This window comes from Drosophila novamexicana, unplaced genomic scaffold, assembly GCF_003285875.2.
Source record: "Drosophila novamexicana strain 15010-1031.04,08,12 unplaced genomic scaffold, DnovRS2.1 tig00001302-arrow-arrow-pilon, whole genome shotgun sequence".
NCBI classification, from domain to species: Eukaryota; Metazoa; Arthropoda; class Insecta; order Diptera; family Drosophilidae; genus Drosophila; species Drosophila novamexicana.
The window spans coordinates 1-67,500 of record NW_020824849.1 but is presented as its reverse complement, the minus strand read 5'-3'; the positions used below and the strand labels follow the sequence as shown (position 1 = coordinate 67,500).

Sequence of the window (67,500 nt, the reverse complement as noted above, 5' to 3'; positions counted from 1 at the left end):
GAGCTTATATACAGGCCAATAAAAAGTAATGTAAAGCTGATATAGAGCTCACACGGAGACCAATTAGGTATATTGAATAAGATATATATGCGTATCATAATGAGCTGATGATCACGTTTAAAAAGTTCACAAGCTGATTCGGTTCAAATGAGCTAATTTCAAAGAAAGAATATTAATAAATCTTTTAAGATTAATTTCGCGAGCAACTGCTGATATATTTCCATCAAATATCTTAGGAAATAATATTGATTTAATTTATATTATGCATGTTCCATCCAAAATTGCGAAATTTAGCAGGCGCTTAATTACGGCGTAACCACCTTGTAAATGTGTCAATGCAGAGCATGGATTACTATTTAATTGCAAGCTAGAGCAACATACATTTTTGGACTTTTTCATGAAGAACATTAACCTTTGTGCTTTATTTAATTAATTTATTGAACCTTTGTAGCTCTTGGGATCAGGAAAACGGACATACAATATATGGAATTTACCATGAACTTTAACAGGCACATGACAAATGCGCCTAAAATGGGCTCTGCACAAGATAAATCTAGTTCGGAATGCATTCGCCATATTTCTATAGCATATACAAGCGCTTAATTTGAGGACAAATACAAATGATATAACATCAATTTTGAGTTTGTGAAATGTGCTTAAAGTGTGGCAAGTGCAGCGATAAATGCACCACTAAATGCTGTACAAATTCAATTTCTATGATTGGCAACGTTCGGCTGGCTTAAATGAGATTTGGGCCATAAATAATAGCCAATTGCTTTATGTTTTTGGAAAATGCAATACGCCTAGCCGCAAACTCTAAACGCGAGCAAAAGATAGAAGTACGTGTACAATGTATCTGTATCTAAGCCCGTGTATCTGTATCTATGCTCGGCCGTATTCGTATCTCTGCTGGGCCAAATGGCTGACTAAATGGCCAAAAGTCGCGTATCTCGAGAATATCAGACAGTCGCACTTGGTGCTTTCGCTAAAGTAGCTTTTGTATCTCTTGTATGTTGTATCTTGTATCTTGTATCTTTTGTTCGTTGTTCGGCATTCGTGTATCTGTAGCTGTGCATCTCTGGCCAGACGCTCTAGTATCTTAATTATTATTGTGCCCAGCGTTGCGGAACATGTCGAGACAAATCGCAAGTCACAATTGCTCACACAAACGACAAGCAGCCGCAACATAAATCCCAAAGCTCCAAAAATTGTTGATAGATAAAAAAATGATTTTTCTTCGTTTTTGTTTTTGGTTTTTTATTCTTTTCATACCTATTTGCCACACGAAATGCTCACTTGGTTCCCTTCTTCTTCTCTGGTTTTTGGTCTGCTTCCGCATTTATATTTGATGCGGCATTTACAATAATACCCAGAAATACTAACAAAGGCGACGATCGACGGCTATAAAAGCCAAAACAAAGCAATTAATTGAATGGCAATAACAAAAGAATAAGTAAATATTAAAAATATGCTCAGAATCAACAGTCCGTTTGGCCGAACTACAGATACCCTGCCGTACATATGACAGCTGTTTGATAAGGTCAAGCTGGGTTTCCCTTTTTATTTATTTTTTCTTTTTCATTTATACTTTTATTGAAATGTGAAAGCTTATTATACTTACTATTTACAGACCATCCACGTAAAGTGAGGTACTTTTTTTTTGCAGGGCTGCAATCTTATAAGAACTTAAGAACCAGTTCGGTTCGCGGTTTGAACCAGCTTCATGTTTTCGTTGGATTTGGTTGAAATTTCGACTCGTTTGTTATATATATTAAAAATTGAAATGAAAAAATGAAATCTGCTTTTATGATTGCCCGTTCTACTGAAAATATTGCCATCTATTGCTATTTTCATATAGAAATTGTGGGCTAAATTTGTACTGTACCCAAAATTGGCAGCTACCAAAAATGGTTATGTTCAATGCTTGGGGCCCAAGCAATTTGTCTTTTTCCAAAGTTGTTTATATTTTATTTTGTGTAAATAAGCTTATGTAGGTACCCCAGGTGCTCGCGCAGTACACGTTTGTTTCCGATAATCGATAAAGTGTCCCGTTTCCAAGCAATCGATAAAAATCGATAACAATAAATCCTATTTTATGAGCAACTCTCTTTAGTTTTAGAAAAGTGTAAACAGAGCAAGTATATTTAATTTTAGAAGGGTTCACAGTATCTCCCAATCGACCATCCCGACCTGAGCGCTCTAAACTCTTGTTTAAAAACAAGAACATTTGTTGAAACTTAGATAAACATAAATCATATAAGAACCTACTTTTTACTCGATTGTCGTATGGTAGAAATATGATAAAGTAGTCCGATGTTTATAAGATTTTGCATCTATATAGGGAGCATAGTGAGACCCGTAAGGTCAATATATCTTGATAATCAAAAAAGTCATAAAAGAACCTACTCTTGGACCGATCGTTCCTCTGTCAAATTCATGATATAGAGATCCGATGTCAATAAGATGATTTAATTATTATAGTTTGGTCAATATATCTTTTATCAGGAACAAGTTTTTCATACTAGTCCCTACTTGTTGAATGATCGTTCTAGCTATTTGATATGATAGTCCAATGTTGATAAGATTTGGTATATATGAGGAGCATATCAAGATATCCTGATTAGGAAAAGAGTTGTTGTTCTTGTGGCATCTAAATGATAAAGTTGTCCGATCCAGCTAGGTCCGACGTGTGTTCTGCCTGCAATAGAACTACGGATATAAGTTTCAAGATGAATGCTTAGAGAGACTTGCTTGCATAGAAACAGACAGAGGGACAGACGGACGGACAGAGAGATGGATGGACGGACAGATGGACGCTAGACTCGGCTGTTGATACTGATCTAGAATATATATGCTTTATGGGTCCTCCTAATCGTTCACTGTAAGGGTATGTAGCAATTCGTACATGCTTCTTGGAAAGTAAGATGTATCCCTCTATGTTTTACACACTTCACGATAAGGCTATTATACCCTCTGCAAGGGTATACAGAACTTCGTATGTATCTCGTTTGAAGCTCTGCGCATGATCAGCCCTCATCAACTCGAGCGGCATCTCGGAAGGTAGCTTTAAGCTGAGATTCCGATTCGTGACGTGTACACACAACACGTTATTGTTGTTGTCATTCTTGTTGTTGTTGTTGTTTTTGTTGTTGTTGTAGTTCGCATGGAGGTCAAGTTCAGGAAACACCGCATGGCTAGCCAGTACTTAATCTGTTTTTTTTTTTTACGATTGTGGTTTGCATTTTGGTTTGTTTCGAAGAGCTGCAAAGTCGGATGTTTTTTTTCTTTATTTGCAATAATAAAGTTGGTATCTAATTATGCTGCTAATTGGATTTACGCATTGAAACATTAAATTAGCTATTTAATTAGTTGGTTTATGGATTAACTAATTATTAACACATATATTACATAATTTTGCTTTGCAGCTAGCAAATGCAATTTATTTGAAAACAGCTTCAATTTAGATCCTAACAAGTAAGAGGTTCTAGTCGGGAGCCCCGCTAGGGGATACCCTGAACCCTCTTTTTCCAACATCAAATGCATATATATATTCTATTTTAGAAGCAATATGTCAAGTATTTGGTGTATATATATATATTGATTCCCAAATTGGGAAACCTACTGAATTTCAGATCTTAAACTTAAAATAATGTCGGTCTTAATTGACCAGTGTTGTAAATCGGTCAAATTTTCCCTCGAATACTATCAGATAGTCGACACATGCTAGCTATTCCATAAAATCTTTTAATTCCAAAAGTTAAAAAAAAGGGAAAAAAATGAAATGTAATTTGATTTTAATCAAACGTTTTTTTTTCAAGACATAAAAAGTAAAGTAAGTACCTTTATTTATAATATAAAGTAAATAAATGTCCGAGAAACCTTTTTGTTGGTTAATTTCCCTTTAATTTAAATTATTTGCTGTGACTAAGTATAAAATATAATTAATTTATGGGACATGTACATGTTTCGAAGTCTTATGTACAAAAAATTGTAGCCTTATTTTGTTTTTATTGTTTATTAGATTTTTATTTTGGATCTGTCGCTTGCGGGCCAGGGCCAAAAACCAAATAAATTAATTTGATTTATGCTAATTAGTTCGTGTGTGTGTGTGTGTGCGCGTGGCATGAAAACATATAAACTAAAGATGCTTGAATATTATGATAATGTTTTTTTCATGATTTCGCTGCTAATTACAGATACCTTCAATAATTGGATTCTTGAACTTGGACTAATTGGCAATTGAACTTTCGGGCCGCGGACGTGCTGGAAGCATAATAAATAAATTAATTAAGGCTGAATATGGGCGCGCTGCAAGGTCTACATATACATATATACAACTTCTTATTTTGTAGAATAAATGTAATAAATTAATGAAAAAGTGCTGGCAATTTATTCAAAAGCTGCGTGCAGCAGGCAGCGCAGCTGCTGTCAAACTGTAGGCAGCATTTTCGTGCTGCGCCGAAAAGTATGCAATGGTTATAGGCAACGCTGCGTGTGGCGCCGAGCTGCAGCTGGGCGAATTGGGAACTTTTGGCGCTGAGCCGCGCTGTTATCGATAACAGCGCTGCTATCGACAGTTGCAGCAGAAGTTTGGGCAAACAAAATGACATATGACGAATATGTGAATGAATAATGTAAATTTAGTAAATTGTAATGATGAGGGGCAGCACAAACAAATATGTAAAGCCGAGCGACAATCAACATTTTGTTTTTGTCGCTACCCTTAGGCCGGCAAGTGAGTGTGCGGAAGTGATTCAGTTGCAAAAATAACAACAGCAACAACAGCAACAACAGCAACAACAGCAACAACAGCAACAACAACAACAACAGCAACAGCAACAACAACAGCTAAATAAACGTTAACAGCACTGCGAGCATAGACAAGAAGAAGACGCTGTAAAAAAAAACTAGAAATAGAAAGCAACAGAAAAGCGCAAGAAGAAGAAGCAGTGTAAGAGAAGCGCAATCGAATTAACAGTTTTGACAGCAGCCAGTCAGCCAGTCAATTGGAGTGAGGGAGAAAGCAGCAGCCGCAGGACTGTGCGTCGCTGAGGTTGAGAATTGGACACAGTAGTCGAGGAACTCTTTCCAGAGGCGGAGGAAATGTATTCGGCAGTGAAGCCGCTGTCCAAATATCTACAATTCAAATCGATACGGATCTATGATGCCGTCTTTACAATACATTCCAAGTGCACGGTCGTCATACTGTTGACCTGTTCCCTGCTGCTGTCGGCCCGCCAATACTTCGGCGATCCGATACAGTGCATCAGCGAGGAGAAGAATATCAATTATGTGCAATCATATTGCTGGACCATGGGCACCTACATCATCAAGCTGGATAACTTCAGCGATCGCCAGCTGTTGCCGACGCCGCCCGCGTTGCGTGCCGGGCGCAACCGGATCAGCCTGCGCCGGCTGGCGGACTACAATGAGGAATACGCGCGCGCCATGTCCATTGCCGAGGGCGTTGGCCCGGAGATACGCGGCCAGACGCAGCGCGTCTATTTGCGCTATTATCAATGGGTCATCATCCTGCTGCTCTTCCAGTCGTTCGTCTTCTATTTTCCGTCGTGCCTGTGGAAGGTGTGGGAGGGCCAGCGGCTCAAGCAGCTCTGCTCGGAGGTGGGCGAGGCTCTGCTCTCCGATCAAACGTACAATACACGGCTACGGCTGCTGGTCAAATACTTTACCACCGACTACGAGGACATGCACTATTGCTATATGGCCAAATATGTTTTCTGCGAGCTGCTCAACTTTCTCATCAGCGTAAGTAGCAGCTCCCATCCCAGCCCAATCCATCCCAACCGATCCGATCTTCTAATGCAACCTTCCAGATACTCAACATACTCGCGCTGGAGGTGTTTCTGAATGGCTTCTGGTCAAAGTATCTGCACGCGCTGGCCACAATACCGCTGTACGATTGGGATCGCTGGAATCACATATCGTCGCGGGTCTTTCCCAAGATCGCCAAGTGCGAGGTGCTGAAATATGGCGCCAGCGGCACCGCGAGCATTATGGACAACCTGTGCATACTGCCGCTGAACATACTGAACGAGAAGATCTTCGTGTGCCTGTGGTGCTGGTTCCTGCTGATGGCCTTCATGTCCGGCCTGAACCTGCTCTGCCGTCTGGCCATGATGCTCAGCCGGACGCTGCGTGAGCTGATGATACGCAGCCAATTGCGCTTCATGACCAAGCAGCATGTGCAGCGCGTTTTCCGGGATCTAACTATCGGCGATTGGTTCCTTCTAATGAAAGTTAGCGTCAATGTGAATCCCATGCTGTTCCGTGATCTGATGGACGAGCTCTGCGAGCAGCGCAGCACGCACAGCTCCACCTCCTCCCTCACTCTGCTCGAGAGTCCCGCCTAGCCTACGTGTGGGGTGTTATGCATTGTTAACTATCAAATTCGTTATGCCAACGACCAGGTCGATAGTCAACCGCCCAAACTCGCTGTGCTTAGTGTTTGTGCATAATAATACATTGCCATGTATTCTGTGCACATATATAGATAGATAGACAGATAGATATATCTTTTGACATTAATGTAGTCCGATCAAATGAGTGGTATACCCAAATATATATATTTCATATTCTTTAAGTTGTTTACTGAGAAAGCAACTCTTGAACAAGTATGTCGGGCAACATTAATGTATCGATATATATCGATCTTAGCTTCTTAACGGCATGTTCTTTGTGAAGTCGGGGCTTATGAGAACTGTCTGGAGGTAGATAGAAAGATGCAAAATTGTTGGAGATGCCGCTCTCTCTCTCTCTTTATATAGATATATCTTTTGACACTTTTGTAGTTTTGATATATTGTATATATTTCATATTTTATAAGTCGTTCACTGCGATATATTTAATTTGCATCTATCGATATATATCGATATAAACTACATAACGGTATAACGGTAACATGTTGCCCATTGAGAAGACCCTGGAGTCCAATTGATCTGCTGCAGTTGCAGATTCAACAATTCGTCTATAAAGCTGCCATCAACGAGATCTTCGCATAAAGTCCTGCTAAATGAAGGCAGGCTTGAATCAAAATATTTGACTATTGTTATCTATGGTAAGTTTTCTTTTGAAATATCTTAAAAGGGAAAAAGTTTTTCACACTAAAACTCAATTTTCCAGGCAAAGCAACTGCGTTTATCCAAAACAATTTAAAAATGTTGCCAAATATACGGAGCTTAAAGCTGGTAAGTTCCTAAAATATATCTTTAAAAACTCAAAAAATGTTCAAACAAGATCATGATAGCCGATCGCTAGTTGAGTTGTTAAGTTAATAAGACAACCATTTATTTAAGTATATAAATAATATATAAATATTAGAATTCGATTTGTCTTGCAATAATATCCTCGACGATTTCCAAGAAAAGGTGTTGAAAAACGGCTCAGTTATGGATTTAAAACTAGGTATTCAGTCTACATCAGACGATACGAGGTTAAAATTTCCTAGTTAGAAAAGTTTGTTAGTCCGAAGAGGTGGTTTATAGGGTATTTTTCTAGATTAGGATACACAAGGTCGAAATTCCCTAGTTAGAACAGTTTGTTAGTCCGAAGCGGTGCTTTATAGGGTATTTTTCGTTAGTGATCAAAATTCTTTGGTAAGAAAAGCTTATTAGCTCTAAGAGGTGCTTGATATTGTCTATTTCTAGATTTTCAGATTATACGAGGTCGAAATTCCCTAGTTAGAACAGTTTGTTAGTTCGAAGAGGTGGTTTATAGGGTATTTTTCGTTAGTGATCAAAATTCTTTCGAGATCACAATTCATTGGTAAGAACATTATAGTAGCTCTAAGAGGTCCTTGATATTGTCTATTTCTAGATCTGATTATACGAGGTCGAATTTCCCTAGTTGGAACAGTTTGTTAGTTCGAAGAGGTGCTTTATAGGGTATTTTTTGTTGGTATGAGGCCCCACTGTAGCTGAAATCTAAGAACTGTGAACAAGCACAGCTCTAAGGAAGGAAATGATACTCGTCTGGGCTTAGTTTTCAAAATGCCAAAAGATTTATTATTGAGGAGAACTTGAAGATAAAACAGCAGAGCACTTTAGCATCCAATTGATAATTCTGAGCATACAGACGATAATTTGACAACGTCACGGATTTTGAGCAACGTTCGTTTGGGAATGGAACATTTTCTTCTCTTTCGTTTTGTTTTTTTGCATTTTTGCATTTTTGCATTTTTCGTTTTTGTTTTTGTTTTTGTTTGTTTGTATGCCGCCTACAAAGATCTCGATGACTTCGAGATGGTCATCGAGGCACAGAGGGCGGCACAGAAGGTGGAGAAGCCCATGTGCCCGGTGCCATCGCAGTCGACCACGTCGATCATCTGTTGAACCTCCTCCTCGTTGTGATTGTAACCGTATTGCTTCATAATTGCGCTCAGCTGTTGGGCCGTCAGGAAGCCGGTATTGCCCCAGTCCAATATATCAAAGATCATTTTAAACTCCGCCAATGCTTCAGACATTACCTTAAACATGATTTCAAAAATGTATGCAAAGAAAATCAACAACAACAAAAATGTTTATACAAAAATAACCAAAAATTTATGTTCTTTTTTTTCGTATTAATTAAGACTGATAATATACAGATTTCGAGCTGTTATGCGTGTCGAGACTTGGAGATATATGAGCTCTGTTCATGTGTTGACAATAGGCTCGTCGGCTGCTGCGAATCCCTAGAGCCAAGGGCTGCTTTGATTTTCTTTGTGTCCCTTTCATCGACTTAAATAAACGGGTTCGAATCCTTCAAGCTTGAGTTGTGCAGTTGAAGTTTGCCTCAGCATATCCTTTATTCAATCTTCAATGCTGATTCATATCGAAAACTCCCAAATAAGCCCTTATATCTATATATATACAGAAAAGGTGGTTTCTTCCTATATCCTATATATGTATGTATATGTATCTCGTATATATTAAATGCTTAATAATATCGAAAACTCCAAAATTTAACACAGCTATTCCTATATATGTATGTATATTTCCAAATATCTTTGAAAAGTCCCTCCCTTTAAGAATTTTTCATAGAATTTTTGTTCAAAAACTAGAAAATGCACAATAAAATTGTCGGAATATGCGTGGAAGTAGGAAAATACGAAATTTTTGAAATTCTTCTAATTCTATTAAAACTTTTAGATTGATCCATAGAAATCTTGAGTTTTCTTAGATATTGATTATCATCATATTTTTCAATAATTGAAAATTAATTGTTTTTAAACAATTTTTTTTATAAAACTGAAAATTCAATGAAATCAGAAATTGTTTTCATATTTGCACTCTTTTTCGAATTTATTCAAAGAAGTCACGACCCACATTTGGCCACACACACACACACACACGCACACACAACTAGACGTCTTCGGCTTGCTTTCGAATAACACGTGCAAAAGTCGCGCGCGTTTCGCTAGCGTTTTTCTGTTGATTGTGTTTTCGCTGTCGTTTTCGTTTGCGCTTCTGCCACACATTTTAATGTGCATTGTTTATAAACTAAGTAGTTACTGTTGCCGTTGCCGTTGCCGTTGCCGTTGCCGTTGCCGCTGCTATAATTTCGTCATTTATATTTCGTGTGAGGTCTGTGTCTGGCGCTTCGCCCCCCGCTGCACGCCTCTGCCGCGACACTCTGCCGGCCCTAAGACGCGTGCAGCTGTAGCTTTTGTTCGTTTGTTTTGCGCACGTTAACAGCGCGGCTGGCTTCTTGGGCTGCCTGCGTGAAACCGTAGCACACACACACACACACACGCACACACACACATGCATACAATAAATGTAAATATTATTCAAAAGTCATCGTGTGGTCGTTGTCGCCGTTTTGCGGGGGCAGCTTGACAAGGGGTGCGACCGTTCTGCCGCGGGCTCTGCCGTTGCTTCTGCCGGCGTTTTCAGTTCGTCAGTTCGTCAGTTCGCCAGTTTCTTCAGCTTTGGTTACATCTATTTTGTGTTTATTGTTTTGTGCTTTGGTTTTTATTTTCATTTTGATTTTCGGATTTTGGATTTTGTGCGGCTGCCTTTCGGGCCAGCTTTAGACGGTTAGTCTTGTGTCAACCGGGAAGCCGCCAAGTGGCTTCATCGTTGCCGTCGCAGTCGCAGTCGCAGTCGCAGTCGCAGTCGCCGTCGCGTCACCGTAGCTTGTCGTTGTTTTTGTTGTTGTCGTCGCGAATCGTTGCTTTGATTTCGTTTTCAGATTCCGAGCGCGCGGTTTAAACAATTCGAGCAGAGCGGGCGGCTCAGTGGCATTTAATTAAAACGCGTACGTGACGCGCGCGACAATTGCGAACTGTAAGTGCAACTGCGAATTGCAATTCGCAATTGCAATTGGCAATTGTCGCAGCAAACCGTTAACGGATTTACGGAGATTCTTGAACGCCAGCTAGCGGTATGGCCAAATGAGTAAGCGTTGGCCACACTGTGGTCTGCAAACAAAAACAAATCAAGTGCCCGACACCAATTTAAACCCACACAGAGACAGCAAGAGAGAACGAGAGAGAGAGAGAGTGCCAGAGTGCGAGAGCAAGTACTCACACATGACGTAAGGGTACCTTGCGATAGGCGGCAATAACCGTAGGCATTGATAAACACCCGCAATGTGTAAAACATTAGCGGCACAGTGGTCAACAGACGATTTGTTACGCTGGAAATCTTGCGGTGAAAGGCCACGTTTAGCATTCAATCAGTTCAGCTTAAAGCTGTCGCAGCTGTCATATATCGCGGCAAAAGCAATTTGTTTTCGCTTCTTATATTTGTTTATACCAATTTTCGAGACTATTGTTGAACAAGTTCATTGTGTTTGACAAGAATTTAGCATAACAAACAATACGAGGCTTGATGAAATGCAAATTCAAACAGGAATTTGTTAACTAAAACGAAAAAATCGTTTTTCAATAACAGCATACAACATTTACAGCTGTGCATGAATAATTAAATTGCCTAAAATATCTTCAGAAAACAAATTTTGTGAACTGAGATGTTTTCCATTATGTGTATGTACAATGCAAGGGCATAAAATCAAAGTCATTTAAATCTAATGTAAGTGAAAGAAATCGCAATTGTAGTTCAAAATCGAATCTTTGTTTTATTTAATCTAATCTAATGATGATTTAACAGCCTAATAATTCACACATGCCCTCAATCTGCGTCAAAGCGCGCACACACAATAGATATTGCACCACTGTACACCTAGAAGCACCTCCACAACAACAACAACAACAACAACAACAGTGCTATAAAGCACACACAATACAAAACAAAAAAGAAACAAAATTAAATAGTAAAACACAAAAAAGAATTCAAAAATAAATAAATAACTGCCGTCGCAGTCGCTGCCAACGCCAGCGTCGACTGCGGCTGGCGCCTATGCGGTCTCTAGTTGTGCTCTTTAGTTGGTCGTCTGGAACAAGTCCGAGCAGTCCGGATCTGATTCCGTCCACCTCCGCGCCTGAATGTCCAGTGACGAGCGGCGCTTTTGTTTATTTGTTCTTGTTGTTTCTTTTATTGATTTTGCTGCTAACGCCGAATAAACTACCGTTAAAACTACGCAGCTTATCAGCCGTGTGCCGATAAGAGTTGTGAGCCGCAGTCGCCGCAGACGTCGCAGTCGCCGTCAATGCAGTCGCAGTCTTGAAGGTGTCGCTCGTGTTGTTATTCTTGCTGGTGCTGCTGTTGGCAACTTGACAGCCGAAAACAAAGGCCAAGATATTCAGTTGGCAGCTGCTGCTCGTGAGCAAATGACCGGCAAGAGAAACGCTCGCGTCGCGTCGCGTATGTGTGCTTCTTTTTGTGTGTGCTGTGTCTGTGTGTGGGTGTGGGTGTGCTCTACACGTCATAATAACAACAACAACAACAACTACTACAGCAGCAGCAACAGCAGCAGCAGAATAAGAAGAAAAGAGAATATAAAAAAAGAACTGCTATGAATTGAGGATCGAAGAAGACTCTGACTAGCCATGGCCGGGGATGCAGAGCATAAGAGAGGATATCGCACCATCTTTCGCAGCATATCGCAGGTGTTCAGCGCAAATAGCAAGAACAGCAACAACAGCAACAACAACTACTATGGCAGCAGCAGCAATAACCAAAGCAACAACTACAACTACAACAACAACAACAACTATAACAACAGCAAGAGCAGCTCTGGCAGCTCTGTCCCACCCCTTCTCCGGGTAACCCCTACGCCCAATGTCTGCACCGAGTGCCAGGATGCCAGCAAAGCGATCGACTGCAAATTGAGAGCCAGTTCCATGCAAAATCTCAATGCCGGAGACAACATGTTCAGGCGTCAGACGGTAAGTGAAACAGTTAGAATACAAAAACAACACACAGACATATGTATGTTCTCTTCACAAGAGTTCTCTTAACTTGGTGTCTGCACATGCGAAGCTTGACTTAATTCTCTTTGAGTGTTGAACAGGACTGCAAGCCGAAAAAAAAAGAATCAGTGGTTCGCACCAGATTCCCGGTCTCAGGTTCCGTTCGTGAACCAGAACATTCCTTAATCTAATTGTTTATGAAATAATTCAACTTATAGCTGCAAATTGCCCGTTCTACTGAAAATATTTAAAGCCGTAAATCGTATCGTATCGTATCGAAAATGCGGGCTACATTCGAAGCTCTTCCCTGTTTTGGCATCTGCCAAATATGGTTAGATCTATACAAAGTTTGCCTCGCCCTAAAAAGTTATTTATTATTAATTGAAACTTAGGCGAAATTCCATTTTGAGCAGTTTGTAGACTTGTTAGAAACATGAAATGGTTTATTTATGCTCATATGACGAAGATTTGAGTCCTTTGCATAAATAGAAGAATCAAGAAAAGCTCTTTCTGTATAAATAGAATATATATTATTCCTGCAATTTACTTTATTTGGAACTAACTCATTTACGAATTTACTTTCGGCTATAGAACTTGGTTTTTTTTTACTCTGCTTCAGGGCATATTGTTATTCTCATCTCTTTTAGATTTCCCTTTTAGTCAGTTCTCCTTTTTAAAAAAAAAACTTGCTTTCTGATTTGCCAGTGTTGAGAAATTTGTGAGAATTTCATCTTGTGCAGTTCTGTATCGGTTTATATCAACAGATTATGAGCAATATTAAATGAAAATGGCTTAAGTTGTGGTAACCGCATCCAGAAAAGCTAAGCTTAATTTAAGCATCGGTTTATTTGACACAAAAAAACGACATTCTTATAAATAAGCAGATTGTGCTAGTCTGTGGCTCGGTTCATTGATCCAACGAACGCGTCACTTTAAGGATCGGTTCCGGAAACTGGCTCGAACCCAAGCTCTTATTTTGAAACTCGCTTAGTTTATTGAAATTTAACTTTGTTCTTTTTTTATTTTTGATAATTTCGAAATTTTATTAAATCTTTCGCAAACTACACTTGATAATATACCAAAAGTTAAGTTTTCAAAAATGTCTTCAAATTATGGCTACTTTAGACTTGGGATAACCGAATCAACTTGTTCTCTTTAAGATAAGGTTGATTGAACTAAATTGAAGGCTTATAATGAAATTCGATTCAACTTAACCTATAAATGTGGCAGTCTTTTCCTTTCTGGAAACTTAGCTATACGATAGACTTGATTCCTTGATTCGTTCATATGAGAGCTCTTCCATCTATTGAGTGAATCATGAATGAATTATTGTTCAAACTAGAAAGCAAAGGAACTTTTTGTTACTCTCTAGATACTTTGTAGAGTTACGTCCGTCAAAGAGAAGATTTTTCTCAAGTATTCTTCCTTTTAGAGGAAGAGGTTTTCCGGAAATCGTCTGTTGGGAATTCTTGATCTTAGTCAGATGCAGGCGATATATGATATATGTTTTGCCGACCATTCTGAGGGCAATTGAAGATTTCACTGCATGCCTTTTCCGACTCGTCTTTATTGTCTCTTTATGAGTCGTGCTGTCGTGTTGTTGGGCCCGACAAATTTGCATACTCGTCGAGAGAAAGTGAAACCGAAACACGTTTCCGTGTTAATGCGAGGTATTGTTCCCAAAACTGAAGTGTTTTCCAAATGATCTCAATGGCTTTTGGCATCGGTTAAGAAATTTTATTTAAAGCGGAGTTCAAATAAAATGTTGTTTTGTGGGAAACTTCGGAATTTTCAGAACTATGGATAGGCTCTTTAGATAAAACAGTCGTTACGGTTCCTTAACATAAACAAATTATCTTTTCGTACTTTTGGTTCTTTCACTTGACTATTAATATTAATATTAATAAAAATAATAACATTGAAAAGTCTCGAACGAAATCCAATCCCTAAAAAGCCTGATGATAATGCTTTTATATGATATTATGGTAGAGTAAAACGTGTAGCGTGTGGTTAAACTTAAATGTAAAGCTGTATAAGAGTTCGAAAAGTCGAGGAAGACCAAAACGATAAGCAGACTGATTGTTTTTATACCCTGAACCCATTTAAAATGGGTATAAGGGTATATTGTATTTGTGCAAAATCCAAATGTATGTAACAGGCAGAAGGAAGCATCTCTGACCCCATAAAGTATATATATTCTTGATCAGCATCAATAGCCGAGTCGATCTAGCCATGTCCGTCTGTCTGTCCGCCCGTCTGTCCGTATGTATGAACGCAAGGATCTCAGAACCTATAAGAGCTAGAGATAATTCTAGATGTAGGTGCTCCTAGTTCCCGCGTAGGTCGAGTTTGTTTCCGATAATCGATAACTTGCTCCGTTTCCAAGCAATCGATAAAAATCTATATCGATATCCTGTTTTTTGGGAAATTTTAGTAAATAATAAGAGCTAGAGTCACCAAACTTGACATATAGCTTCTAAAATAGAATATATATATGCATTTGATGTGGGAAGAAGAGGGTTCAGGGTATCTCCTAGTCGGGAGCTTCCGACTAGAACCTCTTACATATTATTATTATTAATATTTTCATTGAAACTGTTTTGTTATTATTATTATTAGTATTGCATTGAAATAATATTATTATGATTATTATTTGCATTATTATTATAATTATAATTCTGCAACATATAGCATATGTTTAATTTATTTACTTATTTCGCTTACACATACGCTCCTCCGCTGATTATGTAAAAGCACTTGACAACACTGTAAATGAGTGCTGTAATATAATAAATGACGTTCGCGTGCAATTAAATCAAATAAATCAACGAAATTTCGGAAATGTGTAATCGTTGGAAAAAAAAAAAATAAAAAAAAAAATAGAAAAAATTGATTGCAAAGAAGCGTCCAACCGCACAGTGGCTTGCATTGTCTGCACCACCCGCTCGCCAGCGCACCCTCCCCCCTCCCCCACCCACGCTCCCTCTACTCCCTTGCTGCGCGCGCCACACACACGCATACATGTGTATGCATGTGCTGTGCACTGATGCAACGTGAAAATGCATTGCGCATGTTGCGCGTTGCGTGTTTTGCTTTGCTGCTCGCTTTTGTTGTTGTTGTTGTTCTTCTTCTTCTTCATGTTGTTGTTGTTGTTGTTGTTGCGGCAACTGTTGCTGTTTGTTGTTTGTGGGCTGCTCTTTGTTTTGCTGACTTTGGGGCTTGCGGCAGCTGTGTGACTAATCGCGTTTGGCAGTCGACGTGCCGCGCACGCGTTTTGCATGCGTTTTTTGCCGCCCGCAACTATCGCAGCGACAACGCCGCGCGCTGTTTCCAGCAAATGGCGTAAGTACACAGCGATAGAGTTTATTGCAAATCTGTGCAAAACGCATTGCACAGCAGCAGCAGCAGCAGCTTTATCAGCTTCGTTGATGTCGCTGCCGCTGCCGCAGTCGGCGTCGCCGTCGCAGTCGCAGTCGCTGTTAATGCAATTTGAAAAGTCGTGCGCGTAAAACAATTTTGTCATCAGTTTGCATGGAGCCACACTTACACACACACACACGCATAGGCATGTATGTATACACACACACATGTGCATTATGCATTATTCCCATTTCCATTTGACTTTATTTATGCAGTTCATTTTCTCGCTCTGATTTGCTTGACACTTTTTGCTGCACACAAATTTCTCTTTTTCTTTTTTTTTTATATAATTTTTTTATTATCTTTGTTAATGCAACGCAAGTAGCCGCTTGATTGACACTTGAGCTGCCATTACACACACAGAACTATTCATGTATGTGTGCATATACATATTTAGATACATACAAACATACATGTGTGTGTGTGTGTACATGTGAATCGCGTACTTCTTAAGACTTTCTTGTGGCATGTTGAAATAATTGAATTTAATTTATTTATATAATTTATATTTTTATTGTAAGTTATTTTCTTAATAAGCAATAATATTATTTAGCTACTATGTAAAGATCTTTTGTAATAGCAAATCATTTATGCAACACAATAATGTACATATATGGGTAAATATGCATACTTTATGTTTTTGTCTTCTTCTTGAAAATGCTTTCGCATTATTGTATTGCATAAATGATATATTCACTCATTCATGTGTGAATGTACAACCTTTCCCCTCTGCAGCATCCTCAGGTTCAGGTTATTTTCCGCCTGAGATTAGCTAAGCAAAAGGTGACCCACTGAGTACACATGAATTGCCATCAAGTAATTGCAAAAGATCACAGTCAACTTTTATCAGTTACGCCGAGTTCTTATCAGACATTGGCCAGAGCGATTTCTTTGACTATATCTGATTCTCTGCTCGTACAGCGATGACTCATCGACTCGTCGACTCGTCGTCATTTGGCTGTCGTATATGAAATGAAAAAATTCAGATTTGTGTTGATTTTGAGGCACTGACAGAGCGTAGCTGCCACGCGGCTGTCTCCCTTTCACACAACTCGCAACTGGAACTCCAATTAGACTTCTTTTGCAACTGCCACAACTTGTGGGTCGCTGTTGCGCTTAATAAAATTCATTAGAGAAGCGAGGCACAACAATCATAATCATAATACCAAACGACATTCTTATTGGCCGCTTGCAGTGCAATTGAAAAGCAGCGACTGCGACGGCGACGCCGCGTCGCAGTCAGCTTCGTTTAGCAGGCATATCTGGTACTTGGCTTGACTGGGTACCCCGGCGGCAGCCCTTTGGTTGTGCGACCCGCAGAAAAAACGGAAAGCAAAAAAAAAATGTATTTCATATAATATATAGTTTTCTTTAATGTCTCGAAGTCGAATGTGGAATACGCTTTGCGAGAGAGAGTGTATAGGATAAGGGTAGAAGATTTTACGTGCTCAGGTACTAAACTCATGCTTCGAACCAGCTTCCTGCATTCGGGTTCGGGTATCGATAAATCGAAAATGAATATCCTAACGAAAGTATTTGAGGCGAAAGCCAAGTTTTTTATAAAGCTTGAGGTAGTTTCAAATATATATTAATTATTCCTTTCAAGAATTAAAGGCAAAACCCCTTGAAAAAATATAAATCTATATATTCGCCTTCTTATATATACATATATAAATATTCTCTTTCCTGAAAATTCCTTCATTTGTGCGGTCCCTTTGAAAGTGGAAATAATGAAAGGGTAAACACTTGACAGTCCTACCCCCCTCCCAAACCAAATGAAAATTAAGTATGTATCCTAAACTTAATATATATGTATATAAATTCTTCATCTTTTTTTAAAGAATTTTTCTGAAATTTTCATTTCATTTTGAAAATCAAAAGAATTAAAGAGAAAGCCCCATGAAAGAAGCCCCCTTCCAAGTAAAAACACAGTATCTTGAACATTTTAATATATGTATATATCTTTTTTTTTCAATGACTTTTTCTGAAAATTTCTTAGTTAGGGAAAGAAGCTCATTGACAGTCCTCCCCACTCCCTTCCCCAGGTGAAAACAAAGTATATTGAAGTTCATAAATCAGTCACGTATGTATGTGTGTGTGTGTGTGTGTGCGTGTGTGTGCTTTGTAAACATCATTATCGCCTTTGCTTTAAGGTCAGGTGTTATGATATTCATTTCAAATTTGTATTTTAACAAATGAGGTATTTTGGAAATTCTCAATTTTTGAAATTCTCGATTTTTTGAAACTCGTTTGAAAGATAGTTAACTAGCTAACCGTTATAATAAGTAGAAAAAGGTATTAAAAAACGCCCAATTAAGAAGTTCATCATCAACCGTCAAAGCAATTCAAAGCGAGAAGGGAGACGGCATCATTGGACGTTATACCCAACCCAGCCCCGCCCTAATCCACCTCCCACCCAACAAGCAATCCCTCCCTAATTACCCCCAGCCCCCACCCATCCGTAATTCAATTGAGAATCATCCCGGTATATTGTTGTACTGTTGCACTGATATATGTATAAGCTAGCAGAGGATCTTGTTAATTGCCAGCGGTAAGCGAAACAAATAGAAAACTAAAGAGCAAAAAACGGGTTCGTACAGGCTGGCCAACGATTGTGTGGCAAACCCATCAGTTTAACGAAGCCACAATTTCGCTTTAATTCACAAACAATCGTAAGCAGCCTCAAGATTCAGCCATTTGGTATAAGCTATCATCAGAGGATGACATCGACACAACTGCAACAGTCAATGGCTGGACCGGTTGCACCGAAACTAACCCTGGCACCCGCACAGGCAACGCAGCCGGCTGTGGCCATGCCCGCGGTGGCCGTGGAGGCGCCACCGGCGGAGCCCATCTATGGCACTGTGATACCCAATCGCGTCTTTGTCGGCGGCATTAGCCGCGACACAACCGAGTCGGATCTGATGATCGCATTCAGTGCCTATGGGACGGTGCGCAGCACCAAGATCATTGTGGATCAGGATGGCTTCAACAAGGGCTACGGCTTCGTCACCTTCGAGACGGAGGAGGAGGCGCAGCGCCTCCAGTCGGTTGGCAAGTGCGTCATCTTGCGCAATCGTCGCCTGAACATTGCACCGGCCTTCAAGAAGCAGCCGATCCGCCCCAAGCTGCAGCCGATCATCGAGACAAACGGCACCGTTTACTTCACCACACAGCCGCCGCCACCGCCGCCGCCGACGGTGAACACAATACCCATCGAGCAATATGCCACCGCCACATACGGTCCGGCTGCCTCAGTTGCCGAATACACGACCGCCCCCATGCCCACCATATATCAGCAGGCGCCGGCCGGCGTCCAGTACCAGCCAGTCTACCAATACTATAGTGTGCCGGTTAATGTGCCAGCCGTTTGGCCCCAGAACTATTATCACGATCCGCAGGCATCCAATTCGCAGACATCGATACCGCAGCAGACCGCCTGGGAGTTCGATGGAACCAACAGCAGCAGCTGGCGCTCAACCTAGTCAAATGTGGCGTGCATGCTATTTCTGTAAATATCTGAATTCCCAATTCCAACGATTGCTTCACTAATCCTCCAGACAGCCCATATGCATATTCTCTTCTATATTGCCATTTAAGTAATTGCATTTACTCGCAAGTAATTACGAAAGTAATTGCAATTACTTCAGTAATTCGATTTTAATTGGGAAATTCTTGCATAATCAGTTGACCTTTATTATAGGGGATATAAGTATATATATATTTAGAGACTGTAAATATCTGAGTTCCCAATTTTAAGGATTCTACTCGCCATCTTCCTATTGTTGATAGTACGTTTATCTGAGTTAGCCGGATCGAACAACTATATCATATAGCTGCTATATTGGTTGAAAATTAATACATTTACTTCATTTCTTTTTAACATCGGCTAACTATAACATAAAGCAGCCATAGGAAGAATCTTTTGATAAGTGCGAGGCTGAGGCTGTTTTGGAATGATTATTTCGAGGCTGTCTGGGAAATTACTGAAGTAATTGTGATTGGAATTGAGTAATTGCATTTAATTAGCAACTGTAACTGTAAAATGCCTGCAGCTACTCCTCGTGCAATACAAAACCAACAACTGGATTCAATAAAATGGAAGTAAATGAAACAAACAGAAGAAGACGATGATGAAGAAGAAGCAGAAGCAGACATAATACCCATGCCAGAATAAACGGCGAACACTTGAAGATGAGCGACTAACAACGAAGAACGAATACACTACAAAAAGATACCGACAGCAGCTGCGCAACTGTGTCGTTAGGCACATATGTGTATATATATATATTTATCTGTGTATATATATATATATATATGTATATATATGTATAGTGAGGTTAGAATATTTAGGCGCAATCGGGGTCAAATCGAACAGATATATGGTCAGAATAGACTCAAGATTCCGCAGATATTGAAGCAACACAGATAAACAGATACACACACAGACATGTATATACACTCACATAATCACACACACACAGGCACACACTTACCCATACATACCCACACATACACTCATATTTACATACATACAAAAATACACACACCAGCATACTTATATGCATACATGCAGGCTTACAAACACTCACACTCACACTTGCACACACACTCACACTCACTCACACACACACACACACACACATATATATATACCCCCTTTTGCCCTGTGCTTCAATTGTAGCCCAAATATTCGTTTAGAACCAAATTGCACCCATTTAACTCAAGAACAAAACGCAAATTCGGCTTTCAATGTTTCGACTTCCATTGTATATATGTATATAATATATATATATATATATGTATATATAGGTGAAAGGCTCTACAAATTCTACACAAGACCCCAAATTATGCAGCGTGATTATTTTTGTATTAGAAACCCCACCCCCCTTCCCCTTCCCCCCACATTTTCGACCAAGGTCTCCAAATTTGTTAGGTTATGTGTGTGTACAATCAATTGTTTAACAAAATTTTAAGTTTTAAACTATATTGGAGCTATGCTATAAGTAAAAATATAAAAAAAATCGACAAAAATTAAGTACAAATATTATGTATCATACTATTTGATTTTGCTAAGCATACCCTGAACACGGTGAGGGTATAGCTGCAACAAGATCAACTTGGGTTCACACTTAACTGAAAATTATTTAAGTTATTATCCATTAAATTTTTTCATCGATTATTTAAAATACTATTGAATAGATGAATATACTCGTTACATATTTGGTGATGGAAGTGTAATACCCTTGCAAAGGGTATTTGCTGCTGCTGCTGGTGTATCTGCTGGATACATTTGCTTAGGGAGCAGGCGGCGCTGCTGCTGCTGTGCAACAACACCAGGAGCATGAACATGTACAACAACAACAACAACAACAACAAGAACAACAAAAACGACAACAACAACAACAACAGGAGCAACAATTGCGTTCATTGTGCTTAATTAATTTAGTTCAAAGATCAAGCGGCCGCGATGCCGTCGCGATTCTTCATGCGGTTCGTGTGCGCCCAACTGCCAGTTGCCAGCCTCAAGCTACCCTGCATTCATTCACATATGAGGCATGTGCTGCATGTTGTTGTTGCATGTTGTTGTTGTTGTTGTTGTCATGCAGCTGCATTTAATGTGCAGGTTCTGCTGCTGTTTATTTGTGCAGCGTTCCAGTTATAAACTTCTACTTTATTCGACCCGATCTTTGGACAGCCCACATGTCCAGATGTTGCCACCGCCACCGCCACCACCTCCGCCCACGCCCACGCCCACACCCACGCCCCCGCTGTCGTCGCATCCATGCAATTATGTTGCAAATTGGCTTCGATCTTGGCTTCTGTTTGCCGCAGGTGTTGTTAGCTGGATCTATGCCGTTAAGCCGCAGTTCTCAGCCCTTTTCCGGCGCCGCCCCTTGCCCTCGCCCAGTTGCTGTCCACGCCCAATCGCCCGCAGTTGCGTTATGCTTAATTAGGCAACCGGCGTTGAGCATAAAAAGCGTCTTTGTCGCAGCCACACCCCACCCCCACCTCATGCCAACACACACACACACACACACACACACACACACACACTCACACATGTGCGCAGACAGACACATGTTGTTCATGTACATTACACACATTTGGCTTTTGAGTTGTGCCTCCCCAATGTGGATCTGTTGCTTACACTAGGCAACAAAAACTTATTTTCTGCTGCATATTCAGCTACATATATGCATGCACATATATTTTCTTAATTTGATATTCTGTATTTGTTTTGGTTTTTTTGTTTAAACGTATTTTCGACGACTTCAAGCCAGGCCCAATCCCAAATAAAATTCTAGTTTTAAGTATTTATTTGATATAATTAATTTTGTTTTTGATTTTGTTGTATGGTGTATGCAGCGTCCGCGCCGTCCGCTGGGTGACCGGGTCGACGTCGACTTTGACGTTGCCTTCGGCGTCAGCGTCGGCGTCGGCGTCGACCGCGACAGAGACCGCCACCCAAGAAAATGCGCGGCGGCATCTTGACTTCAATTTTAGTTGATATTGTGTTAAATTCGCGAACGCGTCGCGCTCGCAGCTGGACTAATAGGACCGGCAACGGTACCGGTACAACGGAAAATCTAATTGGAGCCCATTGAGATTCCAATTTGAAACCAATTTCGTTTTCGTTTTCCGCCGCGCTCTGCGCTTATCAGAAACAAAAACAACGTGATTCTTTTTGGGTTTTTTTTTGTTGTGCATATTTAAATAAGATTGTGTGAAAAAACAAAAACAAATTAAAACGTTTTCATTTCATTTGCAAATGCAGTAAATCGCATGATTGTTCACGTATATTTATATATATATATATATATATATATTAATTTAGCTCAGCTGCCGAATGCCGCAATAGATCGGAGAGCATTATATGGAAAGCAACACTTCTATACAAATATACATACATATGCTGTATATAGAAGCCAAGCCCCGTTTTACATGTGAATATATTGTGAACATTCAAACATGTATTCATATATGTTGGATGATTCACTTTTATAGTCAATTCAATTGTTTTAATTTCCATTCATGATACGCGCAAGTCTCCCAAGTCTCTCTCTCTCTGTCTCTCTCTCTCTCTCTCTCTCTCTCTCTCTCGTGCTAGCAGAACGAGGTCAATTGGCTTGGCTTCTGCGAGATAAGCGTTACTTCTAGGCTCAAAGAGTCTATCTCGCAGATATCTCTATCTATATATACATATATACATATGTACATATATGTTAAGTGCCATTCAAAGAGTCGTCGCCAAGCCTGGGCTTTCAATTTGAAAGGTTCGAGTCGCGCTTGACCCGCCGCCGCCGCCTAAAAGTATGCAAGTTCAAAAGTTCACAAGATAATGTGCACAATTTTTATATTTAAATGGGTATAAATTTATAGCGAAATTTGCAGTTGCTTTGTTAAAAGAAACTACCTATTTATTGTGAGAACTTGTTGATATTTCTGTTATTGTAAGCCTGATTGATTCAGATGTAACAGAAATATATATGACATAAATGTTGCATATAATTATTCTCTGATTTGACTAAGCCGAAATCAACATAGTATATATATATTCTTAAGCCTCAACTCAGGGATCTTTACGATATATCTACATCTATACATGCTTATATATATCATAATGGAATGCTCTATTTCCCTATTTCGATCCAGAAATTGAAGTTATGTGTGCTGGCAACAAAATTCGCTTATCTCGAAACTACTCGCAGAGCCTCAAAGCGATTTCCTTCGTTAGAACTGGCATTATTATTCATAGTCTGAGGACTTGCGGGGTGACGAGTTGAATGGGGATTTCTAGCGCAGTCTTTGAGGGGAAACTCCATTCATAATATCCGTATCTGATACCCTTTCTTCTGTGGTCGCAGAGAATGCATGGGAAATTCAGATGAAAGCAAGTTGATGACTGATTGATTGATTGATTGATTGATAGACTGACGATCGATTGATTGATAGACTGACGATCGATTGATTCATTGATTGATGATTGACTGTAGGATTGGTTAATTGATAGATGATTGATGGATTGATTCATGACTGAAAAATTACTCATGATTAATAGATGACTGCTTGATAAATGATTGATAGATTGATTCATGATTTATTAAATGATTAATTTATGATTGATTGAAATTTGTCTGTTTGACTGATTAATAATATGTGATTGATGGATCGATTCAGGATTGATACATTTTTGATGATTCTTATATGATTGACTGACTTATGATTGATAGATTGATCAATTGTTGATTAATAGTTTATTGATTGATAAATTGATTATTGATATATTATGTACTGATTGATTATTGATATTTGCTTGATGGATCTATGATTAATAGATGAATGATTGTTGATTCGTGACTCATAGATGATTGACTGATGACTGGTAAATGATTGATTGAATACTGACACACTGATTAATGACTGATTGTTTGATTGATTGGCGAATTTTTTCGGATTCATTGGTGGATTAATTGATGATTGACTGATTGTTTGATTGATGATTTATTTATCCACGCTTGATTCATGATTGTTAAATGATTGATTGATGATTAAGTGCTGATTGATTGATAGATGATTGATAAAAATAATGTTATTACATACAACTTTTCCACATTTATATGCCACATTTTTTCTCACTGTGCAACAGTTGACTTTGCATCGATCGAGACAGTTGTTAATCCACCTTGGCTATGTCCCAAGCACCTGACAGGTAGTCCACATTCCATTGCCCTAGAACGGCGGCACCTACGACGCGTAGGTGAGGCCGAGGGCGAGGGCGAGTCCAGCGGCCGCTTACGCAACGTCAGCTTTAACCAGTTTCACAGTTTCTCAATTTCTCAGTTGCTCAGTGTCTCGGTGTCTCAGTCTTGGCGTTTAGCTCAAGGGTCGCCGCGCTGTTGCGCACTGTCGGGGCATTTAATTTGAGTGACGCCCCGGCAGGCCCCTCTAACCCGGGACCCGTTGGCCAAGCCATTTGGGGGCGACATCTCGACATGCTTTGCTGCCCCGCTCTGAGTCATCGCTCAAGCAAACAGCTCAAGTATGTAATATAAGGCGAACTCGGCGAGTCTCCAGAAACAGCAGCAGCGGCAGCGGCAGCGGCAGCAGTTGTTCATTTTAACACTTATGTGGGCTAAATATATTATAATTAAATATAAATTATGAATATTAAAATGAATGCATGTCAAAATTGACACCCAATTTAGCTAGCAGATAATTTTGACTGTTGAACATATGACAAATAGCGTGCTGCCAGTGTTGCCAGCTTGTAAATATTAATACGGTGGCAGCACTCTTTGAAAAATGCAGGGGCTCGTGTTTTTGCGAGAGAACTGGAACTCAACCTTTAGCAATTGCTAGTGGAATAAAAATAGCAATAACTATTCATGAATATTTATTTGTATGCCATATACAAAAAATCATATTCTTCTGTTGTATTGTATTTTTTGGTAAATTTTATCTATGTGAGTTTGTGTTGTGTAATGATTATTTTGCTTTTTATTTTACTCCTCTACTTATCTATTAAAAGCCATTGACATTATCTAACTTATAAATTTATTTAAAATAAATCGTTAGTAAAATGTCGATTTAACCGCGTGCAACAGCTTAAGGGTTAAGCGCAGAGAGCCTGCGTCAGAATTGCTGAGCAGCGGCAGCGACATCGACTGCAGCAGCTAACTTATATATATGTGCATGTGTATGTACATGTGTAAGTGCAGAGTGCAGCGACACTAACATGATCGCTCTCTGCACTGTGTGTGTGTGTGTGTGTGTGTGTGTGTGCGGGAGGAAAGGGTCACAAAGATAACAGCGCGTGCGCGCATGTGTGCAAGGGAGAGAGCGAGTGCACAACGACACAAAGAGCGAGCGACTATTTGACAGTTGCCTCGCATCAATTAAAAGCGCATAATAGATAAAATGAAATGAAATGAAAACTGTTTTTTTTTTTGTTTCTTGTATTTCTTGTGTCTTTGATTGTGTGGCCGTTGTTTAAATAAAATAAAAATACACATAATAAACGATGATGCAGCAATATAATAATAACAAACAGTACGATAAACGCGTGTGATAGTGAAAGAGCGAAAGATAGAGAGAGAAAAGGAGAGTGAGAGACGGCGAGTAAACGAACCGACAAAGCAAAACGAAATGCCGCAACAAGTGGAAATGAAAAGCAGCAAACGCAACTGCAGCGAAATCGGCGACAACAACAAAAAGCAGCACATTTCCAATCAGAACGAGGCGACATACACGCAGCTGCGCAGCAAGCGCAGTCGCCAACAGCAGCAGCATATCTATGAGAATCTGCCAGTGTCGGCAACGTCGCAGCAGCTGCGCAAATACTTTCGCCGCGAGGTGATCTACGAAAATCTGTGCCGCGGCTGCGGCTATGGCGTCTTTGCAGCCCAAGGTCGCTACTGTCACTTCTGCCAGTGCATTGTCAGCGGCAGCGTCGTCGCAGCGCTGCAACAGCAGACGCAGCCGCAGCCGCAGCCGACGTCGCCAACTAACAGCAGCGAATGCAATATATATGAGAACATTTGCGAGCTCTGCCGCGGCATCTACAGCGACAGCGAACAATGTGAGTGTGCAACAAGTGCCACGCCCACATCAGCTCTAATTAACGAGACGCCCCAGTTGCCAACGGCACCGCCACCACTGCTGCGTTCGCTGCCGCCACAAGCCTCTGCCTCTGCCTCTGCTTCGGCCGCTGCCTCTGCCTCTGCCAAGGCTGGCAAATCGCGCACTTTGCTAAACTACTCGAAGTCGAGCGCTGCGACACTTACGCGTCTCTTTGGCTCGCTGAAGCAATTGAATCGCTCCGGTTCGTTGCAGCGTCGCCTGTTCCAAAGGGAGGGCGGCGCTGCCAAGGCCGGCGTCGGCAGCGGCGGCTCCCTGGAGATCATTCACAATGTGGACGAAGTTTTTCGGACGCAGGAAACGTTCGATATGCAGCGCATCTGCGAGCTGAAGCGTCAGCTGCAGTGCAGTCGCAGCGATCAGCATATCTACGGCAGGCTGCGGGCCGAACGAGAGCCGGAGCCGGAGTCAGAGACTGAGCCGGCGTCGACGCCTGCGCCAGCGCCACCGCCAGAGCCGGAGCCGCAGCCAGAGGAAGAGAGTGTAACGGACCTGGCACGCAAAAAGCCGCGCATTTCGCGTATGCGCCTGCTGCGTCAAGATGAACAGCAGCCGAGCTGCCAGGCAGCAGCATCGACGCCAGCAGCAGCGTCAACGTCGGCGCTCTATTTAAATGAAAGCATATGCCAGTGGATGAACGCGCTGCGACGCGAGCTGCACAGCTACGAGGATGCAAACGGCGGCGTCGGCTGCCAACAGCCCAAAGCCGTACCGCCGGCCTACGAGCGAGAGCGGGAACGGGAGCGGGAACGGGAGCAAGAGACAGATTCGGTCATGCTGAGACGCAACGAGGCAGTAGCGGAGGAAGCAGCAGTAGCAGCAGAGCCTGCGCTGCAGCAGCGTTTGGTTAACGATTTTAAGCGCAAGCTGCTGGCCAAGCGCGAGCAGCAGCAGCAGCCGCACTTCCAATTAGACGATCAATTGGAAGCCCAATTGGCGCCTCAATGCGAGGCGCTGCTTAGCGATCGGCGTCGACGTCGCTGCGGCATCAATGAGCGCCACGATGCGGCCTTTGTTTGCGAATTTCTCAGCGGTTTGGCGGTCAGTGAGCAGGCAACGCCAGCCGAAACGTTTGAATTAACAGTTACGCCTACGCCGACGCAGGCGGCAGCGGCCACAACAATAGCAGCGGCAGCGCTGCTCGCAGGGCGTCTATCGCTGCCTCAGTTATGGCAGAGCGCTGCGCTTGCGGCCAGTCTGCACCGCAGCGTCATTTGCTTCTTTGGCTATGGCAAATTACTAAGCGCCTTTTTGCATAGCAGCCAGCGTCGACAGCGACTGCGCAGCGTCGGCATTGAGCGCTGGCTGCGACGCTATCGGCGGCTCTGCGAGAGCGACAGCAACAGCAGCGCTGAGCGTGAGTCAGCGTTGTGGCAACGGCAACGGCAACGGCAACGACGACGCCTATTGGGGCCGCCGTCATTGGAGCTGGCAGTTGTGCCAGCGACGCCAGCGAGTGACGACGTAGCGGTCGTATGGCGTGTCGGCAGCGTTAGCGATACAATTGAGCAGAGCAAGAGCGAGAGCGAGATCGTGAACGTGAACGTGAGCGCGTGCGTGCGTGAGAACGAGAGCGAGAGCGAGACGCAAACGCGATCGGTGTGTGGCAGCAGCAGTAGCAGCAGCAGCGGCGTCGTTGTCGGCAGCGTTAGTAGCAGCGCGCTGATGGCGGCACCCAAGCAAAGCGGCGACGCTCAGCGCTCCAGCTGCGACGACAGTGAAAACAATAGCAATTATAACAACAACAACAACAATAACAAGGAGCATGACAATGTCAGTCAGCAACAACAACAACTGCAACAAACAATAACACAGGTCAATAGCCATTCCAAGCAAACAGATTTACAACAAATTACAAATTACAACAAAACTAAACAAATAAAATACAAATAACGAGCGACAACAACAACAACAACAACACAACACTAACAATTTGGGCTCACTGCCAGCCGCAATTGAGGCGTAAATTAATATAAAAAAAAAAAACATACAACGGTAGTTGCGATTGCGAGTGAGCGAGCGAGCGCCACAGGCAGCGCGAGAGGGAGGCAGAGTGAAAGAGAGTAGAAAGCGAAAGACTACAAGAGCGAGCGAGCTGGCAATGAGCTGCAAAGTGTAGCAAATAGCAAATAGAAAAAAAAAAAACGAAAGCAACAACAACGAGGCAAAAACCCAAAACGAACCCCAAAGTACACAGTTGTTTTTTTTTTTTTTTTGGTGTGTGTAAAAATAAAAACTAGGTTTTCCTTTTCTTGTTATTTATATATACAGTTATTAAACAAGGAATGTACATAAATAATATTAGGCACAGCTCAAGAACGTTAGATAAATTAAATAAATTAAAAAAATATATAATAAATACAAAATACAAAAACAAATATATATAAATATGCATGCATATGTGTATATACATATGTATTTATGTCTCGTATGAATTAAGTTTCAAACATATACATACATACACACATACATATGTATACGAGAATAAACTTCCAATGTATGTACACACATATGCATATATGTAAATATGTACGTATGTATGCATGTATATTTGTATACGTGATATGCATACAACATATGTATGCATGTATATTTCTTATGCCATTTTTTTTTTCTTTGCCAAAAATATTTTGGGTTCGTTTGGTTGGAAGTTTATTCAAAGTGCAAGATTGTGAGTAAAGTATAAAGTATTTATGAGGATTATCAGATGCAAAATCAATGCATTAATTTTTTTAAATATGTATATGCATATTTTTCTTTATAAAATTCATTTTTAGTTGTCTTTCAAAAAGTTACCTAATCAAGCTAAATACAAAAACTATTTTTTTTTTATTATAATAATTGCATTATCAAAGTTCATCAATCAATATACATATAAAAAAAAAAACAAATCCTTTAGTATCGTACAAAATAGTATAGTATTGTATAGCATAGTGTAGCTTAGTATGGGATAGTGTAAAGTAGTTACTATGTAACGAGTAATCACGCGTACTCGTTTTGTAAGCGCATGTAACGAGTAAACGATTTAATAGTATGTCGCATGTTGAAGATTAGATTGATGGCGATAAAGGTGAGCTATTGTGCAAGATGTTTTGTATTGATAATATGCATGCAAATAGTACCGAACATACGATCGAAAAAGTAACGAGTTTAGCTTGAAAGTGCAGCGAGTAGTGACATATTCGAGTAAGTTGGAAAATGAAAAAGGAAAAAGTAGCGACACAAATGAAATTAGATAGGAAAAGATGCAAGAGTTGCCTATAACTATTAGTAATAATGGGTAACGAGTGGCCATGAAATTGTGAAAAATAAAATGACAGAAATCGGACTATTTGACTATTTGTAGATGGTTCGAAAAAGAGTTTGCGTAGAGCGCACTCGTTGAACTCTCTTTCTACTTATCTGCAGAAACAAACGAGTAAAACAACAACAACGAGTAACGAATTATACAAATAACGAGTTCTATAAATTCTGGTTGGCAATGTTAAAAATTCGAGTTGGAGTTTTTTTTTGTTTTTTTTTTTTTGGTTGTGAAGTGCAAATCCAGTTAAGTCTTTTAACTAATTCCTTGATTTTATTTTTTGTTGTTGTTGTGAATGAGTCCAAATTGTTGGATATCTGTGGAAAAGTTGTTGTCCATACAAATCTGTGTCTTCGGAATGTGCGGCTGTGACAACAAAGTTTTTTTTTTTTTTGGTATCTTTAAATATTTGTAGAATTGTGTGATTAAAGTGCGACGTCCCGCCCCTCAGGTGCCGGTGCGTAATCCCAGCACGGCGCTTACGAAGCCACGGAACAATGAGAATGAGAATGGCAACAACTACAACAACAACAATAACAATGCGCTGGAAGAGACAGCTGGGCAGAAGAAAGAGGATGAGCAAGAGCATGAGCAGGAGTTGACGGTGGAGGAGGAGGAGGGGGAGGAGGAGTCCATTTATCAGACCATATGGCAATTTAAAACCCTGGAGCCAGTGCCAGACGGCAATGATGAAGACTTTGAGATCATCGCAGCGCCCGATGCGGGCAGCGATGATGACGCAGACGCAGACGTCGACGTCGACATCGAAACGTTAACTCTGCAAGCAGCCGCAGCATTTGCTGCCGGCGCACGTCACAAGCTGACTAAGCAGGCGACGCCAACAGCGTCGCCGCTGCCGTCGCCAACGGCGTCCATGGATCAGGGCGCCTGGGAGACGGACGATGAGTTCATGTTTGCCAAGGCGGACGAACAGCAGCAGCGGGAGCAGCGCGCAGAGACGCTTAGCGTGGGCAGCACAGTGACAAATAGTACGGCAACGCTTGGCTCCATAAGCAGCGCCGGCAGCAGCAGCATTGACAGCGGCAGAGAGCCGAATGTTGCGACGTCGTCGGCAACGCATACGCTGACGCATCCGCTGCTGCGCAACATTTGCATCTTCTACAGTCTCAAGGAGCCGCAGAAATATAGCGCCATCTTTTACGACTATCAGCGCTCGCAGATACACCAGCGATTCATGACGCGCATACGACGACCGGCGCCGCCGCCGCCAATAGCGTCAGCGTCAGCGTCGGCGTCAGCGTTAACAGCGACTGCGAAGGCGACTGCGTTTGGGCCTGCAGCTGTAACAGTAGCTATGTCGCCCAGCAACGATGACAGCGGCTGCAGCTGCGAGGCTGAAAGCGAGGATCTGTCGGATCAAATACCACATCCATTGAAAGAAGATTGGGCTCTGGCCGTTCTCGCAGCGGCAGCGAGCACCAAACGGGGCGTCGCTGCACGCGCCGGCCGCAAGCTGCGCGTACGTTCCAGCGCCCGCCTGCTCGTATCCACCTCGGTGCTGGCGTGGCGTGAGCAGCTCCAAGATGTCAACTGTTGTGAGGATGAGGAAGATATGGTAAGTGTAAAGAGCGCAAACCAACTCTCTCTCTCTCTCTTATCCCCTTTAGCCCCTTACCCAGTTGCTCAATTCAATGGGAACCGCAATTGCATTGTTTTTGCTGCGGCCCCATCAATTAAACGCTGCAAATTGCCAGCTCTATGTGTATGTGTGTGTGTGTGTGTACGTGTCTCTGCATGTGTCTGCGTGTGTGTCTGTCTCTTCGTGTGCATGTGTGTAACGGTTGATTCGAATGTTTGTTTGCTTTGAGTTTGTGCCGTTTGCTGGGGCGCGCCAGAGCCTCAGTCCCGGGTACTTTACAGTTTTGGCGTTTGCATACACTTTTACACACAGCAGCAAACAATGCCAAAGGGGGACAAATGCACTTAAGTTTTCCGAATGCCCTTTCCGATAAAAAATTCAAATGAAAAAATCAAGAGTAGTAGAAAATGTTATAACAAATTTTGAATTTATTAAAAATAATTTGATATTGTTATGATGCTTCATGGAGAACTAATATTATTACATAATATTGTTATAGTATATTATTAATACATATATTAATAATATTAAAAATCAATATATTTGAGTGTCTGGCGTCGATAGGTTTTCGGGTTCAATTTGTTGACCATATTGGAAAGAAAACCAATTAAATTATTATTAAAAAAAATTGCATTCCAGCCCTAATCTAACATATATTAGATATAACTTATACAAATATTTAGTTATATGTATTTAAAATATACAGTATATGTGATTTGAGACGTAATACATTAATATCGCTTATGCTTCATTAGAAATCGGTACGTGCAGTTTTTCAAGTTTTTTTTGGCATTACAATTTTGCATAGTATTTGTACACATTTATATACTTATATAACTATGAATATAATATTTGTTGAGATATTATTGTGGCCCGTTCTACTGAAAATATTGCAAGTCCTAAATATTTTCTTATAGAAGTTGCTGGCTAAATTTGTTGCCTAACCAAGATAGACAATTGTCAAATAAAGTAAGTCAAGTCCAAGCTTTTAAAAAGTTGTTAGTTTTTCAAAAAGGTTTTGTATAAGATTCGGTTTATACTAAAAAATATTTGAAAATAAGTAGATGCGTGCATAATTGGCGATTCAAACCAAAACGAAACTATTTGAAAGCCATCTTATCATTATCTATGCGCCTTAGGATTCCAAGTTTTTGTGCGATAGTGTATTCTGGCCGGCGACTCGAAAATTCTTGCGCCTTTCGCGTTAGTCGTAATTTTTTTGCGCTTTGTTTATATCATATGCTGTTGTTGTTTTTATTTTGATTTTATTTTGTATTTTTTTTTCTTTTGCATAATGTATTTTTATTTATTTGCCTCTCACGTTTTTCTCTGCATTTTATTTGTTATTGTTGTTATTGTTGTTGTTGTTTTATTATTTCCCTTTTGCATTTGGTGCATTTGCCGCTGCATGAGAAATTCTATGGAATTTGGCTGAGAGACTCGGTACCCCAAAAGTTGATTCACATATCGTTCCCTTCCTCTCTTGCCCCCCCACACACACTCCTTCTTCTCTCCATCGGCGAGACCCTCGCTCCAACGCCCCGCTCTGCTATCAGCGACAATTATTTTTGCATACAACAGTCGGCAAGTTTTTAGGTTTTTGCCAACAGCTTTTGGGGAACCGGTTTCTGGTTTTTATGCTGTCGTTAATTTTCTGCCCCACGCACCCCTCCGCGGAGCAGCGCGCCGGCCTCGTCATCGCCAGCGTATTTATCAGCATTTAATTGGTTAATCATTAGTCAAATATTTTTGTAAACTCGCCGAGTTCGAGTTCGAACTCGACTTGGACTTCGGGCTGGAGACCGGGTTTGTTCTGTGCTCACCTTTTACATAATTATAGGTGGGCTGCGCCTTTTGTAAGCCGTCGACAGGGCGCATTTTTCCTAAATTTCTTCGTTTTTTTCAATTTTCGTTGTTTTTATCGTAAAAAAGGGCCTTGGGTTCCATAAATAAAGGGCCGGATATTACGAGCAGAGCTTGGGAATTGCTTAAAATATTGCTTATCGCAATGCTCAAAAGCTGAACTCTTATTTTATTTTTATGGCTAAGCCAATGTCACGTCCCCAACATTATCGGATTGGCTCTATCTAAATGTATAAATTTATATTTTCCTACTTGTTTTACTTATATTTTAAAAATATTTGAATATATTAGATGACTTATTGTAGAAATTGTTCTGTTGATTCGATTTTAAGGCAAATCTTGTTTACTAAAAGAATTATGAATAGATAGAAAGATTTATGATAGATAGATAAATAGACAGATAAATGATAGATAGATAATTAAATATATACATAGATAAAAAGATAGATATGTGGATAGGTAGATAGACAAATAGATAGATATAGATATTTGTGTAAGATAATAAGATATATGATATATATTTTCATAATCTGAAGAAATGCATATTATATTATATCTATTTATTTATCTAACTATATAATTTTTTCCTTTTTTTAAGCTAAGTCTAAAACAAACGAACTGATTATATATTATAAAGATGCGAAACAATACAGTTAGAAACAATAAGAATAGTACTTTAATGGAATACAAAAACACTTAGCTATATATGTTTATTATATAGTCGACTATATATTAGGATTTCAAATTCTTTAAGCCTCATTTATGTTTGCAGAAAGCAAAAAACAAGAAACACTGCTGATAAGTTTGGCCCTGACTGAGTGTTGCGAGTGCTCATGGCTTGGCTTCAATTTGAACGGGCTGTGTTTTGAAATCATCTCGTTTATGTATGCATAGAGCTTAGATATAGCTAAGGTTAGCTGCAATATCATTGAGCCGAGCGGATGTTTGGCTATGGTGTTGCATTGACTTTGCCTACGCAATGTTAAGTCAACACAGAGCTCGACACTTGGTAACAATTGGATATGTGGTATATAGACAATCTCTTGGCTCCATTAACACGGTGTCCATGAGACATATTATGAGGGCCCGGTTGATAACCGCAACGCTTAAAGCAATATACCTGTAAAAAATAGATGTGCAAATAACACTTTAACAATACGCGCAGCTAAAAGATCAAAAGTCTAACGGGTCAAATGCGTCGCCTTTGTTTAGTCAGTTATGTTTTTGCTCGTGAATCAGGTACAGATACAGATACAGATACAGATACAGATACAGATATAGATACAGATACAGATACAGATACAGATACAGATACAGATACAGATACAGATACAGATACAGATACAGATACAGATCAGATACAGATACAGATACAGATACAGATACAGATACAGATACAGATACAGATACAGATACAGATACAGATACAGATACAGATACAGATACAGATACAGATACAGATACAGATACAGATACAGATACAGATACAGATACAGATACAGATACAGATACAGATACAGATACAGATACAGATACAGATACAGATACAGATACAGATACAGATACAGATACAGATACAGATACAGATACAGATACAGATACAGATACAGATACAGATACAGATACAGATACAGATACAGATACAGATACAGATACAGATACAGATACAGATACAGATACAGATACAGATACAGATACAGATACAGATACAGATACAGATACAGATACAGATACAGATACAGATACAGATACAGATACAGATACAGATACAGATACAGATACAGATACAGATACAGATACAGATACAGATACAGATACAGATACAGATACAGATACAGATACAGATACAGATACAGATACAGATACAGATACAGATACAGATACAGATACAGATACAGATACAGATACAGATACAGATACAGATACAGATACAGATACAGATACAGATACAGATACAGATACAGATACAGATACAGATACAGATACAGATACAGATACAGATACAGATACAGATACAGATACAGATACAGATACAGATACAGATACAGATACAGATACAGATACAGATACAGATACAGATACAGATACAGATACAGATACAGATACAGATACAGATACAGATACAGATACAGATACAGATACAGATACAGATACAGATACAGATACAGATACAGATACAGATACAGATACAGATACAGATACAGATACAGATACAGATACAGATACAGATACAGATACAGATACAGATACAGATACAGATACAGATACAGATACAGATACAGATACAGATACAGATACAGATACAGATACAGATACAGATACAGATACAGATACAGATACAGATACAGATACAGATACAGATACAGATACAGATACAGATACAGATACAGATACAGATACAGATACAGATACAGATGCAGCTGTAGACACAGATTCAGATTTAGATATAAATACAGATACAGACACAGGCTTACATATGTTGCCACATGCCAAGGCTAAATCAATTAAATATTTTAAAAAAAATATAAATAATAGAATAAATAAATTTAACAAAGCAAAAATAACAACAATAACAAGGGCGCAAAAATTGTTCGTGCAGCGCATTTAAAATTCTATTTTTGTTTGCCGCACAAATCCAGATACAGATACAAAAGCTACAAAAGATACATTAGAATATGTGTATACAGCCAGAGATACATTTGTGCGAGTTTGTTAATTTGCGAGCTGTTGGCCAAAAGCAGCGCATCTAATGCCGCGCATATTCCAAACATGCCCAAAAGCGCGCTCAGCGGCAGCTGCCTCACTAATTGCAAAAACAATGACAACAGCAACAACAAAAGCGGCAACAACAATAACAACAACAACAACACAAGCAGCAACTACGCAATATTTGCTTTTTTGTTTATGCACAAACAAACAAAAGCAACAATAACAAATTAAGTAAAATAAAATTAGAGTTTAATCGAGCGCTGTTATACCCTGTACCCATGAAATGGCTCGAAAGGTGTCTTATGTTGTATAGAGGCTGTATGTAACAGCCAGAGGAACGTATCCGCAACCCCATAATTTATATACACAATCCTATTGCTGATCTGATCAGATCTGTTCTGCTCTGTTATTAAATATTTGAAGAACTTAAGACTGCAAATTGGAAAAACTTTATCGTTTTTTTTTTTCGAAAACTTTTCCCTCTTAAGAAAGCGATTAGTTTGGATTTTTATTTAACATAATTTTTATTATTATTTCTTTATTTTCTTAGTTTTTTATTAAATTTTTTAATTTTATTTGTTGGTTAAATTTTGCAGCTTTATTTTTGGCTTATTTAAGTTGTGCAACAATCAATAAATTAACATGTAGGTGATTCGTAGTTGGCTACGGGGTATCTCTTAGTCGGGCATACCTGACTACAGCACTTTTTATTGTTTAATTTAGAATTTGCAAAGAGAATAAGACAAAACAGCGCAGCTTAAACAAATAGTTACAATGGTATTAAATAACATAATTGCAAGCGGATTGTGGCTCCTTTTTGTGTGCACCCTGTATTACATTTAGCCTACATAAAGATATGTCCAATATATAGGGATATATATATATATATATATATTCTTGAGTGGCACATTAGAGATATTCTTTAGTCTGAGCAACCTCATAGCTATGGAACAACGTAAGCAAATCAAGTTTGTCATAACTTTGAGACAGATTTAGAACCAGATGAATTTCTGTTATTATTAAGTAGATATTTAGGCTATATATTCTTGATCTGACGATCGTTTATCCGCTTCTATGTTAACTAGTCTTGCAGACTTAAAGCTTAAAGCATATAGTTCTTTTACCTCTAGAATGAGTTGAGAAATACGTTTTTCTTATGGAAAAGTTTTCATATAAGTTAAAGCTCGCATACAATTCTATAATCTCTAAAATTGCTTGAAGATATATATGTTTAGAAAATACTTTGCTGTTGGACAAGATATTCAAGATGTTAAGCACGTCTGCAATGCTAGCTCAAATCGGACTACTATATTATAAAAACTATATCATAGATCGAAAGTAAAGCTTTTCTATAACAGCAATGCAAAGACAGATGTCTATTAAGGTACATCTATCTATCTTCACTGCGCTCTTTCTGGTTCTTATATGATATGTGTTTATCCCAATTCTCGACTCATCTCTTACACTTGTTTGTTATTATAATTATTATATATTTGAAGCGAGTTGTCTAAAGGAAGATAAATAGAAACTGTTGAAAACTGATGCATGTTTTGTAGGGTATTCTCTTTTGATATTGTATTTATAGGTATTTGTTATCGTTGAATCGTGACAGTTGCTCTATAAAAATGATATTTACATTTGGCTGTGGCACAAGCGGAACAGCAGCTGTTTGGCCAAGTTCCTGGAATGCGAAATCTATTCGTCTAGCTAAACAAGCTCGTTAATGTCGAGTACGTCTGTGTGTCTGTGTCTCTGTCTGTGTATGGGTGTGGGTGTGCAACAAAATTAAGTTGTGCGTACGACTGGCACAGACGCCACCGCGCCCGGTGCAAGTAACTCAAGCTGCCACCAAGCTGTTTGTGGTGCTCGTGTTTACAGCTGATTTTGCTGCTGCGGCTGCCGGGACGCATATAGATTTCGATATCGTTTCTAGCCAGCTGCCCCGGGCTGTGCTGCGTACCGGCAGACGGCCGTCTACAGGTTTTGCGTTGGTGTCGCTTTGTTTATGCCAACGGCAGCGGGCGAGCAGAGACGTATTGTATAATGTGCAAGGAAATATCAGAAAATACTTATGAAAAGCGCCAGGCGAGTCGAGAGAGCGGGAGAGCGGCAGAGCGGGAGAGTGGCAGCGATACGGATCGGATCGGACAGAACTTACGGCTATAGATACGACGATAAATACAACAAAATCGTGAAATGCTCGAACACTTTTCTACATTTCGTTATCTTGGGCACATTAACCGTTTGCGTTTGGCATTGCACGCGTCGCTCTTGCTTTTCCAGCAAATCGAGTTCAATTTCTTATCAACTTGGGTGTCTTTTCTTTTTCGTTTTTTTTTTTTTTTTTTAATTTCTTTTTGTTCTTGCGTTTTCCGGGGCGTGCGCGCAGGCAAGAGATAACAAATGACTGGCAAAGGCAAATCGAAGCGTCGACTAACAACGGTGAGCGTTGCGCGAGACGACAACAAAAAACAATTGATAAACCGAAAAAATAAAAACAACGTAAAATAAAAAGCAGACACGTAAATCGTGTTTAGCTTGAGCAAAATCAAGCATCAGTTAAATATATATGTTTATAGATACAGATATAAAATCAGAGCCGGGCGACAGCAGCACGAAAAGCTGCAATTAATTTGCAGCCGTTGCTCAAATTGTATCTCAATCGCATGCCAGACAACCCCCAACACCTCAACGCCCCAACCGCCCACGCCCTGCTACGTATCTGATAGTAATTGCATCTTGCATCAGTTTGCCAGTTGCTTAATTGTGTTTGTATTTCCTTAAATATTTATGTGCGTGTTGCGTGTCTTGTGCTTCCAGATTGTGCCAGTGACTGATATTCTGCGTGCCCAGCAAATCCAGGAGGACAACGAGGTGCAGCAGTTCCAGCAGACGACCATATTGCAGCGCTTCAAGAGCGCCTCCATTGGCAATCTTGTCGATCTGCCCGGCGAGGATGACAAGAAGTCCATCAAGAATCGCATGCGCATGAAATGTAAGTGTGTGTGTCCGTGTCCCAAGTTAATAATTAACTACTCTATATTTATGATAAAAAGTACTCTCGATTAGCTCTACTAAAATGCTTTTAGCTCTCAATTTATAATTGTTGTAACTATTTATTTTATATTTTTTTAAACTGGGGAGCAACTATTTGAATTTGTTCTTTCTTAATTTGCTTGATGTACAACCTGACGCTTTCAGAGAGACATAGACAGAGGGAAAGGGGAGATTTTCATATACCCTCTTCAGATCAGGTTAGAACATTTTCGATATATTTAGAAATATATTCCTGACTCACAGCCATTGGAACATCCACGCATGAAAACGTTTGGGTCAATCGGAAAATAAGAAAAGGACGGAAAGAGAGAGAGGGAGCACAGAGAGCATGAGAGAGAGAGAGAGCGAGTGAGGCAAATACGATCTGGCGAGTTATTCCCATTCTTAAGTTTGGTCTAGACTATAAAATTAAGTATCGCATCTTAACTAGATCTTCAGTATTGCCAATTCAACAAGCCCCAATGAACATGCACAATTTCTGATATAAACTGGCAGAAAGCTGTTTGACTTATGGCCAAAATATGTGAATTAGGCCAGAAAGTATGAGTATGGTATACGGATATATATAATATATTGAAAGAAGTTAAAGTAAATTCCGAAGTTGAGCTAGAAATGTATATAAGTATATAGCTGACATATGCAGCTCAAGTATGTGCTTTAATTAACTGGTTGCCAGCCAATTCGCTGGCTTAGTGGGTCAAAACATGCAACTAGTTAACAAACGCCTTGGATCGGGCTTAAAGCGAGCAGACAGACGCCTCTGCTACGTGGTGGCCTGCTCTGTGTGGTAGGGCGCCCCGATGTCTGCCCCGTTGATAAATGCCAAGTCCAAGTTTCCCCACCAAATTGGTAACGAACAGCTTGGCCTTTAAAGGCGGCACATGCGCCCACACACACACACACACACAGACACAGCCACACTTAGATATAGAAACAAAACAGCTTTGAATGGAATTGGAATTTGGAAATGCGAATGCGAATGCGAATTCGAATCATGGAATGCGGCTTGAATTGTTTGTTTAATGGAGCGCAGAGTTGGCGGGGGGCAGGATAGGTTTCTTATGCCTCTCTCTCTCTCTCTCTCTCTCTCTCGCTCCAACTCTCTTAATTTGTAGCTGCGTCTGTTTTAGTTAATGAAAGTCTCGCGGGTTTCACTTTTTTGTTTCTGTTTCTCCATTGTATGCAGGGGAATTACAGTGAGTGACAAAATGATTCACTGCGGGGAATCTTGGAAGTTGGGAATTATTTATTATTATTTTTTGTCAGCTTTGCCATTCCAGTCGCTGAGATTCCGTATGCAAAAACGCCCGCATGCCCAAACAAGGTGAATCGAATGCAGGCGTTAAATAATATAAAACTACAAATCGCAGTCCCAGTTGCAGTCGCGATAGCAGTCGGAATGGCAGTCGCCAATGCCAGTAGATATTCAGGTAGCTAACCGAGTTGTTTGCTGATAGTATAATTATTATCATTGTGGGTGGTCAGCGAGTGTCAGAGAGAGAGAGAGAGAGGGAGAGAGAGAGAGAGAGAGAGTAAGCGAGACAGATGGATAGACGCTTTGCAGAATGTAGGCCAAGTTTTTAGCTGCCTTCACAAAAGTGCAATTTGATGCTAATTCCGTTTGCGATTTGTTTCCTTTTCATGTTGTTGCCAATTGGAATGCCGCCCCACGTTGCATGCTGCAGTTGCAGTCAACAGCAATGTGTTTCGACTGTGAGTATCACTTATTATATATATTTAATATATATTTATATCAGCCAACTAATCGCATCCATTTGCAGCAATCGATCGCCCAAGAGCGAAAAGAAATCGCGCACACGTCGCAGCCAAGTGAATAGCCTCTGCTTGGACGAACAGTCCAAGTATCCGCTGTTTGGGGCCCGTCTGAACGCCCTGGAGCTGAACATGTCCGACCATCCGTATGTGCCGCGTTTCGTTGTCGATGTTTGCGCCCACATCGAGCGTGCCGACTGCATTGAACAGGATGGCATCTATCGCGCGAGCGGCAACAAGCTGCTCGTCGATGAGCTGAAGCGCAAGTTGACCCACCTCTACGATCCACGCTGCCTTCAGACTGATGACATACACACGCTAACCAGCCTCCATAAGCAGTTCTTTCGCGAGCTGCCCGCCCCGCTGATCACACAGGAGGCCTACGAGCGACTGGGACGGTGTCTCACCGACGATGCCGCCATCGAGCGGATGCGTTTGGCCTTCGATGAGATGCCCGAACCGAATCGCTCTACGCTCCGGTTCCTCATCAAGCATTTGACCAAGTGAGTGCCCAGCTTCAGTGCGAACTTAAAACAGCTCAAAGCTGTTATTAGAACTTTTGTGTAAACAGAACTTAATATAAGCCAAAAGAGAGAAAAATCTGCATGGCAAACATACGAAATGCTGCATAGTTATCATGAGGATAAATTGCTTTTCTTTTACTCAACTTCATAGTTAAAAAACTTTAAAAACTTCGTGCAATTGTGACAGCAATTTAATTAAACTTCATGTTAGTTTTACAATAAACATGAGTAGCTGCAGAGCGCAGCGATTTGGTAAAATTTCATTTACATTTACAATGAACATGATGCGCCACAGCTTCAAGAAATTTAATAGAACTTCATGTTAAATGAACAATGAGCTTGAGTTGATGTTAGGTAAGATTTACAATGAACACGAGTCGCTGCAGCTCGGAGTTATTAATTAAAACTTCATGTTAAATTTACAATGAACTCGATAAGCAGCAATTCGACTGCAATTTAAAGGAACTGCGCGTTTAATTCACAATCCACATGAGTAGCTGCAGCTGAATGCAGCACATACGACAAATTCAATAATTTCTGTAGATTTCGGTTATTAATTTACCAATTTATTTACATGAACGCACAGACATTGTCTCGGTCTAGGCATCAAGGCTTCCAAAATGTAAGCAGCTGCCAGAAAGAGCAGCATGTCTGCTCGATATCCTTGGCCGCACTCAGAGGCAGATGACTTGACAGTGTTTATAGTCTAATTGATATGTATATATAATTAGAGCAGACGAGGCGCATCACCCAATTAGTTGCATTAATGAAGCCTTTGTTTTTTGTCTTCCTTCATACAGCGTTGCAGCGTCGAGCAGCTCGAACCGGATGCCTGCCTCCAACCTGGCCATTGTCTGGGGACCCTGCTTGCTGGCTGCAAACGATATCAATTTCGATATCGGTCGAATGAATATGCTAGCCAAGGTGTTAATTGAGAACTATGACCGTATATTTCGTCCTGCTAATGAGCGACTTGTCTGTTAAATATATATTTATACAACAAAGCAACAGACAACAATTCCATGGAAAACATCACACAAATTGTGCGCCGCATAGGAAAAGCGCTTTCAATTAATATTAATGCACATTTTCAATCATTTAATGCAATAATTATGTTCTTTTTTTTGTTTGTGTCTTGCTCCCTTCTTTTTTTCTGTGCTTATTTTAATGTTTATTTATTGTTAAACAAAATGTTCGAGACCCGAACATTTCTTGTAGTCGAATTCAGCAAACAAGCAAAATACTTACCAAAAAGACAGTAGACTAAGTTAATGCTAATAACTAGACGCATGTACATTATGATATATGCCGTACAGTGAACGCTAGCTACGGCGCACCACACACACACACACACACACACACACACATAACTCACATATTAAGTATATATATTACTATACAAATATGCGTAGATATATTCTTGATTTACATATTTTTTTTTTATATTTTTAACTTGGTTTTGACAATGTGACCAAATACTTAGAAGCATACTCTAGGCATTATCTATGCATAATGTTCATTAGCGATATATCAAAACAAATACATATACATGCACACATATACATATATATAACTGCATATATATATATATGTATATATTATATCATAACTGTCATGTGATAAGATTTGCCGCCGTAGTGTCTTTTTTTTTGTTTTTTTTTATTGTCTCTAATATAATTAGCTTGTACATTTACTGTATACATATATATGCTAAAATTAATACAATTAACTAGCATTGTGGTTAGTTTTGAGAACAGCAGCAAAAGCCAAAATAACAATAACAACAGCAACAACAACCACAAGAGTTGCATATGTTTAACAAATGCATATGTTTTATATGTTTGCTATCTCAATAAATCTGACAAGTATTTAAAAAAATAATAACTCTTTGCTTATTGTAAGAAAATATCTTTGAAAATGTTGATGCCAATTGAAAAATTACACATTTGCTCTTAGCTTGGCTGCCAGCACATGGTTTGAGCCGAATTTCTGGCTCTAAGTCTGGTTGTGTTCCCAACTTGACTATATATAATTCCTAGTTTTATATAATTGCCCGTTCTGCTGAAAATATTGCTGGTCGTAAATATTTTCATATAGAAATTGCGGGCTACATTAGATCTAAAACCAAAATTTGGCACATATTGAATTTAGTTTAGTTAAATTCAAGTTTTTATGAGCCGAGTCACGCTCAAAGTAATTTTAACTTGGGCTTGGGTTCAGGCTTTGTCTTAAGGTTCGGTTTATGGTAAAAAGTAAACTAACATTTTGACTTCACAGCGATTCGGCTCAATTCTATATAAAGGTTTCAATTTCTCAATTCTAGTTTTTCAAAGATTTAAATTACGAATGCTCAAACTAGCCAACATGGACTTCAGCTTTAGCTTAGACAACGCGATATGGACTGATCCCTAGCTGGCATTTCATTACGAGCAACAGCTTTATACTTTCCTTTTTCATATTTCATCGATTAATTCGATCACAAAATGGATTCAAATATTCCAGGCAAGTTTTGGGGTTTTCTCTCTAACTACTAGATAATTTTAAATAAAAAATATATTATATATATATACATATATCTATTATAAGTACTATATATCATTTTCAATGATTTTTGTTAAAATTCCAAGTTTTTTGGGATAAGTTTTAAGTTTAGTCTGATTTACATCAAACTTTATATAATATTTCTTATTAAATTCATTTTTATTATTCAATTAATTTAGTAGCTTATTATAAGTAATTATTTATTTTAATTTCAAATAACGAAATAACAAAAATAATCTAATTATTGAATTGAAAAGTGAAGAGAAAGTCGTGGCCCTCAGACCTTAATATAAAGCATTAATTTGTATTCTTTAACAAATTCCAAATTCGATTGCAAAAAGAATGTTAAATATCTTACATCTGGCTAGCAAGCGGCAGGTCGGCGGTTCAAGTCCAAGTTTTATTTGTCTTTTTAATTTGTTATGAGGCGCAAGGAAGAACGCCATATCAGGATCAAGCCGGCATTTGGGAATTATTCAAAAGGCATTTGGGTCGATTGGCAAATACAATTTGCGGTCCAACCAAATGGTATTTTAATGCAAATGGCACATCAAAAGCAGCGGCGGCAGCGGATGTGGCATGTGCAGCTAATAATGTCGGCTGAGAAGTGCAAATTCGAAGCTGGGCCGGATCAGGGACTCGGAACTGGGTCCCACCCTCGCTTGGGGAGGGGAATTCCGTTGTGTGTACAGGTTTTTTTTTTTTTTGAGGCTTTGGCAAAACCGCAAAATGCAATTTTCCAAGCAAATCATACGTAAACTTTTCATGCGACTCCAAGACGCGAGGCTGGGTCAGCGGCAAGGGCAGAGGCAGTGGTTAGCCAATGTAATCAGCCGGGCATCTGACGTGTCCTTTCATCGGGCACAGGACGTTGTTGCCGAAGGCGCAGGACACATGCACATGATGGCAACGCCTTGGCGACACTGAGGCCGGGCGAAACTTATGCTGGCCAATCAGCCAAAGCCATAGCCAAAGGCAAGCCAAAGCCACAATCTGAAAGACAGTTCCAATTCACAATTTACTGGCTGTAAGTAAAGTCCAAGCAAAATTACAAATTATGCAGAGGAAGTTGCAAAGTGGGCGTTGCGAAAAGTGCCATCAAATGAAAGGGTCAGCTGGGACACGGGCCAAGTAAATTGATCCTGCGACAAATAGTTGTGCACAACAACAATAACAACAACAACAAGTGCTGGGAGACGGACGTGACCCAAATGCAATTATGAGACACAAAACAAAGTCCGCATTTAATTGAGAATGCAAATTGAATAAACATTTGCAACTTGTAATCAAGTTAGCCGACGAAAAAACGGGCTAGTACGAGCATATGATGATGGCCCGGCCAAGACAGTTGGCTTATAATTCAATTTTTGCTGCTGATGGGCAAACCACAAAGGACTCTTAGCGCCTGTGCATCAGCAGCAAGGATTCCCTATTCACTTTGCAATTGGCTTTGCTTCTTATGCCCTTGCCAAAAGGGTATTCGATTTCTGTCATCAAATGTGTGACCCTGATCGAATTCAAAAAAGAAAGTTCTTGTTTTGAATATTTGTTTTGATTCTCTTGATTTTCCTACCAAAGTTAATATTTTTTTTCGAGCCTTTCTAAGGCCCAGTAAAACATGAGTCATATTTTTTAAACTTTTAACAAACCCATTTTTGTAACAGAAATAAGTCTTACAAGACGGTCCTTTTTTTAAATCAAATCACTTCCCATATTTTCCAAATAGAGTTTCCAGGAAGGGCATTCGATCTTCGGCGCGTGTAGTGTAGGCCTTTTTGCTTCTTAAATTTGATTTTTAGTTTTGAATTTGAGCTGCCAATTTGCTGGCCATGTTTTTCGGTGCATAAAGCCTTTGCTTAGCTGGCTATGATCAAACTAATATTTCCAAAAAGAATTTCAAGTCAAGTTTCGCCTTCAATTTATGATTTATGCTCGAATATAAATTTGAAGCACTATTTGTGAGCTGTTGCCATGTCGTTAGGCGAATGCATATGATTCTACCCTATGCTTATCACAGAATTCATTCAGGAGCACTCAATTGCCTACAGGGTATCAGCTAAGTGAGCATGCTCGACTAGATCTAGCGGCTTTTTAAATATATATATGTTTGTTTTGAGCTTTTTTGGCTGTACTCAGCAAATAAATTTGGAGATTTTATTGCGGCCAAAGCAGTTGACTGCAGAACAGCAACTGGAGTCCAGTCGTGGGCTGAGTGGAGCGGAATTACTGCCAGCAGTAAGAGCAGCAGGAGCAGCAAGACACAGCAGTAAGGCCTGACCACTGGAACGTGCCTTAACTTATAAAATACTGCAAGATCCAACTGCCAATTGCAGGGGAGCACGGGTAGCAAAAAGACGGGCTCTAGCCGAAAACAAGATACTCTTCTTTATTGTTTTTCATTTTTATAGTATTATTAATATTTATCTAACTAGTATATACTTTAGAATATATTTATATGTACGTATATAATATATATTAACTTTAGTTTGGATAGATTTAATCGAAATATTTTCTGTTTCGTTCTTATTGAATTATTCATAAATTAAAATATATGACTTACATTTTAACATTAACAGTGAATATTTTAATATCCTATTACGTTAGTTTTTGTCTTTTAAATATTATTACAAATTTTAAGAATTTATGTATAATAATAATAATGCAATAATAATATATATAATATATATATAAGTGATATTATATATATTGCTATTATATTTATTATTATTATTATTTATTGGTATATATGTATATGTATATACATACAATTAGTATTTATATGTAGTAATAAAAATATTAATATTAATAATATTTTGTTTTGATAATGTAAATTAAATATCACTACAAATATTATAGAATTTTGAGTGAAATCATTATAATATAAACAGATTAAATTGAATTTGATTAATTAATCAAATTTCTTAATTAATTATTACTGCAAAAAACTTAATCCTCGCGATAGTAATACTATTTATATTTAATAATGCCATAATATTAATCATAGTTGCAGATAATAGAGCCGAAGAGCCGTGTCTGGTAACATTTTCATCACGTATAAGCTGCGTTACAATTTTTATGACAGAGTAATGAGATCTTGAACGTAAGCAACCACAGCAGCATCAGCAGCAGTTAGAGGAGCAGCAGCAGCTGGCAGTGAAGCTGTGGCACTTGTTGTTGGCCAAGTGGTTGCTGTTTGGGCTTGAATTTGCCGGGACTCTTGACGTGGCTAAGGGGCGCCACCTGTTGGTGAGAGGGGCTTTGCAGAGGGAGGCAGTTGTAGCCGCAACCGCGCAGTTTCTTAATGCGTCTACATGCTACAACAGGCCACAGCCAAGCACTCGACATTAAGATGCCGGCAATGTGTAATAACTGGCGCCGGAATAAAGGGGCCCAGGCATAGCTGGCGACTGAGCGTTGGCTGACAGGACGCTGAGCTGGCAGCAGTCGAGAATGTGACAGCGCTGAGCCCATTTGACACAAGCATAATATAATAAAAACCGCAAACAAGTAGCGTCAACCGGCACCGCCCACTCCGCCGACTACCCACTTGGCACAAGACGCAGCGAATCCATTGAAGTGGATCGGGCCTCGACATCAGCGGCGACTCCAGGCTGAGGTCCAAGCGGATAACCGCCAAGGATGTGTAGGGCTATGAAAAGGCTGACTCCGAAGTGATGTCGCCTGTCTGTTATCCTGAATGGGCCTGGATCGGCCTGGACTGGGCCTAGGCTGGGCCCCGGCTGGGCTGAGGCTGGCTCGTGCCAGGGGTGTGGGCGTTAGCCTTTAGGCGTGATTAAGCCACAAGTGCGTGACATTTTAATGCGACATTTATGCCCAAGACAAGAGATTATTATTGAAAACGCGCCGCTGCAGTCGCGTGACAACAACAACAACAACAACAATGACAAAAACAACTACAACCAAATATAATAACAATGATAATAACATCAGCAAGGATAACAGGAGCAATGGCAAAATCGTGAGTTCCTTAACACCAAGCCTCGCAGCTTATTTATTTATTTTCCCATTTGACACCCAAGTGACACATTGTATTTGACAGAGAGAGAGAGAGAGACAGAGAGAGAGGGAGAGAGGGCAAGGGCGAGGGAGAGAGAGAGAGAGAGAGAGAGAGAGAGAGAGAGAGAGAGAGAGAGAGAGAGAGAGAGAGAGAGAGAGAGAGAGAGAGAGAGAGAGAGAGAGAGAGAGAGAGAGAGGGCAGCATCGGGTAACAGGAACAGGAAGTGAAACAGGACATTGGCGTCATTTTATGCGAAGCCCAAGTCCTGTTGTTATTGCCACAGATTCTTGCCCAGGGCCATTGGCAATTTCCCCAAGTTGAACAAAAGTAAATAAAAAGGAAGCATAATTATTGCGAAAAGTAAAGAAAACAAGTTCAACTTTTGCAGTCGGGCGCCAGCGACTCCGTGAAGGAATCTTCACAGTCCGATAGCAGCTTTAAACTGGCTTAGTTTATGAAGAGATATCGGAGAATATATAAAGCCTATTATAAAACAAAAACAAAGTTAGCATATTAAATTTCGGCACGACTTATATGTTTTTTGCATAATTAAGAAATATCTTATACGACTTGAATTAGACTAAAGTGCGGTTTTATACCCCAAAGAAGCTTTAAGGTATATATACATATTCTTTATCACCATCTAGGCATATATCCATTTTTATTTAGATATGTGAAAGTGCATAGGCTTGGAAGGAATTTGGATCGACTTGATCCTATTAATAGTATCTGCTTTCTATATCATATATGTAAATGACTTTCAAAGAGTGCCTGGTTCAAACATTATAGAAAACTATTAAAATTAATTCAATTTACAAAATGAAAAAAATTTGAAAATTTCGAAAGTATTTTCATTACTTTTCCCAAAAAAAAAAACCTTTCCTTTTGCTAAAACTAGAAAGCTTGTGGAAATTATGAACATTTTGTTCATTTTAGCCAATTTTTTAACATTTAAAAAAAGTAATTTGTTTTGTGTTTATCAAATTGTACACGTCCGCCAGGGTATTTCAATTTTGGCTTTCCCCAAACGATCGAACGTTTGTGTTTAGCTTTATCCAAAATGACAATTTAATTAAATTCTTTGGAAATGCGTTCGCCTTTGTTGAGCTTCGCTTTGTTGTCTTATTACAATCCAATTTTGTGCAAAAGTCACAAATCGCAGCTCCCTTCCACAGCACGGCACATGTGTATATGGCCAACCTGAAATTTGGCCAGACTGACTGGCCCGAATGGCTATGCAGCTGCTCTGCCAGTTCCGCCCACCCCGCCCACCCCTGGCCTGCCGCTGGGGCTGAATTGAAATCAAAATCATAACATGTCAACACATTCACATATTGTAATGCAGAAAACCTACCAAAAATCATAAAAGTCAGGCATGGATTGTCAAGGGGGGGGGCGAAACAGAACTAAAAATACAAATGCAAATGAATGTGGCTGCAGGGGAAGGGGGCGGGGCGGGGACGAAAGCAGCGGGGCGCATTTCGCTGACCAGGTATGTCAGTTGCTGCTGCTAGCACATAAAAACTATGCAAAGAAATGTTGTGTGTGTGTGTGTGTGTGTGTGTGTGTGTATGTTAGTTTTTTGTGTGTTTGTTGGCGGTATAAAAACATAATAACAAAGTTGGCGCGTTGCTTTTATTGCCTTACGGCTGCATTTGGGTTTGTGGCTGTGCCGACAGTAAAAACTATTTGCACGCACACACACAAGCCAAGACCCACACCCACATGCACACACACACACACACACACACATGAGGCATGTTAACAAACAAAATGCCAATGGGCACAGATGCCATGGAGTGTTGTCATATCAGTGCTAAAGTTTGCCGCATGGCGCTGAAAAGTATGCACTGCCGCAGCTTGACGCTGAGGCGGGGCAGGGTGGGTTGGCTTGATGGTTTCTTTTTTAGTTGCAGCCACTGTTGCCACGGTTGACCTCTTGCAACTGCCAAGCCGCATTGTACCGCTGGCGTTTTCAAATTTCAAATTCAAATGCGAGTCAAAGACATAAAGCCCCACGTGGCGCCCCCTGCCGACCCGGCTGCACAATATTATTATTAGTGACTGGCCAGCTCCTGGGTTGGCCACACTCACTTACTCACTCGCAGCCGCTCGTTCGCTCTCTCCCCCTCTCTCTCTCTCTCTCTCTCTCTGTGCACCAGCAGGGCCACACAACAAGTGACAATAACAACAAACGGCGGCGGTCCTGCTTCATGGTCGCGCGCCAAATCGAAAATGAAGCAAAATTGCCAAAGATGCCACGTTTGGACAGCAACAGCTGCCAGCTTGCTAGACCTGGCAGCAGTTATACATACATACATGCATACATATGCTTTCCAGAGTGTGTATGTGTGCGCGTCTGTATGTGTGTGTGTCTGTGTGCTGACTGTGTTTGGTTAAATGGATTGTTTACTTTGATTACAAAAATATGGCAAATGTTTGCACGTTTCATGGCTCGCAGTGTGTGTGTGTGTGTGTGTGAATGTGTGTCTGTAGAGATGAGAAAACATCGTGTTTTAATTGACTCCATATTTAAATAGATGGTAGATAGATTGTCTATACTACCTGACCAACAGGTAACAAAGTGAAGTAAGAATAGGTCAGGATAACTGTGTCCTTAATTCAAGTTTTTGTTTTTTAAAACTCTTAACAGCCACATCGCTGCAATAAAGATACAACTTGGTATAGAGTACAATGTTTTTAGGTTGTTTTTACCTTTGCTTAAATTCTTGGCTCACCTTTAATAAAATACCTCATTTTCCCTTGACTGTAATCTCGGTCTACATAAATAGCTCTGTTGGCCGGACGGAATTTCATAAAACTATAGAAAGTATCGTGAAAATGATCAGTGTGGATAGTTTTGCAACACTGGTAGAAATATGTTTATGCATATTTATATCATATCTGCTACTTTCATTTCTTTTTTTCATATATGTATAAAGTCAAACATATATTTATCACGCGCTCATCTCCAATGCAACAATTGCAATCGCAGCGCCATTCGAACACGTGGGTCAAAGGGGGTGCTGTGGGGTAATCAGGGTTGCGACGGGGCACAAAAAGACAAATGCCGCTTGATGCTGCGCGCTTGTAAAATCCAAAAGCTAATATTATTGCAAAAATCTGCTGGTACACATTTGACTTTGGTTTATTTTTATGATATCTCAGTGCACACCCAGTCGGTCGCTTGTTTCGGGTCGGCTTTTTGCCATAGTGCGAGGGAATGCCAGGTGCAACAATAGAACCGGTGGGTCGCAATGAAGCGACTACATTTCAGTTAAAAGCTGAATAGCGAAGGGCACGACGGTATGAGATAGTTTTTATGACGTATTCGACTGTGGGCAATGTTTGAAGTGGGGCAATATTCAGGAAGCGGTCACAATAGTCTGATAAGAAGCAAGGTAGATATGTGATAAGAAAGGTGAACGAAGCAAGACTTAAAAAGAAAATGTGAACGCCCACGAAATGTTTGGAAACTATCAAATTTGTTTTTTAAAGAGCTTCAGTAGAAAAAATTGAAAGAGATAGCTAACTGATCAGATTATATCAAAACCCTAATGGAATATTGAAAAAACTATCCCAAGAGCAAAAGATCATAAGGAACAACAAATAACATATTGTTAAATTTAATGCCAAGCCAAACTTATTTTCGTTAAGCTAAACAGGTGTAGATAACTGAAAACATGTTATTTACACGCTTAAGCTTTGTTTCCTGATTATAGCCCAACATTTTAATTTCGAACGTTTAAAAGCGAATTTATAACAGAAATTGATTAAATTGCGTAAATGGCCCAGACCAATTGGCTAAATCATTTATCACACGGTATTCGCGCGCTCACATCATGCACACAATCCACCCAACCGCCCACTTTTTTGCTCTCTCCCAGCCCTTTTTTCACATCAGATTGACCCGCATATTTGCATTCATTCAATGTGTGCACTGGCAAAATTAATTTTCAAATAATAGAAGCGAACTAGTGTTGTTGACGTGAAGATACCCTGTATAGAAAGCTGATGGGCTTTTATGGAAACATTTGTGCTTATAAGGTAGGAGGTAAAAAATGGGGCGTATTCCGTTTGCATTTCGTTTCGACTGTTTTTTCTTGAGCAACTGTTTTTCGTCAAGAGAGTTGACCTATAGGGTCTTCTATTGCTCTTACATACATTCGTCCAACTTTATATGCCCCCTTTCATGCACTTCATGGGCATAGGGTATGCAAAAAAAAAGAAGCGAAAAAAAGTAGAGTGAAATAACATTTTTATTAGCTTCTCTTTGTATGGTCCAACTGCTACAATCACTGCGTGCCGGAAGACAGCCAAACGGCCACGCCCACGCCAACGCCAACGCCCACAATGCCAAATAGTTGTACACTACAGCACTAGCATGTGTGCGTGTGTATGTGTGTGTGGGTGTGTATTTATTTTTAGTGAATTTTATTTTATTAATGCGAGTTTGTTTGCACAGCGCTGTAGCCCGGTGCCTTGGCCGCTGCCAGGATCTGTTTATGTGTGTGTGTGTGTGTGTGTGTGTGTGTGTGTGTGTGTGTGTGTGTGTATGTGTGTTTGTGTGTTTGTGCCCGGGTGGCCGCTTCGACGCTATTATGGCAGCTATTTGTTTGCGCACGCTGCCCCTCCCCTCCCACCTAGCCGCCCGCCCAGCCCGGATCCAAGCAGCAAGCGCCAGCGCGCTATAGCCTGAACGCCCCACAGTGGCTGGCTAAGGGGGCGTATACGCTACGCTCGTATAATTATTCTCGCGCTCGGCGGTCTGGCCGGAGAGGACCACATGTCGCTCATGATTAATTGAAAGTTTCTCTCAACTGTTTCGGTATGTTTGTCCTTTGTTTTTGGGGGCTTATTGCCAAACGCCATTGCCCATGGCCCGTGGCCCATGGCGTTTTGATAAATTGTCGCTGCCTTCAAATTTAAACAAATTTCTACGATTGTCGAGCGGCTTGCAATGCAAATGTCAACAAGAGTCCCAGCGACAGCTGCTGGACAGGATTAGCATATGTTTGCGCCAGAGCAATAACCTTTCACACTGAGCGAATTCCCTTCTTTCTTTTGGCTCGAAACTGAGCACTTAGACGAGGTTCTGGAGAGTTCTTCGTCAACGTGGACAACGTTTGTCTGATTTACAATAACAAGCGAAAAGTCGCTGGTTCAAATTCAGCTGTAATTGAACATTTTTACATTTAAACATCCGAGAATATGCGATGGACAGGCGCGTGTTGGACTTGGTTGCAATATTGATCATTGCACGCAGGCGACGCCGGGTAATTTCTATTACTATTTCATAGTCGCAGTTTCAGAGCTACTGCTCTGTGGTTACAGTTTTAAAGTTAACGACTGCAACTGCTGTGAGAAGATATGAGAAATTGGTCTGTACTTTTATCAGCCTTCTCTGAGCTAGTTGCCCTGGTTCAATACTCATTAATAGTGTGTCGAACATGCCCGACTTGTCGCAGATAAGATGCCACTTCAGTAGGAAACGCTATCAGTTGTTTAATGTTGGTGGCAGCACGAAGCCAGCACCACGCCAGAGCTGTGGGGCAGTGCCAAGATGTCCGAGCACAAGATCATACTGGAAGAGCAGCTGCATGATAGACTGGTCTCTGTGGTGGGGTCTACGGCAAAGAAACGGGATGAGCTGCATGTGTTTCTTGGGGGCGCTCGGCCCAGTGTCTATCGCCTGTCGCGGCGTCATCTTTTGATGTTTCTTCTCATCTGTGGCAGCTCCCTGACTTTGCTTTACGCCTACTGGGATGTCATGATGCTCAGTGCAATGGGTGCGGGAAGTGATCTGGAGCCAAAAATGTCCGCCGGCGAGCCGCTGGCATTGAAACTGGAGAAGGAGGTGCGTGTGCTCTGCTGGGTGCTGACCACGCCCAAGTATCACAAAACTCGGGCGGTGCACATACAGCGCACTTGGGGCAAGAGATGCAATAAAATCTACTTCATGACCTCGGAGCCAGATGATGAGCTGGAGACCATTGTGCTGACCAAGCCGGACAAGTACGAGGTTCTCTGGGGCAAGACAAAGGAGGCATTCACCTACATCTACGAGAACAAACTGGACGAGGCGGATTGGTTCATGAAGGCCGACGATGACACGTAAGTAAACTATTTAGTAAAGGAGTAAAGCAAAGTAAGCCTAAGCAAACCATTTAGTAAACCAATTAACTGAACCGTGGTTGTATACCGTACAGTATTTATATATTTTTGATCAGGTTGTCGGTACTAGCTAATTACTTTCTCTCTCTCTCTCTTTCTTATCCTCTATATGGTACTTCTTCAACCTCTTTATCTTTCTTCTCTCTTCCAAAGAAAGAATGAAAGAGAACTACACTGAGAAAGAGGCAGAGACTCTTGCCGCGAAGTATGCGTACTGTATGTGTATATTCTTGATCAGGCCGTCGGTGTTAGTTAAAAGTTTCATTTCAGTCTATTCGTCTGTACCCAGATAAATTATGTATTAGTTTTTCCCTTCTTTTGTCCAACTCTCTCTCTCTCTCTCTCTCTCTCTCTCTCTCTCTCAATTGACCTAAATATCGTTTTTCCATCCTATTTACTCTCTGTCTTTCTTCCTAGTTACTACTTAGCTCTTCTTCTCTTTTACTTTTTTTCAGTTTAGCTTTTCTTTGCGATTCTTAGTTGCTTATACAAAATTGTTATTATATTGTTGATTTAAGCTTGTAAACTAATGTTAACTACATTTGCAGATATGTATTTGTGGAGAATCTGCGCCACATGCTTTATCCTTACTCTCCGGACATGCCCATTCACTTTGGGTTCAACTACAAGCTTTTCAGCAGCCAGGAAAAGAATGCAGTAAGTACGAAATGAATTCTAGAATTTACATCATCATTAGATTTCTCTTTCTCCAATCATCGGTCTGTCTCTTTCTTTTTCGTTGCTGCACAGTCGTACATGTCTGGGGGCAGCGGCTATGTGCTCAGCCGAGAGGCGCTGCGTTTATTTGTGCACGGCCTGAATGACAGCAGCAAGTGCCGGCAGGAGGACGATCATGCCGAGGATGTGGAGGCGGGCGCTTGCCTCTTTCACTTGGGCGTGCCCGCGGGCGATTCGCGCGACTCAAAGCTGCGCAATCGCTTCTATCCGCTGGCGCCATACTCCCAACTTCTCTCCAAATACAATGGCATGGACTTCTGGCTTTTCAAATACGCCTATTACAATCCGCGAGCGGTAAGTCCATAACATAGACTACATCAGTTGTCCAATGGGCCTTCCTTCTTCAGTGCATGGACTGCCTTTCTAACTATCCGGTGGCCTTTCATTATGTGGCGCCTGAGGAACTCTATGAGTACGACTACCTGAACTATCAGTTTGAGCTCTTCGGGCGCACTCCGGTGGTGGAGCATCTGCCGGAAAAGATTGCACCCGGCCAGCTCTCTATACCCATATCCGACAATAGGTAATATAGGTTGACCTTTTTTCGGTTATCTCAGTTGCTCGAGCTAGTTCGCATTCTTGTTTTTCACTCTTGAACATCTAACATACATTTTTAAATTTATTTTAATTAAATTAGAGCAACTCGTGTGCTCAAACTTTCATATAAACATATGACAAGGGTTGAGAGTTACAATTTTGTACATTTTTCCAATATATACCAGTTGAGGTAATAGATGTACAGTATCTAGAAATTCCAACAATTTTTGAATATGGGAAATTCCGATTAACAACAAGATATCATAGGAATATCGGTAGTGTTATCGATAGCTTCGCGACACGCTCTTGCCTGTGACAGTGTGACCGATTAGCATGATTCATAACATTTGTAACTGATTAATGGCTAATCAACTAATTTCAAGTCTTTCAAGCGAACTTCATAAAAATTAAAAGCTTTCAAAGCTGACTTCTTTAAATATTCAATGTCTACCATGACGCCCTACGGCTAGCCTGGGTCTTAATTTACTTCTAATAAGACTCAAAGCCATAACATAATTGCAAAATAAACCAAACAATTGAAATAAGCCTTTTGTTTCCATTTAAAATCGAATTTTGTCCATCCTTTTTGTTACATATTGTGCCAAAGTAATGCCGAAAGTCAAATGGGGCTTGCACCAACATCTCTGGGCTTCTTTGGCCAAAAAATAAATGTGACTTTGTAAAATAAATTGGAATGCGACCCGGTGTTTGAAATGGCATCACACTGTGCTCGGCCAACTACATGCAGGACGACCAGTCCATTAGGAAGTAGCTCTGTGCAATGGTCATTAGGCGTTCTTATTAAGCTGTGTGGATGCAGCAGCAGCAACAAGCAGCTTGTGAGCTGTTGTCCAGGCAACAGGAGCTAAAAGAGCAACAGCAACAACCACAACAAAAACAGCAGCAGCAGCAACTGGAACTGGAATTGTATTCAAATGAAGTTAAGCAAGACGACCATAGCGTTGGGGATGATGAAGTTGCCTATGATAATGCTGGCCAAAGCCCGGAGCCAAAGCTGAGAGCAGTGTTGGCAACTGGCTCTAAAAACGATGCTAGCAACAGTGTTCAAAAAGGCTAAAAATATATATATTTAATTAGCAAGGAATAAGTTGACAATGTTTGCGCAGTTGCCCCTAAAGCAGCTGGAAAGGTTTACTTGCTGAAGCAAAACAACCAAAATTGTTCAAATGATGCTGCATTTGGCCTTTGTAGTGTTGGTCACAACTTTGTTAGTGCAAAGCTAGTGATGAGAAATTCGTAAACGTTATCGATAAACGATAGGCACAGCTAGTGCAGTACAGTGAAAATGCACGGTAAATAAAAAAATGGCTGGATCGACTTTTCAATAGCCAGCATTGCAGGCAGACGCATTGCAGGAAGACGCTGATGAACACCACAAATAACCGATTTTGGCTGGAAAATAGCTAAATTGACAGCACCGAAGCCGAATGCTAGCTGTCGGGGAGTGCGTGTGTGAGCAGACGCATTTGAAATTGCAAATTATGTTTTTGGCCATGGCCAAAACGTAGCGACGACAGTCAACAGTCAACGCTGCTGCCATTGCCAGTGGCCAGTTGAAGGAATTGTGGGTAATGGACGATTAACGATGTGCACGATGGAAGCTGCCTGCCAGCCCGGCGAGCTCTGCCGAGCTCTGCTGCCGTCTGATGACGGACTGCAGCGGCAGCATCAAGAGCTGGCGACTGTCTGCGCTGGCAACGGAGCTCTAATTATGCAAACTACCTGCTGTTACTCAATTAATCTTGATTACGTTTGTGTTATCCAAATATAATTATGTTGGTATTAATTACATTGGCCAAAGCGGCGGTGGCCAGAACTCCGCAGCCCAGCACTAGCCTAGGCGGCGGCTGCCTGGCAAGTTGGTCAATTTGTGCAGCGGAAATTGTCTGCTGCGCGCGTGTGTGTGTGTGCGTGTGTGTTTAAGCCCCTTGGCCTGGCACTAATAATAGCAACAATGCCTCGACCTCGGTATATCCGTGCCAACAACTCGATTGAGCCCACACGCCGTCGCCCCCCTCTACACACCACGCCACCGCCCACCACGATCAGCAGCGTGAACGCATTAGGGCAAAGTGTTTGGCATTAGAGCGCCAACATTGCGACCTCATCATAATCAATGGCTACATTTCACGTGACTTTCACTAGCGGCTAATTAGGCGCTCAGCCAGTTCGAGCCGAGTCGAGGCCAGGCAACGCCAAGGATAGCGTCAAATAACTGGGTAAGTGTGTGCACACCTTCTACAGTTTGGCCAAGTTTTGCTCTTCTATTAACCTTAACAGGAACTAGTATATGTGCATAAATACGAACATATGCATATGCATGTATTTGCCTGCTAACCTAACAACAATTTTCGATGAGTCGAAGTTCATCGCTTTGATTCGGTTCATGAACTTGGTTTTCCACCCAGTCTGAAGCAAGTTTGCGATTCGTATTATATTCTTTTAAGCAATAAATGTTTCGTTATTTATTGTATTATACAAAAACTCAAATTTGTTTTAAGTTTGGCAATAACATTTTCAATAATCCAAACCATTAATGACACGATTTTTTCGATATACAACAACTTGTAGGAAAACCCGATGTCGACTACTCCGAAACATCAATTTATTAAATGTCGATACTATGTTATTCTATGTGGAAATCGATAACCAATTTAAACCACTTTAAGCCAAATCATCTTTGAGAAAATATGACCTGTTTAAGGCTTAGGTTTCTTAACCCTGGATATTATTTTCACGGTTAAAAGAATATTGAAATTTCGAGATCAAAACAGTTTGGCTTAAAACCAAGTCTCAGTATCGTATTTTATTATTTATTATTATCTTGTTCCATATATTCATTATTATTATTAATTTTATAGAAGTGCTCGCTACACTATTTTAAACAAAGAGTTTTATTATGAACAAGGCAGAAACTTGGTCTTGTGGAGCAACTTTGGGCGGGAGCAGACTGGGCCTTATGAGGCGTAGTATTAAATTTTCAACTATTGCACTTAAACGTGAAATATTTTTTTCTTCTAAATATAAATTATTTACAATGGTTAGAAGTTATTTCTCCTCTCTTACAACTGGCGTCCGCTTACCTCGGCCGTTTCTAAGTATAAATATCATACAACAATTGCACACTTTAATGAAAAATATATGCATGCATATATGTATTTATTGGTTTTAACAACTGTGAGAAATATTTTAACTGCGACAGAGATTGCATTTACTTGCAAGCCTTTCAATTTTTCGTAGCCTTGCTTTTAGCAATTTTGTGTCAGGGAAAAGTCAATTTCATTTGATCGAAAGCGCATTTTCATTTTACAAGCTAGTTTGGAAAATATGCGTAAAATGAAAAATGCATTTGATAATCATTTTTGGGCTGCATCTTGCAATGCTTTCAATTAGTTTGATGTTTTTTTTAGTCACAGAATGGAAAACATCATCATTGATTCTAACCAAATGGAGTCAACTGCAGATGGTGCAGCGGGTCATTCAACCGAAAACTATGTCATGCAGTTATAGACTCAATGGAGAAATACAGCAAGAGTGCTGGGGGGAGGGGGGGGGGGTGGTTGTGTGTGTGGACAGGGGTTGGGGGCAAGGGCGGGTTACATAAATGAGAAGCGCTGTCGCATGTGTCATTTCGTCTTCTAATCGTTCAAGCGTCAATGCAGGCGATTTATTTGATTTGCTTTGAGCTTGTGTTAGTTAGTGTCTGTGTGTGTTGGTTGCTGTGTGTGTGTGTGTGTGTCTGTGTGCTTAAAAAATTTTTGCCTGAGTGTAGGTGACTCTGGGCCACACAAATCATTTTCAGTTTGTACAATTTTTATGTCAACTTGTGTGTGTTTTTTTTCATTTCGCCCCAGCTTGTTGTTGGCTGTGCCACTTTTGTTTAGCTGATTCACATGCACACACAGACACACAGGCACACTCACTTACACACACGCGCACACACCCAATCACACACAGCACACTTGCAATGCTGCTGCTCGGCTGCACTTCCGGATCTTTCGGCAGCACCGCCATTGACTGTTCAACCATGCAGCTGCACACAGACGCATACACACTCACGCTCCCACACACACAGACACTATTTCACAGTCACACACACACACACATACACACTCACTTGCCACATACTCACACACCCGAACAGTATCAGGTTCGCCGGCATATCCGGCCGTGTGCCAGGCATTGGACATTGCTGTTACTGGCAGCAGCCAACATCGCACAGTGGTTCGAAGTCGCTTTGCATGGTCCAAAATCTAGAAGGACAGATCAATTGAACAAAATTGCCAAGTCAGCGTTAGAAGTCTTAAATATTTAAATTAATATGTTTATATTCATGTTTATTAACTTATATTCGCTTTTATGTTTATATTTTTAAACATTTTTATTTACATGTAGATCTTATGTCGTCTTTTTTACTGTTTTCATCTAGTTTTTATGCCAGTTGTGTGGCAAGTGGTTGGAAAACTACTTTTTCACTTACGATACGATCGGTTTCAAGCTCAGCTTGCAGCATTTTATTCATATGTCATTCATATATATTTCATGATTTTTGGCATAACCATCTCTTGGTTCCAATATAATATGTAAGCGATTTTCGAAAATTTCCCCCTTAGGTCGGAACGTGCGCGGAAAACCGTTGTTCGACTTCAAACTTATATTTAGAACATGTGTTAATGGTAATGAGTGAACTTGGTTGCTAGTAATGTCTTAAATTGAAATAAAATAAAAAAAATTGTATTTTATTTATATATTCCCAATAATTTGGTGCTTCTTTTATATCAATTTTATATTTCATTACCTATAATATTTAATAACTTATAAATATATCAATATTATTATACATAAGTGCAGTGCTCAATCCTTGTTGTTCTTGGATGAATGTTGACTGCTTGGGACACTGTGCGGCCTTATTTTTGCCCTCTCTGGACTGTCAGCTTTTTCAGCTTCAAGCCATTGAAAAGTTCTCAGTTGCAACTGCAAATTATGTTGCCTGGTGTGTTGATTGTTGTTAGTGTAGTTGTTGCTGGTGTTGTTGTTTCTGTTGTTGTTGTTCCTGTTGTTATTGTTGTTGTGATTGTTGTTGCTGGCAGTGCCTGATAATGGCACACAATGTTTATTTACTTGCTTTAACATTTTTGTTGCTGCTGCTGTTGCTGTTCATTTTACTTTATTTTCCATCGCCCCGTTGGTGCCGGCACCATCCAGAGTAGACGGCGTGTTGCATGCAACATGCTGACAATGAGACACTTGAGCATTTGGCGCCTGATTGCATGCTACACTTTTACTGCACTGACAGTGGCCATCGTGCGACAGAGATAGCATAGTATTATGCTGCCCCTCCCCGCCAGCCGCCCCGTCTCGTTCGCACGCAATGTTTGTCTGCTCTTCTGACTTTGACTTAACTTATTTATTGTCTCTCTGACTCCCACTGCACGTGCATGTGTGTGTGTGTGTGTGTGTGTTAAGCACGCACACAAACGCTTGAGCTGTCCGGCTGTGCTGTCGCGCCGTTTTCTCGCTGCCGCTGCCTCTGCCTCTGCTGTTGCTGGCGTCGCAGTCTGCGCTGTAAAGTGTCGTGTTGGATTTGCGTAATTTATGCTCTATTTGCTTTTCGGCTTCATTTCACTTTTTGCTACTGCTACTTTTTGCAAAGTATTTTGAGTCTTCCAGCTCCCCTTTACTGCTGTGCGTGTGTGTTAGTGTGTGTGTGAGGTGCACACTTGTGGGCGTACATTTTACAGTTGCTTGCGCTGGTCGTGTGAGTGGCGTATCCGCCGCTATAAACCTTTTACAGGCTAACAACGACCTTGAGATCACCTGCAATGTTTGGTTTACAACAAAAACATGAATCCAGCATTTAACTGTGAGTATTTTGCTTTTTGACATTACTTCCGAATAGATCTAGCTAATCTCTAATAATCTCTGGAAGCTGAAAATTTGATCGTTTATCCCTGATTTAGGTTCTGGTTCGTTAGGTTGTGCTTTCACATTGTTAGACTCAAGTTTTTAGTTCAAACCTAGGCTTGTCATTAATTTTCATTTTTCATGTCATTAATATAAATTTGCCCGCTCTCTACTGAAAATATTGTAAGCCGTCAATATTTGCACATAGAAGCTGCGGGCTATATTTGATTTGTGTCCACAATTGTCAAGCAACAGATACGATTACACTGATGCAATGGCTATAGGCCAAACATACTTTTATCTTAGGTTTGCAGCTGTCTAATAAGTAACAGAAAACTCTAACTATACACTTATTTCATTGTCTTTTGCTTGGCAAAGATAAGAAGGCTCTGCTCGATTCCAGCGCCAAACAAAGCAAATTGAATTGAAAAAAAGGCTAAGTTTATTTTATTTTTAAATAATTTATTTGCCTGAAATTCTGCATTCAATTTGACAGCATGAAGATCAACCCTGCTGTTGCCAAATAAGTCATTATTCCTCATAAGAGGTAGTGAGATAGTTCCTTAAATATCGAATTGCGTGCTGTGTTTGTATAATATTGAATTATTTAACATTTATTGTTTCAATATAATTGTTTAATACTAATTGTGCATGCACAATATCGTCTTAACGCCCGTTGCATAGCTGGCAAATGCGCTCAGCATTGGGGCAGTTGTAGCGCAGTCCAGCTCCAAGCTCCAAGCCAAACTCCACGTACACCTCCACCTTCTGTGCCGGCTTCACCTTCACCTCCGCCGCCAGCTTCAGCTCCATTACTTGGTTCGGTTTCATTTGGTTGCTGCCGATGTTGTTGTCGGGGCGGCTTTGTTTGCTGCATTATTCTTATAACGTTGCTCAATATGAGAACTCAATAAATTTGCCTTACTTTGGCGGCTGTGTGAGCCATTTCAACAGGCGATTAGTTGCCAGGTGCCCGGAGCCATGGCTTTAGCTATTGCCTGGTTCAGCTCCTTGCTGCGGCTCTGGCTGTGGCTGTGCTTTTGACTTTGGCCTCGGCTTCTGCCGCACTCTCCTTTCTGGCTGCGGCAGTTCTTGTGCAACAGTTGAGCGCCCCGGGCCAAATTGAATGGCCGGCAGTGGCACACGTGAGCTCTGCTGTGCTGGGCTCTGCCTGTTGCCTAGGTTTGAGCCTGTGCCCCTGCCTCTGCCTCTGCCTGGAGCTGTGCTTGGGCCTGTGCCTGGACTTGGGTGGCGCTCTAATAGGTTTTACATAACACACACGTCCTAAATAAATCTAAATGCAACAGCAGCGGCAACGGCAGCGACAGAGGCAGGAAACTTCATGAAAAATCCTTTAGCAAATAAAATTTACATAGACCGCACACCAATACTTACACACAAACACACACACACGCACACATGGACGTTTTCCTGTGAATTTATTTGAAAATTTATTGAGTTTTCGTGTTAACCATGCATAATTAAGTTTTGCCAGTCGGCGAGTGATGGCGCCATGGAACAGCGGGGATCGGGTATCAGCTATCAGGTACCGGGGATCGGGTACCGGGGATAGGGCCGGGCAACGTGAACTGGAATCTCTTGGCCTGCGGCATAAGCCGAAAAGTTTTTGCGCTGCAATACCCTATGCCCACGGGACAGTAGTTGTTATGTTACATAAGTTGTTGTAAGTAAAAGATAAACAATTGTGAGCGATAATTTAATTTATTTACATTGACATGGGTTGTAAGTGACAATCGAACATTAATAAATTGCAATTGCACTTGAGTGTGTAAATCAATTGATACTGACATATTTTGTACGTTCACTGCAACAAGCTTTTAAAGCACTTTAAAGCTTTCGATGGGATTAATATAATTGCTGCTATGCTCAATTTAATTTCATTAATTAAAGCTTTCAACATAAAAGCTTTCAACAGGATTAATTATATATATTTAAAAAATAAATTTAAATGAAGAGCTTCGGAAAGCGCATGAAAGCTTTCAGCAGAATTAATTAAATTGGACTGCAAATTGGAGCCGTTCTGAAACGAGCTTTCAATGCGAGGAAACTAGGTTGCTGCTGCAGAAGTTAGTTAAAAGCGAAAGCTCCTGTGATTGGTTTAAAGCACATGAAAGCTTTTCAAAATGTTTAGTATACAGTTTTGCACTAAGGATTATCTGTTTTCTTTTTTTAAAAGTTATCATGTCTGCTGCGTTTGCAGACTTTTACAGGGTATGACTAGGGTAGAGCTTATCGTGTTTGTTGCGTGCTTTGTGGCTGCCAGTGTTGTATAATTTTCGGGGCGTTAAAGATAGGCTTTGGCTTTATTTACGATCCGAGCGCATGAGGCTCGCACAGCCCAAACCCGACACTTCGACAGTTTCTCGTAAATTTTCTTCTTCACTCGCTTCACTTTTCTTGTTTTTTTATTTTTGTAGGGTTTATTCCTTGACAGTATTGGCTTAACGCTGAAAATTTTATTTATGCGTCGCAGGCGCTGAACGTTATGGGGAAATCAAGTTATTTGACTGCTGCTCGAATTATTATTCCTGATTGCATTTATTTGCTTTATTTATCGCACGGAACTTCATCTATAATGCAAGCAAGTTGCCAGACAGCGCGACGCCCAGACTCCGACTCCGCCTCCGCCTCCGACTCCGACTCCGGCTCAAAATGCAGCTCCTACTTCGGCAGCTGCAGCTGCCTCTGCTCATCCACGTTGGCGCCCAGTGCGCCTCGCCGCCGCTCATGTCCCGGTTGCCCTCTTTGCTGCTTAAGTGAAATGCATAAAAATCAAATAATTTTCCTGTTTTTCATTTGCTTTACTTTACTGCTCCACTGCTCGTCTCCACGCCAGTCCCTCCATGGCTGTCCCTGACTGCTGACTGCTCACTTTTTTCTTCTTTTTTTTTTTTAAATATATAAATATATACTTTCAAGTCGGCTGCCGTCTTCTGTCTGCCCTCTGCACCCTGTGTCCGTTACCAACTGGCAGCCAGCATTCGAAATGTTAAAAGTAATTTCCTCGACTATAGTTGATAGCTTCTATGCCGGCAGCTGCTTGCACCCTTTTCCCTGCTCCCTGCTCTCTGCTCCCTGCTTCCTGCTCCAGCGTCATGCTACAATTCTTGGCTCCTGCTCCTGCTATGTCTCTGTCTCTGTCTCTGTGTCTGTCCCTGTACCAGGCGCCGCCTTAAACTATGCAACCCATTTTCCAAGTAGCTTACGAGCTTGTCCCAGTTGCGTCAAGGTAATGGAATGCCATAAGGTCCCATACCCATATACTCTTAATACCTATAACCCATTACCCGTGCATCTTCCCTTTCCTTTGTCAGTGCCATTGGCACGCAGCTAGTTTCAGCACAGTATAGCATTGCACTTTGTGGCATTATTCTTATGAAAAGTGCTCATCAAGGTTCATTTAACATAGTTTCAGCATCATAATCAAAGCCAAGACTATCTACTTTTCTGTGTATCGCATGCAATATATAATTTTACTATACTCTGTAGCCAAGGAGAGAAAGGGCATATAGGATTTGTACCATGCTCCTTGGCCTTAACCAAGGCTCGATTCGATGCCTGGCCAGGCCAGGTTTTGGCTCGAGGCTTGGTTTGTCACAGATTCCGCTTCACGGTAAATGAAGTGCCGGTTTGCAGTCTATGCTTAAGCTTGCCAAGCATTTTGCCTAAATAGAAATATGTCAGGACATTTTAGGTTTAAATATTTAAGCTATGCTCAGTTTTGATTATGAGAACAGAGCTCGAGCCAGTCTTGTGCTGCCACTTTAAGTTAAGGGAAAAAAGAAACGTTTCTTTTGCATAACACATTCGCCAGCCATATCGATCTGGCTTGGCCTTCATTCTGCATTCACATACCCATTGTATAAGTATCTTTGATAACAATGCGAGCCGGAATCATTTCAATGGCACAATAAAACATTATCTTGCGATTGACATTTCCATTAGGTACCATTGGCTTATTTAGTGACAGTTGTTTTGTTAGTTTTCGTTTTCGAATTCGATTTCGTTCTCGTACTCGTACTCGTTTTGGTTTTGGTTCTGGCTGTTGTCTTTTGCCTTCCTTTTCCGTCTAATGCTCTTAAGTCATTTGGCCGTCTGCCCGCCCGTACAGTCAATATTCAATTTATTGTTCCATTTCGTACGTTATGCGACAACAATGAAGGTCAGGCCGAGGAGTTGTTGACATTTAATTGAAATTCTCGTTGATTTTGTTGCCTTGTTAATGTTACACAGCACATAATTCAATTCAATGGCCCTCAAAACGCCCCACCCGCACCCACTGCCCTTTAACCATATCTTGAATGGATTTCTGAATAAAAATGCGCAAAAAGAGATTTTCAAAGGCCAGCAATAGTGTATTGAAGAAACGACTGAGTTATATAGAGTTACATAAATATATCTTGTATAAATAAATATATATATATGCATAATCGATAGAAGTGTGTATGGAAGTCAAGATGTGTAGAACTGTGTATGTATATCTAGAGTGCATCCGAGTATCTGCAAGAATTAAAGCGGACATTAGTCTTACGGTTGGATCCAAACATCAACTATGCACTTGCCAGAGTGAATTTCTGGTCTATCCCAGCTGGTCATGACATGGCCATACCAATCGTTGAAGGTTGCCTGAGCTATTGTAGTAGAACTATTTGAAATGTATGAAATTTAATAAAATGTACGCGCCACAAAATTAAGACTGGTTTTTAGTCTCCATTCGTATATGTCTAGGCCGATCTATGGATATAACTCGGCGGGAATATGGTTAAGAGTTTTTGCCGTTGGCTCTTTGCATATTTACTTACCAGAAACCACATAATCTGATCGGCTCGTTGTACACATGGAAATACAATAATTATAATAAGCATATGAATTCCATCCTAACATAAAAATGGAATTATATGTTATTCCCATGTTTCTTGTATTTGTGTCTCTTGTGTCTGCAAATACAATTGTTATTGTTGAGCATATTTGGGCGTATGAATCATACTCGACTCGACTTGCGACTTACCTTTGAGTTAACGTAGAGTTTTTGAATATTCGTAGGGGCAAAGCATTGAATCATCAGCATAACAAGCGACTAGAGTGTTCTAAAGAGATCGCAGCTGATGCCAAGGATGTTACGTAACATTCAAAATGTGCGCTACTTACATCACGGGTAGTCCTGTGAGCAAACTGTAAGCAGAAAGATTCAAAGTTTATAAGAATCCTAGAGGCATGTTCTCGTGGTACTTACCTGCAACAAATGGCTAATTACGTGTATGTGTGAGAGAGGATGTGTGCTTATAGTATATTATCTGCATGTTATTCGAAATGGAATTTTAATAGGATTTCTTTCTTTTCGCGGGTTTCATTTTGCAATTTGGAATATTCTTTTTAGTTTCTTTCTTTATAAATTGATTTTGTGTTGTGCCGAGAGCTGCGTCTCAAGCTATACTGAGGTCTGTAATATAAATCTATACGTATTTGCTCATATTTCAAGTGGCGCCTGCTTTGATGCACAAAAATTGGTTGCGTTGTCGAGAGAGAAAGCAATTTGGAGAAACGCCATAACTCTAGCTTAATTAACTTGTCTCCAAGCCAAGAATAGCCGAACCTAAGCCCGAAACGTAAGTTCAGCTAATTTACTCGAATAGTTCAATTGAAAATTAAATAACCCAAACTGATATGAAAAAAAAACAGATTCACGAGGTTGGTTCCTAAGTAGACTTCCCTTGGAGTTCGAAATTTGGATGTTTATAATGCGAATATATTCATATATCTGTTAACTGGCTGCCCACTCAAAATTTTCTCTTGGAAATTACAGCATTGGCAGCTCAGTCAAGAAGCCAAATAAGCGGAACTGACGTTAATATTTGAGTTGGGGGCCAGCTGAAGAGCTCATCAGGAGCCATTTCAGCAATTGCAACTACAGTTAGTAGCTGCTACTTACGGTAAATGTTATTAGTTCTGGGTGCCACTAATGGTGTACTTAAAGTCACAAGATTCACAGAACCTTTGCCAATCATTTGGCCCTGCGCCAAAGCCCCTTTTCTACTGCTCAAGTCCAAAGTCAAATGCTAGACGGCATTTAAAACTATGCGAAGGCTGTGGGGCGCACGCGTCGTATGCGCAATGTCAAGTGCCTCGATTTACATTCCTTTTATGTTTTGCCTTTTGTGTGGCCCTTCGGCGAATTGGGGTATGGAGCTTAGAAGGGGAATTGGGGGTGCATAATTTGTGGCATTTGGCTCGGTTTGTCATACGGCAAATCGAAATGTTATTTATATGCCGTACGTGTGCGCCGCCAAGCAGTAGCTGATGACGACAAATGCGACAACGTCGAAGACGTGCACGGCTTATCTCTGG

General features: G+C 40.6%; 4 protein-coding genes and 1 long non-coding RNA gene across 5 annotated transcripts; 4 read left to right on the top strand and 1 right to left on the bottom strand.

Annotated features, from left to right (window-relative positions):
* The first annotated feature begins 4,610 nt into the window (after nt 1-4,610).
* LOC115767096 (innexin inx5) lies at nt 4,611-6,589 on the top strand. Its single transcript, XM_030711244.1, has 2 exons — nt 4,611-5,766; nt 5,835-6,589. The coding sequence occupies exons 1-2, from the start codon at nt 5,104-5,106 to the stop codon at nt 6,369-6,371; spliced, it is 1,200 nt and encodes a 399-aa protein (XP_030567104.1). The 5' UTR covers nt 4,611-5,103; the 3' UTR covers nt 6,372-6,589.
* An 11,329-nt stretch (nt 6,590-17,918) lies between these two features.
* On the top strand, nt 17,919-20,224 carry LOC115767010 (protein boule-like). Its single transcript, XM_030711132.1, has 3 exons — nt 17,919-18,284; nt 18,414-19,244; nt 19,789-20,224. The coding sequence occupies exons 1-2, from the start codon at nt 18,247-18,249 to the stop codon at nt 19,216-19,218; spliced, it is 843 nt and encodes a 280-aa protein (XP_030566992.1). The 5' UTR covers nt 17,919-18,246; the 3' UTR covers nt 19,219-19,244; nt 19,789-20,224.
* A 5,658-nt stretch (nt 20,225-25,882) lies between these two features.
* On the top strand, nt 25,883-43,052 carry LOC115766997. Its single transcript, XM_030711118.1, has 10 exons — nt 25,883-26,416; nt 26,465-26,764; nt 26,822-27,169; nt 27,236-27,661; nt 27,803-28,189; nt 30,091-31,251; nt 38,668-38,842; nt 40,590-40,617; nt 40,686-41,180; nt 42,002-43,052. Exons 1-10 carry the CDS (start codon nt 25,883-25,885, stop codon nt 42,183-42,185), a joined length of 4,038 nt encoding a protein of 1,345 aa, XP_030566978.1. The 3' UTR covers nt 42,186-43,052.
* Nucleotides 43,053-53,323: 10,271 nt separating this feature from the next.
* On the top strand, nt 53,324-55,214 carry LOC115767104 (glycoprotein-N-acetylgalactosamine 3-beta-galactosyltransferase 1). The gene is made up of 4 exons (XM_030711251.1): nt 53,324-53,874; nt 54,483-54,591; nt 54,685-54,966; nt 55,020-55,214. The coding sequence occupies exons 1-4, from the start codon at nt 53,324-53,326 to the stop codon at nt 55,197-55,199; spliced, it is 1,122 nt and encodes a 373-aa protein (XP_030567111.1). The 3' UTR covers nt 55,200-55,214.
* Nucleotides 55,215-65,717: 10,503 nt separating this feature from the next.
* On the bottom strand, nt 65,718-66,552 carry LOC115767047. Its single transcript, XR_004018350.1, has 5 exons — nt 66,389-66,552; nt 66,304-66,327; nt 66,164-66,242; nt 65,958-66,092; nt 65,718-65,889 (listed from the first exon to the last, which is right to left on the bottom strand). It is a non-coding gene; the product is annotated as an uncharacterized LOC115767047 (long non-coding RNA).
* Nucleotides 66,553-67,500: the final 948 nt, after the last annotated feature.

Excerpts from the sequence above, each read along its gene's own strand:
- LOC115766997 (XM_030711118.1), top strand. The coding sequence starts at position 25,883 with ATGCCGCAACAAGTGGAAATGAAAAGCAGCAAACGCAACTGCAGCGAA. Across the intron at positions 27,170-27,235 it reads TGCTGAGACGCAACGAGGCA|CGCAAGCTGCTGGCCAAGCG; the intron begins GTAGCGGAGGAA and ends AACGATTTTAAG. Across the intron at positions 31,252-38,667 it reads GTGAGGATGAGGAAGATATG|ATTGTGCCAGTGACTGATAT; the intron begins GTAAGTGTAAAG and ends TTGTGCTTCCAG.
- LOC115767010 (XM_030711132.1), top strand. The coding sequence starts at position 18,247 with ATGTATAAGCTAGCAGAGGATCTTGTTAATTGCCAGCG. Across the intron at positions 18,285-18,413 it reads GATCTTGTTAATTGCCAGCG|CCTCAAGATTCAGCCATTTG; the intron begins GTAAGCGAAACA and ends AATCGTAAGCAG.
- LOC115767096 (XM_030711244.1), top strand. The coding sequence starts at position 5,104 with ATGTATTCGGCAGTGAAGCCGCTGTCCAAATATCTACAATTCAAATCG. Across the intron at positions 5,767-5,834 it reads TGCTCAACTTTCTCATCAGC|ATACTCAACATACTCGCGCT; the intron begins GTAAGTAGCAGC and ends GCAACCTTCCAG.
- LOC115767104 (XM_030711251.1), top strand. The coding sequence starts at position 53,324 with ATGTCCGAGCACAAGATCATACTGGAAGAGCAGCTGCATGATAGACTG. Across the intron at positions 54,592-54,684 it reads GCAGCCAGGAAAAGAATGCA|TCGTACATGTCTGGGGGCAG; the intron begins GTAAGTACGAAA and ends GTTGCTGCACAG. Across the intron at positions 54,967-55,019 it reads CCTATTACAATCCGCGAGCG|TGCATGGACTGCCTTTCTAA; the intron begins GTAAGTCCATAA and ends TTCCTTCTTCAG.